General features: G+C 38.4%; 5 protein-coding genes across 10 annotated transcripts; 1 reads left to right on the forward strand and 4 right to left on the reverse strand.

Annotated features, from left to right (window-relative positions):
- Nucleotides 1–958: 958 nt before the first annotated feature.
- Nucleotides 959–1974, reverse strand: LOC116600014 (olfactory receptor 51I2-like). The gene has a single exon (XM_032359951.1). The coding sequence runs from the start codon at nt 1972–1974 to the stop codon at nt 1012–1014; it is 963 nt and encodes a 320-aa protein (XP_032215842.1). The 3' UTR covers nt 959–1011.
- Nucleotides 1975–13928: 11954 nt separating this feature from the next.
- Nucleotides 13929–14908, reverse strand: LOC116599750 (olfactory receptor 51I2-like). Its single transcript, XM_032359727.1, has one exon. The coding sequence runs from the start codon at nt 14892–14894 to the stop codon at nt 13929–13931; it is 966 nt and encodes a 321-aa protein (XP_032215618.1). The 5' UTR covers nt 14895–14908.
- A 23182-nt stretch (nt 14909–38090) lies between these two features.
- LOC116599419 (olfactory receptor 51E2) lies at nt 38091–59371 on the reverse strand. 5 transcript variants are annotated; one of them, XM_032359241.1, is made up of 3 exons: nt 59097–59371; nt 42148–42584; nt 38091–39643 (listed from the first exon to the last, which is right to left on the reverse strand). In XM_032359241.1, exon 3 carries the CDS (start codon nt 39593–39595, stop codon nt 38624–38626), a length of 972 nt encoding a protein of 323 aa, XP_032215132.1. In that variant the 5' UTR covers nt 39596–39643; nt 42148–42584; nt 59097–59371; the 3' UTR covers nt 38091–38623. The 5 variants fall into 5 exon arrangements, with proteins under 5 accessions (XP_032215132.1, XP_032215129.1, XP_032215128.1 ...); XM_032359238.1 differs by lacking the exon at nt 59097–59371 and adding an exon at nt 54083–54171 and having other exon boundaries at nt 42400–42584; XM_032359237.1 differs by lacking the exon at nt 59097–59371 and adding an exon at nt 54083–54171 and having other exon boundaries at nt 42278–42584.
- On the reverse strand, nt 47161–54171 carry LOC116599421 (olfactory receptor 51F2-like). 2 transcript variants are annotated; one of them, XM_032359244.1, is made up of 2 exons: nt 54083–54171; nt 47161–48716 (listed from the first exon to the last, which is right to left on the reverse strand). In XM_032359244.1, the coding sequence occupies exon 2, from the start codon at nt 48679–48681 to the stop codon at nt 47737–47739; it is 945 nt and encodes a 314-aa protein (XP_032215135.1). In that variant the 5' UTR covers nt 48682–48716; nt 54083–54171; the 3' UTR covers nt 47161–47736. The 2 variants fall into 2 exon arrangements, with proteins under 2 accessions (XP_032215135.1, XP_032215134.1); XM_032359243.1 differs by having other exon boundaries at nt 47161–48682; nt 54083–54168.
- Nucleotides 59372–65676: 6305 nt separating the features above from the next.
- Nucleotides 65677–66621, forward strand: LOC116599422 (olfactory receptor 51F2-like). The gene has a single exon (XM_032359245.1). It carries the CDS (start codon nt 65677–65679, stop codon nt 66619–66621), a length of 945 nt encoding a protein of 314 aa, XP_032215136.1.
- Nucleotides 66622–71925: the final 5304 nt, after the last annotated feature.

Here is a 71925-nt window from a genome sequence, read left to right on the forward strand (position 1 = left end):
TCCTAGACTGTAACCACAGTCTCTTAAATGTGTTCCTTGCATTCTTTTTCTCCACTTTCACCTTTCTAACTTGTAGCACACAGTTAACCTGTGTAACTTTTACAAAGCAGTAGGCTTCCCATGGCTGACTCTTAAATAAGGAGTGAAGGCAGATGTTTCCCTGAGGTCTGAAAGGCCCCAAGGAGCACAAAGTATGCTCATCATTTCTATCTCATCTCCTGTCCTTCTCCCTCCAACACGCACAGAGTATGAGGAGCCACATCTGACTGACTACTCACCTTTCCACAAACAACACCAGAGAGTTCCAAACCTCAATGTTTTGTTTTAAGGCGTTATGTATTTATTTTAGAGGGGTGGTGGAGTGGGAGAGAGAGAGGGAAAGAGAGAATCCCAAGCAGATTCTCTGTTGGCATGGAGCCTGCCAAGGTGAGCTCAGTCTCAGGACCCTGAGATCATGACCTGAGCCCAAATCAAGAATCGGTCACTTAACCAACTGAGCCACCCTGGTGCTCCACAGCTCAGTGATTTTGTGTTTTACATTCTTTCCCCTTTATTAGGTATGCCTTCCCCTTCCACACCTTTTCTGTGTGACAAACTCCACTCACCTTCCATCCTTCTTCCTTGAATCTTTTCTCATTTCCTCTTGATGAGACAGGAAACCCTCTTCCAGGTTCCTGTAGCACTTTGTGTGTACCTATCATAGCCTTATTGTACTTAATTTGTGTGTTTAGAAGCTTCTGTCCTGCAACAGAGGGACAAGACCTCATATAATTCATTTTACTATCCCTAGTAATGAGCACAGAGTCTCTTGTACAAGTAAATACTGAATTAAAAAGCTGAAGTTGATGAGTGCAGGAAAGAATCAAGAAGACTGTTTGTCACCCATCAATCTGATGGAATCCAGTTGTCATATTCTTGATAATGTGTCTGGGTCAGAGATCTGAGTAAGGGGTTTCTGGACATAAGACTGGCCATGTTTTTCCTCATATTCTGTAGTGTTTCTTGGTTTCATCAGCCTTGCCTCTTCTCTCTCAGCATTCTGAATATGGCCTCCCTGATGGGCTTGGATTTCACACTATAGATGATGGGGTTGAGCACAGGGGGCACCACCAGGTACACATAGGCAATGAGAGCATGTACAATATGAGACAGGTGCCTCCCAAAACGGTGGATCATTGACACGCCTATGACGGGGATATAGAAAACCAGAACAGCTAATATATGAGACACACATGTGTTTAGGGCCCGCACACGCTCCCTGGGAGAGGCTAGGCCCAGCACCGTATGAAGAATAAGGGTATAGGACAGGACGATAAGCAAGGAGTCTACACCCACTGTGGATAAAACTACATAGAGCCCATAAAGGATGTTGACAGTAATATCAGCACAGGCCCGTTTCATGACATCTGCATGGAAACAGAAGGAATGGGACAGAAGGTTCTTATCAGGGCAGAAGTTCAGTCGTTTCAGTAAGAAGGGCACAGGAAACAGGGATATAGTGGCTCGAGCCACAATGGCCAGCCCAATCCTAATGATGACACTATTGGTGAGGATAGCCGCATAGCGAAGAGGGTTGGAGATGGCCACAAAGCGGTCAAATGACATGGCCAGGAGCACTGACGACTCCACCACAGAGAAAGAATGGAGGAAGAACATCTGGACCAGGCAGGCATTGAAGCCGATGAGCCGATGGTCAAACCAGAGCACAGCCAGGGTGGTGGGCAGTGTGGACAGAGTGAGGCCCACATCGGTGAGGGCCAGCATGGACAGAAAGTAGTACATGGGCTGGTGCAGGCTGGGAGTTCTCCTTACAGCCAAGAGGATCAGGCAGTTTCCAGTGAGGGCCACCGTGTACATGGAGGAGAAGGGGATGGAGATCCATCCATGAACAGCCTCCAGCCCTGGGATGCCAATCATTAGGAAGGCATGTGGCTGGAAGAAGGAGATATTGACATAGGACTGGGAAGGCAGCATCTTTGGAAAGCAGTTGAGGTTTCTGGAAAGATGTGACTTTATTCTGGGGAGACAGAAAGATAGTGACAAGACACTTGTTATTAGGAAGATTATTAGTTATGCTATGTGGGTTATTTCATTATTTCCCATCTTCTCAGCTCTTTGTATTAATAACTGTTCCAGGAATATACATACATTAGCTAATATGTCCTCAAATCAATGTAGATTGTAGGGGATAGTTTAACTTCCTCATGATTACCATACAAAAATGATTGAAATAGAATTAGAAATTAGTTAATTCTTTTCTTTCTTTCTTTCTTTTTTTTGGGGAGCACTTTTTAAAAAATTTTATTTTTTCAGTGTTCCACGATTCATTGTTATGAAGGGATTCATGTTTGCTCTTAAATATGTAAAGCCTTCTCTAAATGCTCATCATCATCATCTTCATCTTCATTGTCTTCTGGGTCCTGGTCATTACTTTTTTCCTGTTAATACTGCATTTTGCAGTATTCTAAATGCTTTCACATCATTATTTCATTTTTGTGTCATAATTACCTTGCTGATAGAGAAGAGAAATATTTTAGTTAAAGTGAAAGAAAAGAAAATTTGAAGTCCATCTGAAGAAGATAATACTGCAGCGTTCTTCCAAGTCAGTTAGTATTGTTATTATTTTTTGAAGATTCTATTTATTTATTTGACAGAGGAGAGAGAACATAAGCAAGGGGTGTTGGGGAAGGAGAAGCAGGCTTCCCACAGAGCTGGGAGCGTGATGCAGGTTTCCATCTCAGGACCCTGGGATCATGCCCTGAGCCAAAGGCAGATGCTTAACGACTGAGCCACGCAGGCATCCCTGAGTTAACTATTAGAACTCAAGATCTTTTTGTGTTTGGAGGGTTTGAATATATATCCTAGGACCTTCTCTTTTAATTATGCCCCAGTAATTATAAAGTCCCAGGCTGAAAATGAACATAAGTACTAGCAAAGGATTGATAAATGAAGAGACATTTGATGCCCTCCAGGTCACTGGAACACTTAAATATTTGTGGTTCACCTATGCCTTGCCCAGAGAATATCAGCCTGAATAATTTGATGTTCTTGTAATCCAGGCTACCCATTGCTTTTCAAGAGTCATTCCTTCATTCCATTCACTTGACATTCCCCCAAACTTTTAAAATTCCAGCCAAACATTTTGTTTAGCCTCCATTACACTCAGCTTGAGGTCTTGATTTGTCCTTAAGTATGCCTACCTGTGAATCAGGCAGCACAGACACTTGACCTAGCTGGAAGGGCCATAACTACAGGGAATATGGGCCCTGAGATGCTTTTCCAAGAGTTTGAATTTCTACAGCCACACACCGAAAACATGACCCCTCACTTACTTCTTTGTAAATAATATCTGTTTGTCTTAAAAACAAAATCATATAAGTTTGGTGCCCCTGGGTGGCACAGTTGGTTGAGTGTTCGACTCTAGGTTTCGGCTCAGGTCCTGATCTCAGCCTTGTGATCTAGGGTCAGAATCTCAATCTTCTTGAAATTCTCTCTCCTTTTGCCCCCCTCTCTCATGCTCTCTGTCCCTCCCAAAGAAATAAATACAACCTGAAAAAAAAAAAAGAACCATGTAGGTTAAGTATTGTGTGTATTTTTAAAATTTTTTTTAAAAGATTTTATTTATTTATTTGACAGACAGAGATCACAAGTAGGCAGAGAGAAAGGCAGATGGAGAGAAAGGAAGCAGGCTCCCTGCTGAGCGGAGAGCCAGATTGTGGTGTTCAATCCCTGGACCCTGGGATCATGACCTGAGTTGAAGGCAGAGGCTTTAACCCACTGAGCCACCCAGGCGACCCTTAAATAAAATAATAAACATTAAAAATGATAATGTAAAAATAATAAAATGGGAGGGGAGACACTTTCAGTGGTTTTACATTGCCTGTATTGGCCATGAGCTGTCCTACATGCTAGAGATTTGTGAAGTGTGGGTGTAGTTGGATCAGATTATCTGGAAGAGTTTATAATCTCCTGTTGTTCCATGGTTACATGATTTGAAGCTGTGCGAATAAAGCACCTTCTTATTTCTCACAAAATTGTCCTTTTACTGCTCATTGTGACCTTTTGTGTCCTTATAAAGTCATTTGCCTTTTATTGTGCTAATTATCTCATTCCTGTTTTTCCTTTTGCTAATCTAAGTCACATTTCTTATGCATCTCCTAAGTGCATATATTCACAATTTATACTGTATAGTTTATATATAGTAAAGACTCATGTTTCCTTTAGTTTAATGCAGTTAGTATCTACTTTTATCATACTATTTTAAGACCAACTCGGGAAATACTTTGTCATTGGCAGCTTAAATCAGAATAGAGAATGAATTCTGTGGTCTCCTTTGATTTGCAGGGTTGATTTGAGGATTGGTCTTACCTGGGATTTATATCACCATTCTCTCTCTTTTCATCTTGCTTTATCCAATACTGAGTAATTGAGATATCCTCCATTTGTTATAGAAATTGCCCTTGTTGCCTCATTGATATGGAGGTCCTATGCAAGTCTGGGATTTATGTGATCTATTGCTCTTACTGTTGTGAAGTATCCAAATGTTAAATTAAATTGAATATTACAGGAAGCCTGGAGCTCACAAGGGAAGATTATATGATACCCTTTAAGACTAGTTGTAAAAATTTAGGGACAGCTCTTATGCAGTCAAGCCAATTTTTCCCTTATATTCAGGTAATGGTTTTTCTATCACTTATTACATTTTGTGAATGTTATAGTTTTACTAAGAGTCTGACATTGGGAAGGGATTCTGTGTGGTGAGAGGACAGATTTTATTTCTTCTGCGCATTTTCGTAGCCAAGTTGGATCGACAAGTTTCCTGGCTCCCATGAAATCCAAAAGTATTATATTAAGTTGCTTAATCCTGGAAGTGAGATTGGGTTTGGTTTTCTGTTATTATATCCAGGATACTAAAGGATCAAAGATATTGCAAATTATAGCTCTCCTCTGAGGAACTAAATAATTTCTGTTTGAACAGTCTAGGATTCTGGGAACTTGTTACTGGGTGTGTCTAGGGAAAGTTAAGTTGCCTAGAAACAAAGGGCTGAATCCACCATGCTTTCTTAACCCAAAGCTGAGTGCATTTTTTTTTTCTAATTCCTTTTTTTCCCACACACACACAAAAAAAGAAATGATAATTATGTAATGTGATGGAGATATGAACCAACACTGAGGTGTAATCATTTTGCAATGTATATGCCAAGTGCTTTTCTAAAAGGCTCTTACTCATGGATCTTAAGTGGGTAGGAGAAGAATAAATGAAACAAGATGGGATTGGGAGGGAGACAAACCATAAGTGACTCTTAATCTCACAAAACAAACTGAGGGTTGCTGGGGGGAGGGGGTTTGGGAGAAGGGGGTGGGATTATGGACATTGGGGAGGGTATGTGCTTTGGTGAGTGCTGTGAAGTGTGTAAACCTGGTGATTCACAGACCTGTACCCCTGGGGATAGAGTATTATGCCTCCATCAGAAAGGATGAATACCCAACTTTTGTAGCAACATGGACGGGACTGGAAGAGATTATGCTGAGTGAAATAAGTCAAGCAGAGAGAGTCAATTATCATATGGTTTCACTTATTTGTGGAGCATAACAAATAGCATGGAGGACATGGGGACTTAGAGTGGAGAAGGGAGTTGGGGGAAATTGGAAGGGGAGGTGAACCATGAGAGACTATGGACTCTGAAAAACAATCTGAGGGTTTTGAAGGGACGGGGGGTGGGAGGTTGGGGTACCAGGTGGTGGGTATTATAGAGGGCACGGATTGCATGGAGCACGGGGTGTGGTGCAAAAATAATGAATACTGTTATGCTGGAAATAAAAAAAAAATTAAAAAAAAATTATATTATAAAAAAAAAGGCTCTTACTCAGAGGATTATGAAGGGCAATCTCATAATGAAAGTTGAGACACCAAGCAAACATTCAGATCACTGGCAGGATGCTTGCTGGCATGGGATTTTTCAGATACTCTTACACTGTTGCTCTCCTTAGAGAAGCAAAAGAGTACTAATCTGCTTGGACACAGAGTCTGGGTTTCCAAACAATTACCTGAATCAGGACATTTTCTGTGCTTTAGGTAAGTAGCTGCCTTCTTTTCCTGTGCCGTATCTAGGGGCATAGACCTGCTGTCTCTGGAAGTCCAGGCCTCCTTACTCTTCTTCCTGCTTCTAACATCTGCTCACCCCCATCCCATTGGCTCTTCCTCTTGGCAGCAGCTGAAGAACGGGGCTCTCAGACTCACTAACCAGACCTCCGTCTTTCTAAAGAGTGTAGATGGGACTGTATCTGGGCCCCAAGGTACTCACTTTGCTTGTCACAGCCTTCTCTAACTCTCCACATCCTGAAGGAGCCTGGAAAAATATGCAACTAAGATACTACCTTTATACCACTGGCTGGATGCCTTAGTGAGTTGAGTTGCTATTCCCCAGGGATGTCCAAGCCATAGCCACAGAGGATAGTCTATGCTTGCTTTTTCCTGGGCAACAGAAAATGTGTGGGATACATGCGTTGGCATAGAGGGCACCAAATGAGATATTTGAGCAACTGAACTGTGGAGGAGATGCCTAGAATCGTCATCATCTCTAGTTTTATCCATTCTACCATATCTGTAGGAAATTTTATTGGGCTTTTCATTTTTTTCTTTTATTGTGCCTTTTAATGATACCAGAGCAGGCTTCTGGAGTCCCACTGAACATTTTCTGCCAACCCCCCACCCCAGTAGAATCTTTCAGAGACTCAGGGTTCTTTGTGTCTCTGTCCACTCTCTCCATGGCCCCCATGGCTCAGGCAGGTTAAGTGCCCCTACTTCCTGTGTCTATTCTTCATGTGATATCATTGTGAAATCAAAGCCTCATTCTGTTGCACAGTGAATATATATCAAGTAACTGGAGGAGACAGATGGACAATAAAGTGTCCAAAGACAGAGAGAGATGAATGAAGGCACACATCTTTACTGAGAGCTTCCATATCTCTGTTTTTGTGTTTTTAAAACAGAGTGTCTTCCATCCTAGGAAACTTTTTTTTTTTTTGCTATCGTGTTCCATCCCCAGGAGTTTCTTCTTTATCCTAATAGAGTAAAATAAATTGAAAACCCGAAGAAGCCACACATCTGAAATAGAGCAGTATCTGGTGTGTGTGTGTGTGTGTGTGTGTGTGTGTGTGTGTGTGTACATGCATAGCATCTTTATTGAGATAGAACAGATGTGCAAAAAATTGTACTTATTCAATGTGTACACTTTAATGAATTTGGATCTAAGCATTCATTCATGAATTTATCATCACTATCAACATAATACACATATCTATCAACTCCAAAAGTTTCCTTGTTATAATGGCAGGATTTCTTTCTTTCTTTTTTTTTTTTTAAGGCTGAATAATATTCTACAGTATGTATCTACCACATTTTCTTTATCCATTCATCTTTTGATAGACACTTGGGTTGTTGGATATTGGGTGTTATGAATAATGGGGCAATGAAAATGGGAGCACTAGATATGTGAGAAATAGATCTCAACATAATAAAAGATTTTTATGACAGGCCCACAGCTAACTTCATATTCAACAATGAAAAACTCAAAGATTTCCTTTTAAGATCAGGAACCAGGCAAGGATGGCCGTTCTTTCCACCTCTATTTAACACAGACCTGAAATTCCTAAGAGCACTTAGAGAATAAAAAGAAATAAAAGCATCCAAATTGTAATATAAGATGTAAAATTATCTTTCTTTGTAGACAACATGATCTTATGTATGGAAAACGCCCCGAATTCCTTAAAAATCCTGTTAGAACCAATAAACAAATTTAGTGAAGTTGCAGAAAACAAAGTCAACATAAAAAAATCAGTTGTGTGTCTATATATGAACAGTGAACTATCCAAAAACAAAATTAATAAAACAGTCCCATTTACAATGACATCAAAAAGAATAAAATACTGAGATGAGGTGCCTGGGTGGCTCAGTCAGTTAAGTGACTGACTTCAGCTCAGGTCACGATCTCAGGATCCAGGAATGGAGCTCTGCATTGAGCTAGGTGTTGGGCTCTGTGCGCAGCAGGGAGTCTGCTAGTCCCTTTCCCTTTCCCTTTGCACCTCCACCTACTCATGCTCACTCTTCCAAATAAATAAATAAATAAAATCTTCAGAAAAATAAAATGGGTGCCTGGGTGGTGCAGCTCTTGAGCATCTGATTCTTGGTTTTGGCTCAGTTGTGATCTTGGAGTGAGACCAGTCCCAGCAAGGGTCTCCATGCTCAGAATGGCATCTGCTCCAGACTGTCTCTCCCTTGGCCCCTCCTTGCTGTGCTTGCTCTCGATCTCAAAAAAATAATCTTAAAAAAAGAATAAAATGCTTAAGGGTAAACTGGATCAAGGAGGTCAAAGACTTATATACAGAAACTATAAATTATTGATGAAAGAAATTTAGTCACAAATAAGTGGAAAGCTATTGCATGTTCATGGATTAAAAGACTTAATATTGTCACAAAAATCCGTATTATCCAAAGTGATCTTTGAATTCAGTGCAGTTCCTATGAAAATCGCAATTCCATTTTTATAGAAATAGGAGAAAATAATCCTAAAATTCATATGGAGCCACAAGAGATCCAAAATAGTCATAGCAGTCTGAGATAGAAGAACAAATTTGGAGGTGTGACATCTCCTGATTTTAAAGTACTTTGTAAATCTACAGCAATTTAAAACAGTATGGTATGGGTACCTGGCTGGCTCAGTTGTAGATGAGCATGCTGGCTATAGAGATTATTTAAAAATTAAAAATATAAGTATTTTATTGGCATAAAAACTGACATTTGGTAATGGGAGCCCAGAAATAAATGGTATATGTATAGTCAACTGATTTTTGACAAGGGTCCCAAGAATATGCAATGGGGAAAAGACATTTTCCTTAACAAATGGTTGGTAAAACTGGGTATCCCCATGCAAATGAATGATATCAGACTCTTATTTTATACCATATACAAAAAAATGGACCTGAAATTATAAAACTCCTTAAAAAAACAGAGAAGAATTTTTATGACTTTGGACTTGGCAATAATTTATTAGATATGGCCCAAAGGCAAAATCAATAAAAAACAAAATTAGACAAGTGTAGCTACAGCAAACTAAAAAATTAATGCACAGCAAAGGAAACAACAGAGTAAAAAGGCTACCCATGGAATAGAGAAAATATTCATAAACCACATACCTGATAAAGGACTAATATAAAAATATATATAAGTAACTCTTCCAACTCAATAGCAGAAACCCCAAGTAACCTATTAACAAATGGTCTAAGGAATTGAATATATATTTCTCCAAAACATACAAAAGGCCATCAGGTATATGAATAGGTGCTCAACATCACTCGTCACTAATGAAAAGCAAATCAAAACTACAGTGAGATATCATCCCACAGCTCTTAGGGTGGCTATCATCAGGAACGAAAGAAAGGAAGGAAGGATGATAAAGAAAGAAAGAAAGGAATGAGGGAAGGAAGGAAGAAGGTAGGAAAGAGGAGGAAGGAAGGAAAGGAAAGAAAAGAAAAGAAAGAGAACGAAAGAAAGAAAGAAGGAAAGAGAAAGAAAGAAAGAAAGAGAATGATTCAAATAATAACAAATATTGGTAAGAATGTGGACAAATTGGAACCTGTGTGTACTGTTGGCAGTGATGTGAACTGGTGTAGCCTCTCTGGAAAACAGTATTCAGGTTCTCAAAAAGAAGCAGAACTACCATATCATCCAGTTATGCCATTCCTGGATGTAAACCTAAAAGAATTGATGTCAGGATTCAAGGAGATATTCTCAGAAGCATCTTAAAAGAGCACTTATATTCCCAAACATTGGCCTCCAAATCCTATTTCAAATTGCCAACTCCCCAGTTTCCTGCCAGTGTGCCTGCCAGTGAAGATAGTGCCTGCCTCACTGGTCTTTTGGAGATGACTTTTAAATGAAGATGTATCTACCCCAGGAACATCCAATTTTAAGAGCTGAGACATGGGGAGTTAGAGAGGAGAAGGGAGTTGGGGGAAATTGGAAGGGGAGGTGAACCATGAGAGACTATGGACTCTGAAAAACAATCTGAGGATTTTGAAGGGGTGGGGGGTGGGAGGTCGGGGTACCAGGTGGTGGGTAATATAGAGGGCACGGATTGCATGGAGCACTGGGTGTGGTGCAAAAATAATGAATACTGTTATGCTGAAAATAAATAAAAAGTAAATTTTTAAAAAATGAGCTGAGGCAAAATAAAATGAGTGAGTCTCTACCAATACAATCTGAGGCAACTGTGGAAGGCTGGAGGAAATCCGTTCTTGAGCACAAGATGCTTTTTGGAGCAAATGATGCCCACTCGCTCCACATCTGTGAAAAGCTACATCTATAGCTTCCATTGCTTGGGGTATGGCTTGAACTTAATAACGAGTTTTATTGAATAAACATCAGGATATTTCTTCAGGAATTATGATTTATAAATAGGTTTATTCAAATTATGTTCCTGAAGCAATGTCTAGGCCAATCCCTTTAATGGGTAATGAAGACATTCAGTGTAAATGAGTGAATCAGTAATTGCCTTCCAGGAAGTAGAATACATTAGTAAAAAGATGATTTCAATAGCAAGTGGTAAATTCTTTGAGAGAGGTATATGCTGGTTTCAAAGAGAGTGGAAGAGAGAAGATGAGGGAATAAGACACAGAAGACAGAACGTTTGATCTCTTCCTGGAAGGACAAGAGTCTTCCAGTTAAGGTGGAGAAAAGTAGTAGGTGACTACTACAGTAAGAGACTGTAGTCTGTAGACTGTAGTTTGTAGACTGTAAGCTGGGGATCCACTCCCAAAGGCTGTATAGTTATGGGTTCATCCTCTGCTGCCTGCATTTGGAGGTAAACTGGGAGAGGAGTGCTGGACCCTGTACCCAGAGATCTTCATTTCTGACCAGATCCATTGGCTTTGTGCTACATTCTTTCACTGTCTGCCTTCCTTCCTTCCTTCATTCACTAAAACATTATTTATTAAGGAATGTATTCTTTTATGCTAGACCCAAGTTAACCATTGAGAAGACAGAAATAACTAGAACATCATCACTGATCCCTACTTTCAAAGTCTCATACACAACTGTATATAATTATAATATAGAGCTTTAAGCACTACAGTTGAAGAAAGCACAAAGTGCTTAGGGATCACTGTAGAAATCCCTGGCTTTGGATGGGATTTCCCATCCAAAAATGAGATGGGACTGGGCAAAATCCCAATTCAAGTGTTAATGGAAAGCACATTCTAGCCAAGAAGAAACTGAATTATTTTGGTTCCTCTGCATTCTGATTCTGCATTCTTAACACCAATGGATTAGCTTACCCAGGCTCAGTCTTAGGATCTCTCTCAGCATTCATTCAATAATGACCTGAGAGACTGTGTTGTCTCTCTTGAGATTATAGGATTTGGGGCATAGGGCTTGGGGCTCACTTGCCTTCCCCCTCTTCCCCTCGCAGACATGTGCTCATGCGCAAACACACACCACACACATACACACTTTTTCTGCAGATTCATTTGAAAGTAAGTTGTAGACATTGCAATACTTCTCAATAAACATTAATCATATGCCTCCTAAAGTAGATTCTCCTACAGAATCACAAAACTATTTTCAAATCTAAGCAAATTACACTAAACTAATAATATTACAATATAAAATACGTATTCAGGTTTCACAATTATCCTAATAATTACTGGTTAATGCTAGTGTTTGGTTGTAATATCCTTTTAATCTCTTTTAATTTAGATTAATTCCCCAACATTTTTTTAGTAAAATTAAATTTTTAAGGATGCTTGGTCAATGTGTGTATGTGTGTGTTTATCACTGTGTGTATGTGTGTGTGGTGTTTCCATATTCAAGATTTTTCCAATTACTTTCCCACAGTTAGATTCAGGTTGGACAATTTTGGTAGGCATTTTACAGGTGTGATTTTGTGTCCTTATTGCTCAAATCAGAAGTTATATAAAATTAGATGATCTTATTGTTGGTTAAGCTAAATTTGATCACTTGCTTACGGTGGTCGCTGGGAGTCTCTTTATCATAAAGACATATTCATCCTTTCCTATTAAGTAAATAGCTTGTGCAGTGATACTTTGAAACTGTGTGAATATTTTTTCCCAGTATCTTTTCAGCCGTTTTTGAATATTTTTAAATTACATTAAAAACTGCAAAAGGTAATTTTCTAAATCTACGAGTACTTTCTAAAGAAGAGTTCTTTTTTCATTCTTTTCTTCCTCTTTGTCTTAAATACCACCGTGGACTCACACTTTCTTTAAAAATTCAATTTGTTGTAACTGTTTGCTATCAAAATTATTTTTAATGTTATATTTGACCCATCTGGAGCCACTGGTAGCCTCTTCAAATGAGTTTCTGTGTATTTATTCACCATGACCTTACAGTTTTTATATTCTTTATTTCTACAGGGCATAAACTATTCCAGTATCATTTTATAATTTTTTCTGCTTCATACTGAGAGTTAGTCATTGCTCCAAGGATTCTAGGTTATTTAGAGTGGGCAATGGTATTTAAAACCAGTATGTGGGCCCTAGCTTTGCTCACTGCTTCTGGCATTTTCAGAGGACAAAGAAGAGAACTATAGAGGTGAGATTTTAAGAATACATCTAATTTTCCTATTATTAACTTAACTTTAGCTTCCCTTCTCTTTTTCCTAGACTGTTACCACAGTCTCTTAAATGTGTTCCTTGCATTCTTTTTCTCCACTTTCACCTTTCTAACTTGTAGCACACAGTTAAACCTGTGTAACTTTTACAAAGCAGTAGGCTTCCCATGGCTGACTCTTAAATAAGGAGTGAAGGCAGATGTTTCCCTGAGGTCTGAAAGGCCCCAAGGAGCACAAAGTATGCTCATCATTTCTATCTCATCTCCTGTCCTTCTCCCTCCAACACGCACAGAGTATGAGGAGCCAAGGTGATGCTGGCCTCATAAAATGAGTTTGGAAGTTTTCCTTCCATTTCTATTTTTTGGAACAGTTTCAGGAGAATAGGAATTAGTTCTTCTTTAAATGTTTGGTAGAATTCCCCCGGGAAGCCGTCTGGCCCTGGGCTTTTGTTTGTTTGGAGATTTTTAATGACTGTTTCAATCTCCTTACTGGTTATGGGTCTGTTCAGGCTTTCTATTTCTTCCTGGTTCAGTTGTGGGATTATGAGGAGCCACATCTGACTAACTACTCACGTTTCCACAAACACACCAGAGAGTTCCACACCTCAATGTTTTGTTTTAAGGAGTTATGTATTTATTTTAGAGGGGTGGTGGAGTGGGAGAGAGAGAGGGAAAGAGAGAATCCCAAGCAGATTCCTTGCTGGCATGGAGCCTGCCTAGGTGGTCTCAGTCTCAGGACCCTGAAGTCATGACCTGAGCCCAAATCAAGAATGGGTCACTTAACCAACTGACCACCCTGGTGCTCCACACCTCAGTGGTTTTGTGTTTTACATTCTTTCCCCTTTATTAGGTATGCCTTCCCCTTTCCCACCTTTTCTGTGTGACAAACTCCACTCACCTTCCATCCTTCTTCCCTGACTCCTTTCTCATTTCCTCTTGATGAGACAGGAAACCCTCTTCCAGGTTCCTGTAGCACTTTGTGTGTACCTATCATAGCCTTATTGCACTTAATTTGTGTGTTTAGAAGCTTCTGTCCTGCAACAGAGGGACAAGACCACATATAATTCATTTTACTATCCCTAGTAATGAGCACAGAGTCTCTTGTACAAGTAAATACTGAATTAAAAAGCTGAAGTTAATGAGTGCAGGAAAGAATCAAGAAGACTGTTTGTCACCCATCAATCTGACGGCATCCAGTTGTCATATTCTTGATATGTGTCTGGGTCAGGGATCTGAGTAAGGGGTTTCTGGACATAAGACTGGCCATGTTTTTCCTCATATTCTGTGGTGTTTCTTGGTTTCATCGGCCTTGCCTCTTCTCTCTCAGCATTCTGAATATGGCTTCCCTGATGGGCTTGGATTTCACACTATAGATGATGGGGTTGAGCACAGGGGGCACCACCAGGTACACATAGGCAATGAGAGCATGTACAATATGAGGCAGGTGCCTCCCAAAACGGTGGATCATTGACACGCCTATGACAGGGATATAGAAAACCAGAACAGCTAATATATGAGACACACATGTGTTTAGGGCCCGCACACGCTCCCTGGGAGAGGCTAGGCCCAGCACCGTATGAAGAATAAGGGTATAGGACAGGACGATAAGCAAGGAATCTACACCCACTGTGGATAAAACTACATAGAGCCCATAAAGGATGTTGACAGTAATATCAGCACAGGCCCGTTTCATGACATCTGCATGGAAACAGAAGGAATGGGACAGAAGGTTCTTATCAGGGCAGTAGTTCAGTCGCTTCAGTAAGAAGGGCCCAGGAAACAGGGATATAGTGGCTCGAGCCACAATGGCCAGCCCAATCCTAATGATGACACTATTGGTGAGGATAGCCGCATAGCGAAGAGGGTTGGAGATGGCCACAAAGCGGTCAAATGACATGGCCAGGAGCACCGACGACTCCACCACAGAGAAAGAATGGAGGAAGAACATCTGGACCAGGCAGGCATTGAAGCCGATGAGCCGATGGTCAAACCAGAGCACAGCCAGGGTGGTGGGCAGTGTGGACAGAGTGAGGCCCACATCGGTGAGGGCCAGCATGGACAGAAAGTAGTACATGGGCTGGTTCAGGCTGGGAGTTCTCCTTACAGCCAAGAGGATCAGGCAGTTTCCAGTGAGGGCCACCGTGTACATGGAGGAGAAGGGGATGGAGATCCATCCATGAACAGCCTCCAGCCCTGGGATGCCAATCATTAGGAAGGCATGTGGCTGGAAGAAGGAGATATTGACATAGGACTGGGAAGGCAGCATCTTTGGAAAGTAGTTGAGGTTTCCAGAGAGATGTGGCCTCTTCAGTCTGGGAAGAAAAATAAGGACAAAATCATTGGAAAATGGAGTAGCTCTGATATTTGGCGACATGAGTTCCTACATGGAAGCAAATATGCAATGTAAGGAGATTTAAAAATGTACACCTAAAAACCAACTAGAGAATGACCCTAATTTAAATCTATTGTCTACAGCAGTGTCATTTTATAGTGTAACACTGATTTCTTTGTATTTTGAAGAAAGCAGTGTTTTCTTTAAGAATATGGGTTGATCCTAAAAAGCCTAATAAAAAGTGCTTTATTTTAAACAAGAAACAATGGTCTCATTGAAGGAAGTAAACATGTGATAGAAGACTAAAGGGTCGATAACATGAGTTTGTTATCTTTCTTTTCTTGGATTCACCTTTAAATTTCCAAACATATAAGTAAATAGGCAAAAAAAAAAAAAAAAAAAAAAAACCAACCCAACCCCAAAGAGCAACACCAAAAACCCCTCTAAAATAGGTCAATAAAAACTACATAAGGGCAACAGTCAATGAATTATTTTTTAGCAAAGATTTAAAAAACCTATCAAAAATAAATCTGAGAGCTGAACGGTGTTTTACTATGAAGCTTAGATGTACAGTTATGCTATATCTTACCAATGACATAAGATTACTCTGAAGTCAAGAATGACCTTTTTTTTTTCTTTGAAGGAGATGACAGAATTTGGTCTCTTTGCACGTATTCTAGTAGAATATTTAAAAGAGAATATAATGAAATAAAGTTTTGACAGTATCAGTTCTATCATCCCCCATTTCTTCTCTCTCAGACATATTTTGGATAAATATTAATTCCTGGTAGAGCTCACCCCATTCAAAGATGAGTAACAGAAAATTCCAACATATAATTTGTGCAGACATAGTATGTAAAATCAAAAAGGATAAGAGATGTTAAAGGTGTATAAAAATACTCTTTGAGATAAGGAACTATTAAGGAAGGAGAAGAAAATTATGGATAAAAATTTGTAAATAAGTGAATGAAACCATGAACCAAATTAAAATATTTGATATTAAGGTATAAAAATGAGTTGGTAATAAAAAAGAAAGTGAACATCAAAATGGTAAACCAAAGAAAATAACATACTCCAAGATGGAGAACAGTATTGAAAATAATGAAATATAATTAAATGAAAACAATGATAAAAAGTAATTAGTCTATAATAAAGATGCTAAATAAATAGTAGAATTTTAAACATAATAGCTATTCCTGAAGAAGAGTAAAATAAAAATGAAAACCAGAAAGATACTAAAATATGTCATAAAATATTTTTCTGAAAATTGAAAAAAATGTAAACATTAAAGTTTTTGTCAAGTACTAGGAAATAAAACCAATAAGCAAATATATATGTATTTAAGTATGGTAATTGTATTGCAAGAGTAAACGAAAACTATATAGGTGCTCTGATAAAAGCAATGAATCTCAAAATGAAAAAATTACCACTTATCTCAGAAATCTCTTAAGACCACTGGACTACAAAGAAAAGATCAATGTTCATAGAGAGTTGCAGAAAAATTGATGTAATCTGCACATTATTAATATATTTAGATATTATTCAGGAGGAAAAGAAAAAAAATACAAGTCAATATATTTGTATTATTATTTATAATATGGGCTATTATTAGTATAAGATACATCATTTGAGTCATTATTTTAGTGCATTTGGGAAGCAAAATTTTTAGGGTAAGAATGGAGGATATGTATGTAAATTCAAACAAGTTAGTTAAAATGCTGTAATCATGAAACTGAGAATATCAACTTGGGAATATCAGAGTAAGCTCAAGAGATATTTCTCCTTTAAATAATATATATCTTCTTTCTGATGGAGGCATAATACTCCATAGTGTATATGCACCACATCTTCCTTATCCATTTGTCCGTTGAAGGGCATCTTGGTTCTTCCCACAGTTTGGCGACCGTGGCCATTGCTGCTATAAACACTGGGGTACAGATGGCCCTTCTTTTCACTCCATCTGTATCTTTGGGGTAAATACCCAGGAGTGCAATTGCAAGGTCATAGGGAAGTTCTATTTTTAATTTCTTTTTTTTTTTTAAAGATTTTATTTATTTATCAGAGAGTGGGGGGAGAGAGCAAGCACAGGCAGACAGAATGGCAGGCAGAGGGAGAAGCAGGCTCCCCGCTGAGCAAGGAGCCCGATGTGGGACTCAATCCCAGGACGCTGGGATCATGACCTGAGCCGAAGGCAGCTGCTTAACCAACTGAGCCACCTAGGCGTCCCTCTATTTTTAATTTCTTGAGGAATCTCCACACTGTTCTCCAAAGAGGCTGCCCCAACTTGCATTCCCACCAACAGTGTAAGAGGGTTCCCCTTTCTCCACATCCCCTCCAACACATGTTGTTTCCTGTCTTGCTAATTTTGGCCATTCTAACTGGTGTAAGGTGGTATCTCAATGTGGTTTTATTTGAATCTCCCTGATGGCTAGTGATGATGAACATTTTTTCATGTCTCTGATAGCCATTTGTATGTCTTCATTGGAGAAGTGTCTGTTCATATCTTCTGCCCATTTTTTTGATAAGATTGTCTGTTTTGTGTGTGTTGAGTTTGAGGAGTTCATTATAGATCCTGGATATCAACCTTTTGTCTGTACTGTCATTTGCAAATATCTTCTCCCATTCCGTGGGTTGCCAACTTTTGTAGCAACATGGACGGGACTAGAGGAGATTATGCTGAATTGAAATAAGTCAATTATCATATGGTTTCACTTATTTGTGGAGCATAACAAATAGCATGGTGGACATGGGGAGTTAGGAGAAGGGAGTTGGGGGAACTTGGAAGGGGAGGTGAACCATGAGAGACTATGGACTCTGGAAAACAATCTGAGGGGTTCTAAGTGGTGGGGGGGGTAGGAGGTTGGGGGAACCAGGTGGTGGGTATTAGAGAGGGCACGGATTACATGGAGCACTGGGTGTGGTATAAAAACAATGAATACTGTTATGCTGAAAATAAATTTAAAAAAATTTAAAAAATACATATCTTCTAGCTTTATTTACAGAAAATAGCTACAAACCAGAACAGTTCAGTAACAAGGAACACACCTAATGCTTAGATGCCCTTTCCCCCAATTTCATAAATGGATGATAAGCCTTCCCCTGGAAATACACCAAATGACCTTGGATATCTTTTAATAGTAGAAAACAGGGAACTAAAGACAACTGAGATTATTTTTAAAAGACAAAGAAAGTCAACTCAGAGAGTCTCCGACTTGCCAAATATGGGTCAACCAAACGTCAGTGAGAATAATAACTGCTGCAGATCAAAACACAGAGAAAGAGAGAGTGTTAAGGCTAGCTAGTGTATGTGTAAGTACGAGATCAGCAAGGGTAGGCATTCAGTATTCTAAAAACTGACAAATAATCTACTTTTCTTCTATAATTGTAGCATGGTATAAAGAAAGGAACTGAAGATGGAAAGCTTCTCTCCACAGAAGCATTCCAGCTATTAAGAAGTAATAGAACTGGGTGCCTGGGTGGTCGGTCATCATGATCCTGGGGTCTTGGGATGGAGTCCTGCATTGGCCTCCCTGCTCAGGGGAGTCGGCTTCTCCCTCTTCCATACTTTTTAACAAAACCAAAAAATGATGGCAGAAAAATCGTCAGGAGCTGATATTATCACAAATGAGAGAAAACTAGACACTCTATTTTACTAAATTAACAGGCCTGTCTCTTATCTACCAGTTTATAGAGAATATAGGAAACACCGGGCAAACAGATATGTTTAAAGACACCAAGAAATGTGATGAATAAAATCCAAACAACAAAAAGAAAGCTTCCAGGATAAAATTTCAGTTTCTTCCATAAATAAATTATAAGAAAATTTTTAAAAAGGGTGAAAACCTACAGATTAAGAGAGATTTGATTCATATCAACCAAATGCAATGGAAAAACCTTGTTGGGATCTTGTTTTGAGCAAATCAAATATAAAAAGTAAGCAGACTATGGGGTGCCTGGGTGGCTCAGTGAGTTAAGCCTCTGCCTTCAACTCAGGTCATGATCTCAGGGTCCTGGCATTGAGCCCTGTGTCAGGCTCTCTGCTCAGCAGGGAGCTTGCTATCTCCTGTCTCTTTTTGTCTGCCTCTCTGTCTACTTGTGATCTCTGTCAAAAAAAAAAAAAAAAACAGCAAACAAACAAACAAACAAAAAAAAACACCTTAAAAAAAAAGTAAGTAAACTAACATTCAGAAATACTTTTTTTTTTTTTTTAAACTTCTTTTTTTTTTTTATTTCCAGCATAACTGGGGAAATTTAAATACGGGTTGAATTCTTGATGATAATCTTTTTTTGTGTGTGTGTGATTATAATACTATGGCTGTGTTTTAAGATTTGAAAATATTTATAAAATAAGACATTATATTGACTTCAAAATAATTGGGTAAGTGGGGGCCACCTGTGGTAGGAATTGTGTAGTGCCAAGTTACCAAGAGAGGCTATAAGCTTATGATTTTGGTAGGTAGTTGTAGGTATATAGAGATCAAGTCTGTCCTCTCTAATTTTGAGACAGGATTTTATTATTTTTCATAATAAAATATGAATAAATCAACAGTTTTACTCTGTAAAAATAACTACATTTAATGGGAAGATATTTCTAATTAAACACGGTGAATTGCACACAAACATTTACTCTTTCCAAAATCTCATTTAAATGAAAGCAAAAATTTTAAAAATATATTATCTGACAGTGGCAGAAGAACAGGATGGGATATAAGGTATATCAACAATATCACGGATGAGGAGCAATCATAAGAAGAATGGAAAGAAACTGGCAGAAAGGAAAGATGGACAATATTGAAAACAAGGGAATTGAGGAAAGGTGAGCCTTCCCAGCTCTCTTTCACCACTTGGTTCACAAAGGCATGGTAATCAGCATTACTCTGTACCACCGTAGGCCACTATGGGAAGCCAGACCTGTGTGACAGAGAATGCTTGTGGAGAAATGCCAGTCTAGACAAGAAGAAGGATAGCTGAGATGCTGAACCAGAGGTCAAATGATCTTGGAATGCCAGATGGGAAGAGAACTTGGCTATAAAGGACCTGTCTCCCTGGAATGTGGTCTGAGCTTTAAACTCCCTGAACCTCAGATAGGTAGCCTCCTTCAGGCCCTCTTCTCCAAGCAGGAGATAGAACTAGTATTTCTCATGGTCCAAGACTGATTATTTCTCTTTCTTCTGTGTTATTTGCAAATTCTGTGCACAGAAATTCTGTGTTATTTGACTCTTCCCACTGTTATCTACATCTGAGGCTAAGGTGCTGGCGGTCACCCATCTGGGAAGTGGAGAAGGGGATGTGATGAGGCCATAGGTTACTCACCCTGGCTATTGTTCCAGGTTGCTCTGTCACACCACATCCTGCAAGAGCCCAGGAGGTCTTTGTGGCAGAGGGATTGAGTTTTATCTCATTACACAAGGACGTCTTGGCAGCAGTGCCTGTCTCCAGGGGAGGTCAGGTTTGGGCCACTATGGAGTGACTCTGCCCAGATCCCTGGGGAATGGAAAAGTTAAGGCTAGCTTTGGAATCAGGGGAAATGTTTGAAAGAATTAAACAATAAGGGGGTGGGTGCTGGCACAGATTCTTCCCACATTCAGCCTAGGGCTGAATCAAAGTTCAAAAAGGAGGGAACCTGGGCAGTGGAAAGAATATGTACTACAGAACCAGGCAGGCTAGGGTTTGAATTCTTGTTCTGTTTTCCTCACCATATACAAGCTTTGTCTCCATTCTTTCTCACTTTCTGGAGAGTTCTGCCACAAATTCACCTCAGCTCATACCTCAGTTGATTTGGACTGTGGTCATTCACCTACAGTTGCTTTCTAGGGATACACTGACCTTTCTCCTCTTTGATTTTAGCTGCCCTCTCCCAGCTGAACTGGGCCCAGCCTATCTACTTTACTCCCCCTGAGATGATAAACAAACTTAGGGGGAAAAAATCACACACCTTTGAAATCTTTTATCAAAATGCTTTATGGCCATTAGCCTGAGCTGAGACTTCTGCATCACTCTGTAATTTCTTTCAGTTTTTAAATTGTCACCATTCTTCTCAAGCTCTTTACTCAACCTGCCAATCTCTTCTCCAAGCAGCTTATTTGACATTGCTCCTGACTTCCCATGGGAAATGGAGGCCATCACGTGTGCCTTCTCTAAGGTTCTTGGTCAACCCGTCTGCTCTTACTCACTTCCACTCCAACATCTATGTCCTGCCAGGGAGACCATTTAATGGGACATGGTGCTTCATGTCAGCCCCCTCTCCATCTTCTAACCACTTCTTTGTTGTGTGCCCATCACATACCGTTAAAAAAAATTTTTATTTTGACTGCCATAACATGTAACCTAAGACTCTTTTAAGATATTTTTCATTATTTATTTAGTTAGTTTTCTTACATTTTTTAAAAATTTAAAAATTTTAAAAATTCTTACATTTTTAAAAATTTTTTTAAAATTTCATTATTTATTTAGTTTTCTTACATTTTTAAAAAATTTCATATTTTTAAAAAATATGTATGTAAAAATATATAATTTAAAAATTAAAAATTTCAGTTAAAAAAAACACTAATATACAGTGTTGTATTAGTTTCAGATGTATAATATAATGATTCAACAATTCCATACAAGGCCTGGTGCTCATCATGACAACTATTCTCTTTAGTCTCCATCACCTATTTCATCCATCCCCCCACCTCCCCTCTGGTAACCATCAGTTTATCAGTTTGTTATCTATAAATAAGAGTCTGTTTCTATCTCTTTTGATCTCTCTCTCTCTCTATTTTGATCTCTTTCTCTCTCTATCCTTTGCTTATTTGTTTTGTTTCTTAAATTCCACATAGGAGTGAAATCATATGGTATTTAACTTACTTTGCCTAGCATTATACTCTCAGATTCCTTCTATGTTGCTCCAAATGTCAAGATTTCATTCTTTTTTTATGCTGAGTACTATTTTATTACACACACACACACACACACACACAGACACACACACCACATCTTCTTTATCCATTCATCAACCAATGGATGCTTGGGATGGTTCCATATCTTCGTTATTATAAATAACACTGGTATAAATATTGGGTGCATGTATCCATTTGAATTAGTGTTTTTGTGTTCTTTGGATAAATACCCAGTAGTATGATTCTAGATCTTAGGGTAGCTCTACTTTTAACTTTTTTGAGGAATCTCCATACTGTTTTCCACAGTGGAAGCACCTGTTTGCATTCCTACCAACAGAGCAAGAGTTTTCCTTTTTCTCTACATCCTCGCCAACATGTGTTGTTTCTTATGTTTTTTTTATTTTAGCTATTCTCACAGGTGTGAGGTGATATTGCAATTTTGATTTGTATTTCCCTGAGGATAAGTGATGTTGAGCATCTTTTCATGTGTCTGTTGGCCATCTAGATGCTTCTCTGGAGAAATGTCTGTTCATGTCTTCTGCCTATTTTAAAATTGGATTATTTGTTTTTTGGATGTTGAATTTCATAAGTTCTTTATAAGTTTTGGATACTAACCCTTTTCATTTGCATATTCTGTAGGTTGTCTTTTAGTTTTCTTGATTGTTTCCTTCACCATGCAGTAGTTTTTTATTTTGATGAAGTCTCAATAGTTACTTTTGCTTTTGTTTCCCTTGTGTCAGGAGACATATCTAGAAAAAAGTTGCTATGGCCAATGTCAGAGAAATTATTGCCTGTGCTCTCTTCTAGGATTTTTTGTTGTTGTTTCCAGGTCTCATATTTAGGTCTTTGATCCATTTTGAACTTATTTTTGTGTATGATGTAACAAATTGGTCCAGGTTCCCAATACCATTTGTTGAAGAGACTGTCTTTTTCTCATTGGATATTTTTTCCTGCTTTGTTGAAGATTAACTGACCATATATTTGTGGGTCTATTTCTCAATTTTCTATTCTGTTCCATTGATCTGCGTGTGTGGTTTTGTACTAATACCATACTGTTTTAATTACTAGGGCTTTGTAATGTTACTTGAAGTCTGGAATTGTGATGCCTCCAGCTTTGCTTTTCCTTTTCAAGTTGTCTTTGGCTATTTGGGGTCTTCTATGGTTTTATGCAAATTTTAGAATTGTTCTAGTTCTGTGAAAAATGCTGGTGGCATTTTGATAAGGATTGTAGTAAATGATTAGATTGCTTTAAGTAGTATAGACATTTGAACAATATTTGATCTTCTAATCCATGAGTGTGGATTGTATTTCCATTTTTTGGTGTCATCTTTAACTTCTTCCTCAATATTTTATAGTTTTCAGAATTCAGGTTTTTTACCTCTTTGGTTAGGGTTATTCCTAGGCATATTACTATTTTAGGTGCCATCATAAGTGGGATTGTTTTCTTGATTTCTCTTTCTGCTGCTTCATTATTGGTGTATAGAAATGCAACAGAATTGTAATGAGCACTGGGTATTATATAAGACTGAGGAATCACAGAACTGTACTCCTGACACAAATAATACATTATATGTTAATTAATGTATTGAATTTAAACTAGAAAAATAAATCTTATAATAAAAAAGAAATGCAGAAGATTTCTATACATTGATTTATTTTTTTATCCTGCAACTTTACTAAATCAGTTTATCAGTTCTAGCAGCTTTTTGCTGGCATATCATGTCATATGCAATTAGTGAAAGTTTTACTTCTTCCTTACGGATTTGGATGCCTTTTTTCTTTTTCTTTTTGGTCTGATTTCTGTGGCTAGGATTTCTAGTACTATGTTGAATGGAAGTGTTGAATTGAAGTGGACATTCTTGCCTTATTCCTGACCTTAGGGGAAAACCTCTCAGCTTTTCTCTATAGCTAAGCTATATTAGCTGTAGGTTTTTCATATATGACCTTCCTTACATTGAGGTATGTTCCCTCTGAACCTACTTTGTTGAGGGTTTTTATCATGAGTGAAAGTTGTAATTTGTCAAATGCTTTCTCTGCATCTGCTGAAATGATCATGTGGTTCTTTTCCTTTCTCTTATTGATGTGGTGTTAGTTGATTTACAAATATTGAACGACTCTGCAATGCAAGAATAAATCCCATGTGATTGTGGTGAGTGATTTTTTAAAATGTATTGTGGAATTCAGTTCACCATTATTTTGTTGAAGATTTTTTCATTTATGTTCATTAGGTATATTGGTCTGTAGTTCTTTTTTAGTAGAGTCTTTATTTGGTTTTGGTATCAGGGTAATGCTGCCTTCATAGAATAAATTTGGAAGTTTTCCTTCCATTTCTATTTTTGGAAAAGTTTGAGAATAGGTATTAACTCTTCTTTAAATGTTTGGTAGAATTCCTCTGTGAAGCCATCTGGTCTTGGACTTTTGGTGTTTGATTAGTGATTAAATTTCTTTCTTGGTTATTTGTTCAAATTTTCTATTTCTTCCTGTTTCAGTTTTGGTGGTTTATTTTCTAAGAATTTATCCATTTTTTCCTAGGTTGTGCAATTTTCTGACATACAGTTTTTCATAATATTCTCTTATAATTATATTTCTGTTCTGTTGGTTGTTATTTCTTCTCCTTTATTGTGATTTTATTTATTTGAGTCCTTTCTCTTTTTTTCTTGGTAAGCCTGGCTAGAGGTTTATCAATTTTACCGACTTTTTCAAAGAACCAGATCCTTGCTTGATTGATCTGTTCTACTCTCTTTTGTTTGTTTGTTTTGTTGTTTGTATATCATTTATTTCTTCTATAATCTTTATTATTTCCTTACTTCTGCTGGGTTAAGGTTTTGTTTAATTTTCTTTTTCTGGGTCCTTTACATGTAAGGTTAGGTTGTTTATTTGATATTTTTCTTACTTCGTAAGGTAGGCTTGTAGTGCTATAAACTTCCCTCTTAGAACCACTTTTCCTGCATCCCAGATTTGGGACCATCATGTTTTCATTTCCGTCTGTTTCCATGTACTGTTTTTTTTTTTAAGAATTTTTTTTTAAATGTCTTTTCAGTGTAACAGTATTCATTGTTTTTGCACCACACCCAGTGCTCCATGCAATCCATGCCTCTATAATACCCACCATCTGGTTCCCCCAACTTCCCACCCCCTGCCCCTTCAAAACCCTCAGATTGTTTTTCCGAGGCCATAGTCTCTCATGGTTCACTTCCCCTTCCAATTTCCCTCAACTCACTTCTCCTCTCCATCTCCCCTTGTCCTCCATGCTATTTGTTATGCTCCACAAATAAGTGAAACCATATAATAATTGACTCTCTCTGCTTGACTTATTTCACTCAGCATAATCTCTCCCAGTCCCGTCCATGTTGCTACAAAAGTTGGGTGTACTTTATAATTTCTTTTATCTCCTGGTTGATCAATTCATTGTTTAGTAGCATGTTATTTAACCTGCATGTATTTGTGCTCTTTCTAGATTTTTTTTCTCGTGGTTGACTTCTACTTCCATAGCACTGTGATCAGAAAAGGTGCATGGTATGACTGTGATCTTAAAATAGTTGTGGCTTGTTTTGTGGGCTAATATGTGATCTCTTTTGGAAAATGTTCTGTGTACACTAGAAAAATTGTATAGTCTGCTTTTTTTTAGCATGGAGTGTTCTGAATGTATCAAATCCAGCTGTTCCAGTGTGGCATTTAAAGCCACTTTGTTTCCTCATTGATTTTTTTTTGTTGTTGTTCCATTGATGTAAGTGGAGTGTTGAAGTCCCCTACTGTTATTGTATTCTTATTGATTAGATCCTTTATTTTTTTTTTTAAGATTTTATTTATTTGGCAGATCATAAGTAGGCAGAAAGGCAGGCAGAGAGAGAGGAAGGGAAGCAGGCTCCCTGCTGAGCCAGAGCCTGACATGGGGCTCGATCCCAGGACCCTGGGGTCATGATCAGAGCTGAAAGCAGAGGCTTTAACCCACTGAGCCACCCAGGCACCCCTAACTCCTTTATGTTTATAATTAACTGTTTCATGTATCAGGGTACTCCCATTTGGGTGTATAACTATTTACAATTTTTTCGCCTTCTTGATAGACTTTCTATCCTGAAGAAGAGGTCCTCTAGTGCCCTGCAGTATAGTGTCCCCTGTTGGAACACTTCCATGAGTGCTTCCATTGTGCATTGCATGTGCTCTGCTCTTGTGTCCTGGCCCATCTATCCTTTAGGCCAGTCATCTGCTGAGGTTCTCTTTGTCAGTTGTGGGCAATGTTTGGTTCTTGGCCTGAATGTGGTGCATTTTAACTAGGTGAGTTCTTGTCTGTGAGATCATACCTGTTGCCTCACCCACAGAAACCATAGCTCTGAAACACCCCCTTTTCGGAAGATAAGGTGTGAGTAGGGGTTTGGGCAGGTCTTGTGGGGAAAGTGGTCCTCATTCTGGGACTGAGGCAAGCATGACTGGGAGGAGTGGTTCTGCTGGAGTAAGCAAGTGTTGAGTGTCAGCACTGTGCTGGTTCCCACTGGTGGCTAGTGCTTATGCTGAGGGGCATGGGAAGGAAAGGGTGTTGACCAGTTCTCAAGGGGTCTTCCCTTGATTGCTGTCTCTCTTGGATATGCACTGAGAAGAGCAAATAACCTTCCCACTGTGTTCCGTAGGCATTCTTCAGATAATTGTTTCCATGCTGTATGTCTGTGGGTTGTTTGTCTCCTCTCTAAGAATACCCCCAGCGCCCTCCAGTCTTTTACCAAAACAAATATACTGGCCTTTAAAACTCCATGTTTTAAGACCCACTGGTTGCAGGAACTCATGAAATGTAGCTGCTTTCTTGCTTCTTTAAGCCAGCTGCTGTGGGGATTCATTTTCCTTATGTGCTCCTTTCTGGGCTAGTCTATCTCTTGCCCTTCTCTGTGACTGTGGCTCCCCTAGCCATGATTTTTTCTCTCCCAAACCATGTCTCTGCCCTTTCTACCTTCTTCAGTGTTGCCTCTTCTCCAACTTTAGTTGTGAAGTTTGTTCTGCTAGCCTTCAGGTCAATTCCTGCAGTATTTAGAATGATTTGATAGTTATCTAGTTGTGTTAGCGGGATGAGGTGCATTTAGGGCCCTCCAACTCCAACACCATCTTCCAACCTTGTCAAGTCTTTAAGATTTTCTTTTTTGGATTTTTATTTTGAGATGTTTGTAGATTCACATGCAGTTATAATATTTAATATAGAGATCCCAAATACCCTTCACCCAATTTTTCCAAGGGTAGCATCTAGCAAAACAGTAGTGCAGTATCAAAATAAAGATATTGACATTGTTACAGAGAAGATACAGAACACTTCCAGTGCCACAAGGATCCCTCATGCTGTCCTTTTATAGCCCCATCCACTCTTCTCCCTCCCATCCCCTGTTTAGCCTCTGACAATCACTAATGTGTTCTATTCAGGAATGTCATATAAATGAAATCATACAATATGTAATTTTTTTTAACCCCACTGCATCATTCTCTGGAGATGTAGCCAGCTTATTCTGTGTGTGAAGAGTTCATTCCTTGTAAGTGCTGAGTAGTATTTACAGGGCCTTGTTGTACCAGTTTGTTTAACCATTCTCCTGTTGAAGAACATCTGTGTTTCCAGTTTTGGACTATTGTGCATAAAGCTGCTATAAACATTTGCATGAAAACTTTTGGTGAACATAACTTTCCATTTCTCTGGGATGAATGCCCGGGAGTACAAATGCTCAGCCATATGCTAGTTGCATGTTTAGTATTTTTAGAAACTGCCAAAATATTCTCTAGAGTGGCTGGCTATACCGTTTTACATTTCAACCAGCAGTGTATGAGTGACCCAGTGATCCAGTTTCCCCACATCCTTGCCAGCATTTGATGTTTTCACCTAAAAAAAAAACAAAAAAAAAAAACAAGGAAGCTATTCTGATAGATGTATAGTGATATTTCATTGTAGTTTTAATTTTTATATCCTCCTAGCTAATAACTTTGAATTTTTCTGTGTTCATTTGCATCTGTTCCTTTTTCCATGAAATGTCTTTCCATGTCTTTTGTCTATTTCTAATTAGATTTTTTTCTAGTTGAGTTTTCAGAGTACTTTATCTGTTCTAGATACCAGGCCTTTCTTAGATATGTAATTTGCAAATATATTCTCCCACTCTGTTTTTTTTTTTTGTTTGTTTGTTTGTTTGTTTCTTTGTCCTTTTAACTGAGTCTTTGACTCAGAAGGTGTGAGTTATTAGTTTATTTAGTTTTAATAAATCTTTATCAATTTTTCCTTAGAGGAATAACACTTTTGGTATTAAGGCTAAGAATACTTTGCCCTCTATCCTGAAGATTTTCTCCTAAATTTTTCTAAAAGTTTTAGGTTTATGCTTACATTAATTTTTTTTTTACATTCAAGTCAGTGGTCAATTTTGAGTTAGTTTACATATGCATTGAGGTACAATTAACAAATAAATTTGTAATATATTTAAAGGCTATAATGTGATGATTTTGTAACCATATACATTGTGAAAGGATTCCCACCTTTGAGTTAATTAACACATCCATCTTCTCACATATTTACTTTACTTTTCTTTCTTTTTTTTTCTGAGAACATTTAAGTTCTACTCTCTCATCAAATTTTAATTAACCAATTCAGTATTATCAACTGTAGTGATCATGTTAAATACTAAAGTCCTCAAAATTCATTCTTCTTATAGCTGAAAGTCTATATTCTTTTACCATATTCTTTTTCCATATTTCCCCATCCACAGCCTCTGACACCAGCCATTCTACTTTCTGTTCCTATGAATTTGATTTGTTGTCTTCTTGATTACACATATAAGTGGTACTCTGCAGTTTATCTTTCTCTATCTCGAATATTTCATGTAACATCTTGCCTGTTAGATTCCTCCATCATGTTGCAAATGGCAAAATTTCCTAATTTTTTAAGGCTAAATATTCCATCCTTTTCTTGTTTCTGTATCTTAGTGATAGGGATTAATACCTGCAATGAATATGGGAGTACAGATATTTCCTTGAGATAATGATTTCATTTCCTTTGGGCAACTATTCAGACAGAAGTGAAATTGCCTAATCTTATATGGCAGTCCTGTTTTCAATTTACTGAGTAACCTTCATTTAGTTTTTCATAGTGACTGTACCAATTTACATTCCCACCAAAAATGTACAAGTGTTCCCTTTTATCTACATCCTTGTCACCACTTGTTATCTCTTGTTTTTTTAATATTATCTGATGTTCACTGTAATACCCACTATTGTTTATTTTGTATTCTATTCACCTTTTATAGGGACCAGAATATTATAAATGATTCTTGAATATTTAACTTTGAATGATATAAAAGTGGAAGTTGGGCATGAATTTTGGCCTAGGCTGGGAGAATTTGTGGTGATCAGCATTGGAAAGAATCTCAGATATGTGATGCTGGGAATCTCTGGTTGTAAATATATATTGACAGTGAATCTTTTCTTCTAACAACAACAACAACAACAACAACAACAACAACAAAAACCTTAGGGGAATGTCTGTCCCCAGAAACAAACAAATTTATGTTCTGTCCTTATTTCTTGTCAATCCTGTCTGGAATAAATGATTTGCTGCTCAGAGATGGGGGTCAAATGAAATTACTGGGGATGGGAGCTGTCCTGCTTATCGGGCAAACTCAGACTCTGTCTCTCAAGGGGAAATGGCTACCTAAACAAGTGCCCTCCACTGACCAGGCCAACATAAACATGACTGGGAACAGGGCAGTGTTTTTATGATCCTCAGTCCCTGGAGATCCTTGTTCACTGGGAAAGACACCCTCACTTCAGTGAGCATTTGCTTAAGACCCAGAGGCCTCTCACAGCATGGGCTGCCTGGGACCAACTCTGTGAGTTGACTCATCTCCCCAAGTTCCCAGAGGGCCTCCTCCTGGAAGTCTTTCTAGATCAATGGGAACCAGAAGGCAAACACTCTCCCAGGACTGTAGTCCATGTGAACCAGGACTAAGCAATGGCCAGAATACCCACTTTAGTTTGCCACTTTCTAGAATGCAATCACATTTTCCTGAGACAACTTTTAAAACTATGGTCTTCTGTTGTTTTTCTTCCTTTTTTGTATAAGATCAGACATTTCAGTCCCAGTTGAATCTTACTTCTCCCATTCACCACACTTAGTCCTGGTATAGGTGAGAGAGAGAGAAAACTCCAAGCTGCAATGCTAATAATTAGATGAGTACTTAAGAAAAATCAGTGGCTTGTTTGCCACAGGCAGAAACTCACATCTCTATCTCCTCAATATCACTTTGAGGCAGGGATTATCACCCGCTACCCCCTCCAAGGTAATAATGAGTATTTAGTGAGTTCCTGCTATGTACTAGATTCTGTGCTAAGGATTATGTGTGGCTTGTTGCACACAATTCTCATAAAACCCTGAGGGATAGCTACTCTTTTATCATCCCTAATAAACAGATGAGGAAAACAAGCCTCACAGAGGGTGAACTGACTTGATGAGTCAGAACTGTTTGATTTTTCTATTGGGTTGAGCTGCCTTTTATAGAGAGTTTGTGAATATTTTCTGGGGTGGAAAATCCCCATCTTTGTGGAGCAGTTTTGAGTTTTGGAAGGGCCTTAATGGAAGAATCAGGGGTAGGAGATCAAGTTGATAAATATTATATTTGGACAAATAGCAGGTGTGGCCTCAGGGAAGGGGCTTGACTTTCATATGTGAGGCAGAAGGCTTTTCCAAGAGTCCCTGCAGGGTTCCACAGGCCTGTGGAATTGTTTAAGGCTTCTCAGTGTTCAGAGCACATAATATTCAAAATAGGTTGGGATTTAGAGATCATCTAATTTAATTACCATGTTTTATAGAGTTAATGCAGAGAGATTATGTTTATTAGACAAGGTCACCCACCTAGAGGGAGAATAGGAACTACAGCGCAGAGCTCATAAGTCCCGTACTAGGGCTCTTTCCCTCCCTTAATACAGGAGATTAAATAGAATCTCAAAGATTAAATATAATCCCAAAGAGGTAAAAGTATTTATAGATACTTCTTTAAAAGGGTGTTTTCTTTAACCCAATATATTCAAAATGTAATTATTTCAATTTTTTTTAAAAAAATATTTATTTATTTATTTATTTTTTATTTATTTTCAGCATAACAGTATTCATTATTTTTTCACCACACCCAGTGCTCCATGCAATCCGTGCCCTCTATAATACCCACCACCTGGTGCCCCAACCTCCCACCCCCTCCCCGCCACTTCAAACCCCTCAGATTGTTTTGCAGAGTCCATAGTCTCTCATGATTCACCTCCCCTTCCAATTTACCCCCAACTCCCTTCTCCTCTCTAACTCCCCATGTCCTCCATGCTATTTGTTATGCTCCACAAATAAGTGAAACCATATGATAATTGACTCTCTCTGCTTGACTGATTTCACTCAGCATAATCTCTTCCAGTCCCATCCATGTTGCTACAAAAGTTGGGTATTTATGCTTTCTGATGGAGGCATAATACTCCATAGTGTATATGGACCACATCTTCCTTATCCATTCGTCCACTGAAGGGCATCTTGGTTCTTCCCACAGTTTGGTGACCGTGGCCATTGCTGCTATAAACATTGGGGTACAGATGGCCCTTCTTTTCATGACATCTGTATCTTTGGGGTAAATACCCAGGAGTGCAATTGCAGGGTCTTAGGGAAGCTCTATTTTTAATTTCTTGAGGAATCTCCACACTGTTCTCCAAAGAGGCTGCCCCAACTTGCATTCCCACCAACAGTATAAGAGGGTTCCCCTTTCTCCACATCCTCTCCAACACATGTTGTTTCCTGTCTTGCTAATTTTGGCCATTCTAACTGGTGTAAGGTGGCATCTCAATGTGGTTTTAATTTGAATCTCCCTGATGGCTAGTGATGATGAGCATTTTTTCATGTGTCTGATAGCCATTTGCATGTCTTCATTGGAGAAGTGTCTGTTCATATCTTCTGCCCATTTTTTGATATGGTTGTCTGTTTTGTGTGGGTTGAGTTTGAGGAGTTCATTATAGTTCCTGGATATCAACCTTTTGTCTGTACTGTCATTTGCAAATATCTTCTCCCATTCCATGGGTTGCCTCTTTGTTTTTTTGACTGTTTCCGTTGCTGTGCAGAAGCTTTTGATTTTGATGAAGTCCCAAAGTTTATTTTTGCTTTTGTTTCCTTTGCCTTTGGAGACATATCTTGAAAAAAGTTTGTGTGGCTGATATCGAAGAGATTACTGCCTATGTTCTCCTCTAGGATTCTGATGGATTCCTGTCTCACATTGAGGTCTTTTATCCATTTTGAGTTTATCTTTGTGTACAGTGTAAGAGAATGGTCAAGTTTCATTCTTCTACATATAGCTGTCCAGTTTTCCCAGCACCATTAATTGAAGAGACTGTCTTTTTTCCACTGTATATTTTTTCCTGTTTTGTCAAAGATTATTTGACCATAGAGTTGAGGGTGCATATCTAGGCTCTCTACTCTGTTCCACTGGTTTATGTGTCTGTTTTTATGCCAGTACCATGCTGTCTTGGTGATCACAGCTTTGTAATAAAGCTTGAAATCAGGTAACGTGATGCCCCCAATTTTATTTCTGTTTTTCAACATTTCCTTAGCAATTCGAGGTCTCTTCTGATTCCATACAAATTTTTGGATTATTTGCTCCAGCTCTTTGAAGAATACTGGTGGAATTTTGATCGGAATGGCATTAAAAGTATATATTGCTCTAGGAAGTATAGACATTTTAACAATGTTTATTCTTCCAATCCAAGAGCATGGAGTGGTCTTCCATCTTTTTGTGACTTCTTCAATTTCTTTCATGAGTGTTCTGTAGTTCCTCAAGTACAGATCCTTTACCTCTTTTGTTAGGTTTATTCCCAGGTATCTTATGGTTATTGGTGCTATAGTAAATGGAATTGATTCTCTAATTTCCCTTTCTGTATTTTCATTGTTAGTGTATAAGAAAGCTACTTATTTCCGTACATTGATTTTGTGTCCTGCCACGTTGCTGAATTGCTGTATGAGTTCTAGTAGTTTGGGGGTGGAGTCTTTTGGGTTTTCCATATAAAGAATCATGTCATCTGCGAAGAGAGACAGTTTGACTTCTTCATTGCTAATTTGGATACATTTTATTTCTCTTTGTTGTCTGATTGCTGTTGCTAGGACTTCTAATACTATGTTGAACAAGAGTGGTGAGAGTGCGCATCCTTGTCTTGTTCCTGATCTCAACGGGAAGGCTGCAAGCTTTTTCACATTGAGGATGATATTTGCTGTGGGTCTTTCATAGATAGATTTGATGAAGTTCAGGAATGTTCCCTCTATCCCTATACTTTGAAACGTTTTAATCAGGAACGGATGCTGGATTTTGTCAAATGCTTTTTCTGCATCGATTTAGAGGACCATGTGGTTCTTCTCTCTTCTCATATTAATTTGTTCTATCACATTGATTGATCTGCGATTGGTGAACCATCCTTGTAGCCCAGGGATGAATCCCACCTGGTCATGGTGGATAATCTTTTTAATGTGCTGTTGGATCCTGTTTGCTACGATCTTGTTGAGAATCTTAGCATCTATATTCATCAATGATATTGGTCAGAAATTCTCCTTTTTCATAGGGTCTTTGCCTGGTTTGGGGATCACGGTAATGATGGCTTCATAGAAAGAGTCTGGAAGTTTTCCTTCTGCTTCAATTTTTTGAAAGAGCTTCAGGAGAATAGGTATTATTTCTTCTTTGAAAGTTTGGTAGAATTCCCCAGGGAATCCGTCAGATCCTGGGCTCTTGTTTTTTGGGAGGTTTTTGATCACTGCTTCAATCTCGTTACTAGATATCAGTCTATTCAGGTTGTCGATTTCTTCCTGGTTCAATTTTGGGAGTTTATAGTTTTCCAGGAATGCATCTATTTCATCTAAGTTGCTAAGCTTATTGGCATATAACTGTTGATAATAACTTCTGATGATTGTTTCGACTTCCTTGGTCTTCATTGTGATTTCTCCCTTTTCATTCATAATTTTATGAATTTGGGCTTTCTCTCTTTTCTTTTGGATTAGTGTGGCCAATGGTTTATCTTTTGGAGTGCTTTCAACCAGTCTCCAAGTTAATGCTGGTCCCCAGATGCAGGGCACTCTCGCTCGTATTGGGGGTATTACTTTACAACCTGTCACCTCTGGTGCTCCCTCCCCCTTTTTTTGTCTTCCGATATCAGTCTGCTGTTCCCACTCCACTTTCCCTGCCCACTGGCATCTTCTGCCCCTGTAGAGATCCAGACGTGTATAATTCTTATCTCAGGCTGATTTCATGGGTGATTGGAGTTCTTTGGTAGGTAATCAGCTCACTTTGGGGTACAGGTTGAAAAGGCGCCTCCTCCTACTTCCCCGCCATCTTGTCCCCCTGCTCATTTCGCATCCCATTTCAATTTTTTTAAAGTTTATTTATTTATTTAGAGTTTGAGCTGGAAGAGGAACAGAGTGGAGTGGAGAAGGAAGGGGGAAGATTCTTAAGCAGACTCAGCACTGAGACCTGAGCCTAACATGGGACTCTATCTCATGGTCCTAAGATCACGACCTGAGCTGAAACTGAGTCAGATGCTTAATTGACTGAGCTACCCAGTCTCCTTAACATGTTCTTGATTAAAAAAAAAAAAAAGCCCTATAATGATAGTGAAAATTTCACCTTTTTCCTTTGGTGATTTTTTTTTTTATAGTGGATTTATTTATTTTTATTATTTTTTTAATTTTTTAATTTTTATAAACATATATTTTTATCCCCAGGGGTACAGGTCTGTGAGTCACCAGGTTTAAACACTTCACAGCACTCACCAAAGCACATACCCTCCCCAACCCCCTCCCCCCAGCAACCCTCAGTTTGTTTTGTGAGATTAAGAGTCACTTATGGTTTGTCTCCCTCCCAATCCCATCTTGTTTCATTGATTCTTCTCCTACCCACTTAAGCCCCCATTATTGTTGTAAAATAAATATAACACAAAGTTTGCCATTTTAATAATTTTCAAATGTGCAATTTAGTAGCATTAAGTTGTACATTGTTGTGCAACCCACCACTATCCATGTCTAAAACTTCCTAATCAGTCCAAATTGATACTATGTCCTCATTAAATAACACCTTATCCTCCTCTCCCCAGCCCCTGGTAACCTCTATTCTACTTTTTCTCTGTGAATTTGCCTGTCCTACATATTTCATATAAATGGAATCACACAATATTTGTTCTTTTGTGGGTAGCTTGTTTTACTTAGCATAATATTCTCAGGGTTTATCTATATTGTCAAATGTGTCTCAGTTTTATTCCTTTTTATGTGAATAATATTCCATTGTATATATTTACCGTCTTTTGTTTATCTATTTCTCTGTTGATGAACACTTGGGTCATTTCCATTTTTTTGGCTATTATGAATGTAGTGTTGCTATGAATATTGGCAAACAAGGCTTTGAAATACTTTTTAAAAAATATTCTCTTTATTTGGCAGGGGCAGGTGGAGGAACAGAGGGGGAAGGAGAGGGACAAGTAGACTCTGCTCTGGGCTTGATGCCAGGACCCTGACATCATGACCTGAGCTGAAACTGAGTCTGATGCTTAACCAATCTAGCCACCTCGGTGTCCCTGAAATACTTTTAAAAAATGAAAATCTTATTTAGCTTAGCATAAGTCAGTCAGAGAAAGACAAATATCATATGATTTCACTCATATGTGGAATTTAAGAAACAAAATAAATGAGCAAAGGAAAAGAGAAGGGAGAGACAAGCCAAGAAACAGACTTTTAACCAAAGAGAACAAACAGAGGAGAGGTGGTGGGGGGATGGGTGAAACAGGTAATGGGTATTAAGGAATGTACTTGTGATGAGCATTGGATGTTGTATGGAGTGTTGAAACACTATTGTACACCTGAAACTGACATAACAGAATGTTAACTAATTGGAATTAAAATAAAACTTTAGAAAATGAAAGCAGTGTTTAATAGAAAAAAAAAATGAAAATCTTAGGGCAGAGGGAAGGGTGGGGGAGATGGGGAAAATATGAGTAAGTTGGGCTGCACTGGAATACTATGAGAGATTTAAAAGCAAAACATACAAGCTTTATTAAATTGTCAACCTGGCCATGCTCTTAAGCATGTGGAGGTAGGCAGGAGGGAACGATTTAGTACACTCCTGAGTAATGCATAGGAAGATAGAAGACGATGGAGGTGGTAGGGAGAAACATAATGAGGTTCAAGCTAATAAAATGAAGTCCTAACATCATTATTTGGGGTGGGTCCTGATAGCTGAATCTCTACTTTTACAGCCTACGGGCATCTCTTTGTTTCTTTAGGGAAGTCACCCATTTCTTCCATCTTCTCTCTTTTTTCTCAGCCTAATCTATCTGCATTGATGAGCTGCATGACTTTGGAGGCCACTTTATTAATCACAATTAGATATTCACAGATATATATATACTAGGAGGGCCCTTCTCCAGAAGAGAGGTTAAGTGTCTGAGGTTTCCTTTCCCTAAGAAAGAACCCACAGGTTGGAGTCTCCCCCATGGTTTATCCACCCAAGTCCCCCATACAAGATTTGTTCAGTGAAGCTATTAAGGGAAACCAATGATTGTAGTCAGATTTCAGTTTCTCATGAGATCTGAGTTCAACAATACAATGGAAATATCCCGGGGTGCCTAGGTGGCTCAGTTGTTAAGCGTCTGCCTTCAACTCAGGTCATGATCCCAGGGTCCTGGGATAGAGCCTTCCTTGGTCTGAGGGAAGCTTGCTTCTCCCTCTCCCACTCCCCCTGCTTGTGTCCCCTCTCTCGAGGTTTCTCTCTGTGGCAAATGAATAAATAAAATCTTTAAAAAAATAAGAAATATCCCACCTTGATACATTCAGCATCTTTACAGTTATACCAGCAGTAGGGAACCTCCTGTATCTTCAAATCTGAGTTTATAGGATTCTATAAATATAAAAGCAGTAGGCATAACAGCAAAATTTAAAATAAAATTTTATTATATCTTCTACCTAAGTTAAAGCCCAGACATTCAAAATGTTTGACAGGTACAAAATATACTTTAAAAAGGGAGATACGATTGAGAAGATGTAAGAGATAAAAAGACAAAAATATTTTCCTTAATCTGGAAAGAAACAGACTGTGGAATGTGAAATGTGGCTATAAAACATGAACAGTTCTCTGGATTTGATGCTCATGAGGGCAGGGTTATCTCTCAACACAAATATCATAATTCATTTTATAAGTCACACAGCAGAGAGCAAACAGAATTTGCAGAGGTCCAGGAAATAAATGGCAGATGTTAACAGGAAGCAATATAACATGAAAATTAAATGACTGTATTTGGTTATCAAATCCAGTTTCAAATCTTGGCACAGCCCTCACAAACTGTACGGCTTAGTTATCTTGTTAATGAAAGCCTCCTTTCTCTCACTTGTAATGGGGGTCAACAACTCCAAAAAGTTGTCATGAAGATTAGATAAAACCTCTGAAGTACTTAGCATAGTGCCTAAAACATGGTAAGCACTCAAGACCTGTTCATTGGCATTATTGTGTAGGGCTTAGATAAATTCCCAGGTAATGCATAGTAAACCAACAGTGAGATCTGTGACAAGCTTTGTTTTATGTAAATTATCACTTTCATTTTCTTCATTTGGAAAGTTACATGTCAGTTAAATAAGACCTCCATAATAAAGAACTTTAAAAAGTAAAACCAAAGTGAGTCACATTTCCATCAAGGCAAGGCATAGGTGCTTTTCAAGTTAATTTCAATCATGTGTCCTTATTGTTTATTTTTAATATTATATGCATTTTTCGTTTTATAGCAGATTATTTAAAGGTTACACAATATTCCTTTTATATAGATTATTCCACATAATATTCCATTAAATAAATGGGCCCTACTTGAGTTTACTATTCTTTACTTTTATGTATTATATCCTAGTATTTTAAATATGATTTCTTTAAATAATTGTGTAATCAATATATTTTATGAGAAACATGCTTTCTGCATTGAGGAATATTTTTTAGGATAGGTTTCCAAAAGTGAGAATATAGCATTAAAGCATAGAACTTTAAAAACATTCTTGCTGCAATGTGGGGGGTTTGGGAGGTAAGGAAGGAATAAATGAAACAAGATGGGATTGGGAAGGAGACAAACCATAAAAGACTCTTAATCTCACAAAACAAACTGAGGGTTGCTTGTGGGGAGGTGGGTAGGGAAAGGGTGGTTGGGTTATGGACATTGGGGAGGGTATATGCTATGGTGAGTGCTATGAAATGTGTAAGCCTGATGATTCACAAACGTGTACCCCTGGGGCTAATAAAACATTATATGTTAATAAAAAATAAAAAATTTAAAAAATTCTTGCTACATATGTCAATCATACCATCACCTTTGATGGTCATGCATTTATATTTCAACATTGTGAATTTTCATTAATAAAAACTGTGAATTTAATAGATAAAAATGCTGTCTAGTTGTTGATTTAATATATTATTTCTCAGATTATTAGTCAGGTGGAATAATTTTTTCCCTGTTAAAAAACCAGTTGTATTTTTTGTCACTCTTCTTTATGTTTTTTACTACATATTGGAACATTGGTGGATTTTCTATTTTTGACTTTTGGTACAGTAACATTATCAATAACATTTTGACCTGTGGAAAGAAATCACAGTAGCCTCCAAACTTTCACCGCAAGCAGAGGCAGAATTTGGAGTTCACAGCAGAGAAAATCATTGATATGCTTATAGATAACTAGAATTAAGCTAGCTTTAGGAAATCCTTATGTCAAGCCATTAAAGATAAGGGAAAGTAGAGTGGTAATGATCACCTTCTCCCCACATCCTGAGGGTCCTTGTCGTGGCTGATCTTGAACATAGCTAGCACACGAGTTCTGATCTGTTTGGTCTTGGCACCGTAGATGATGGGATTGATCACAGGAGGCAGGAGTAGATAAACATCACCCATGAGAACATGCACAATGGGATCAAGGCTGTTTCCAAAACGGTGTACCACTGAGAGGCCAATGAGAGGAACATAGAAAGCTAATACCACACCGATGTGTGACACACAGGTTCCAAAAGCCTTGGCCCGCTCTGACTTGGAAGGCAGTTGTAGAACTGTTCGTATAATCAGAAAATAGGACAAGGAGATAAACAGAACATCCACGCCCATAACCAACAGTATGGCTGTAAGACCATAGATCACATTGGGCAACGTGTCTGCATAGGCCAACTTCATCATATCCTGGTGGACACAATAGGAGTGAGAGAGCACATTGGAGTGGCAGAAGGCCAGCCGCTTGATGAGCAGAGGCAGTGGGATAAAGAAGAGGGATCCACGGACAACAGCCACCATGCCAATCTGGGCTGTTACTGTATTGTTGAGCACTGCTGCATGGCACAGTGGGTGGCAGATGGCTATATAACGGTCAAAGGCCATGGCCAGCAGGATAGTGGACTCAATAGCTGAGAGAGCATGAATAAAAAACATCTGGGTAATGCAGGCATCAAAAGTAATCTCCCGGGAATCAAACCAGAAGAGGGCGAGGATCTTGGGCATGGTGGATGTTGACAAGGCCAGGTCAATTGCTGCCAGCATGCAGAGAAAGAGGTACATGGGAGCATGTAGGCTGCGCTCTGTCCTTACGATGAAGACCACGATGCAGTTTCCAAACACTGCCACGACATACATTGAAAGCAGGGGAAAGCCGATCCAAAAATGGGCTTCTTCTAATCCTGGGATACCAATAAGTACAAAGGTGGTATGTGTGAAGTTGCAGGAACTCATAGCTGGCATCGAGAAGGGGCGCTGGAGAGGGTGAGGTCACCCTGACAACCTGCTAGCCTGCTAGGACATGGAGCACAATCAGAGGCCAACCCTGGAAACCTGGAAACTGAATGCACCTTAGCTCTCCCTCTCCTACTTTTCCCTCTCACTTTTCCAAGCCCTTTAGGCTCTTTCATAAGCTCTGAAGCCCTCTTCCAAGGGGAAAATGATAGTTCAAACTCATTTATCAATTGCTCCTCTGCAGGTCCATTTACATTAAAATATTTTTAGATTTATTTATTTACTTGTTTATTTGAGAGAGCGAGAGCAAAAGAGAGAGCACCAGTGGAAGGACGAGGAGAGGGAGAGGGATAAGCAGACTCTGCTGAGTGTGAAGCCCAATGTGGAGTCTGATCCCAGGACCCCAAGATCATTACCTGAGCTGAAACCAAGAGTGGAATGCCCAACTGACTGAAGCACTCAGGCATCTCCCATTTACATTTTAAAAAATGGAATCTATTTCGCTAAGCATGATACGCTCTAGTTCCATCCATGTTGTCGCAAATGGCAAGATTTCATTTCTTTTGATGGCTGATATGAGGAAGTGGTGATGCAACATGGGGGCTTAAGTGGGTAGGAGAAGAATAAATGAAACAAGATGGGATTGGGAGGGAGACAAACCATAAGTGACTCTTAATCTCACAAAACAAACTGAGGGTTGCTGGGGGGAGGGGGTTTGGGAGAAGGGGGTGGGGTTATGGACATTGGGGAGGGTATGTGCTTTGGTGAGTGCTGTGAAGTGTGTAAACCTGGTGATTCACAGACCTGTACCCCTGGGGATAAAAATATATGTTTATAAAAAATAAAAAATTAATTATTTAAAAAAAAAAAGGAATCTAGAGAGAACAAAGTTTATCCCAAAATGTATCCTTTCCAAATTCTTTTGGACTCCTCCTGGCCCACACTTTCACTACCCAGATATTGGGTGGTCCTTTTCTTGGACAGGTGTTAAGAGTTACCCTACTGAGAACCCTTTCCAGGTATGTTCTTTTTTTTTCTTCCCTCAATTATTCATTCATTTTATAAGCATCTACTTATATGACCTACTATGTACAAGGCTACTTGCTAGATGCTCATGATACAGAGATGAAAGACACATCTTTTGCTCTTCAGATACCCTGCCTATGGCGGAAGATAGACAAGTAACCCAATTATTAGAGTTTTGGGGTGAGTGTTAGCCTAAGGTGTGCATTTAATGCATAGGATGGGGAGAGGCATGATCAGAGGAGACTTTCTGACAAAGATAATCCTTTTGATTAATTTTCAAACATGAGTAGGAAAGAGACAGAGAAGGGAATAATGGGTATATGAAGCCAGTGGGGAGGGGGATTTTTTTCCTTCAAATTTTCAGGATTCTGGATTCCCAGGTAGAAGGTCAGCAAGGGGAAAAAGAAACACAAAAATGACAATTTTTTAAAAAGATGAGAAAAAAACCTAAGGGAAAAAAAAAGTCTGGAAACTCCTTTGGGGTCATCAAATGAAAGGGAGTAGCTCTCTCCAGTGACTTATCTGGAGATGAAGGTGCTGGTAAGATATGTGGCCTCCATCAGATCCTAGCTGCCGGACTTGTCCCTTGTGAAGGCTCTTCTCTCTGCTCCTGGCTGATTTGTCTCTCTGCACCTGAAAGTGACTTCCAGGCTACCCTCTTGCCCTAGGGAAAACTTGGGTTGATCCTTGATACTCCTAGAGCTTTGGAAGCCCAGCATTGCTCTGCCCCTGCCATGCCACCCAAACACGTAGACTTTGACCTCATCAAATACTTTCCCTGCTAGGCTCCTTAGGTACCCTCTTCTTTAGAGCTAATTGCCTCTAAAGAGCTAAGGGCTTGGCTTCAAGAAGAAGGACCTCTGAATCTTGGGAATAAACTCTATAGGTATCTTCATCAATGATAGTTGGGTAAACTTATTCATCTCCCCAGGATTCTTCATCACTCCTGATCTGGGTCTTTACAGCAATTGCTCTTTAGGGGAGAGGGTTTGGAGAACAGAGGTCTTAAAATATAGTGTGATAAAATAGGAACTAAAATGTTTAACTTGGATTATCCCCATCATGGATAAGCAAAGAATATTCAAATCCAAGATCCAAAGATCACAGAATTCATACCTCTGACCACTATTTGTGCTTCTCCCTATCCTCAGATCTTATGTAAAGATGTAATAGCTACTCTCCTTGACAAATGTGAGATTCCAAATATGGGCCCACACTGCTATCAGAGAATGAGAAGCCTTTGTAATAGGCAGATAATTGTATCCTTAAATAAGATAAAAGTTTATATCTTATATCCATGCAACCATCTATGCATCTACCATTGGTAGTTTAGGGAGAGAGATTCAGAAATCTAAACAATTCAGGCTGAAAAGTCTGGGTAATGCTAAGGAAACTTCCCCAGAAGGAGGCCAGCTCACTAGACCTCTGTGGGGCCCAGAATGAAGGAAAAGGCATGGAGGGATTGCAGGGGGAGCACAGTAATGTATTTCCCCTTTCTCTAAGCCTCTTGCCCATGCTACTGTGTGAGTACCTACAGATACACGGGTCTTTATTGGCCACAGAGTTGGATCCTTTCCTGACTCCTCTTTCTTCAGGGCATCTTTTCTGCTTTTCTAGTATCAGTCGAAGGCTTTGGGCCATTATATTGTCTCCCCAGTTACCTACCCAGAATACCACATATTTCTCTCCCATGTTGTCTGGCTTTCTGGCCAAAGTGACCCTTGGCTAGATCCAATTTTAGCTTCTTTTTGAGTCTGGATGTGGCTTCTGCATTCATTATTACTTGCCTTTCTGTTCTGTCTGCTAGTGCTGTGGGATATTTCTTCTTAGCCCATGAAGATGCATTTGGGACACAAGGGTTTCTTCTTCCTGATATGAGACAGCTGTGGGGTCCTCGTGATCTCCTAAAATGGTAGGAGTTTGGCCTTCTCAGTCCTGGGTGAGGGTGCACTCACTTGAAATCCATGCAATCCTAGGAGAGAGCAGGTGGAGCTGGCTTACCCTTTCAAGTGCAGGCCTATTTATAATGCTTCCTAGGAGGCCCATGGGAACAGGCTGCGGGAGTATGTACTGAGGTCTCTGGGGCTTGGCGGGCAGGAGACAGTATCTCCATATTCACTTGTGTGTCAGTCCCACAGGCTTCCCACTTTTTCTGTCTGGTGTGTGTGTTGTGGGGGGTGATCAAGAAGGGGGCACTGCCACTGCCTCTGCCATCATTCCCACACTTACACATACAGGGATCTTGACAATCTATCCCCATTCTTCCAAATAACTCATACTCTCCCAGGTAGCAACAGTGGTTAGAGATTTTCCTCATTAACCACTCCCCTAGACATGACAGGCAACAGGGGTTTATGGTTATGTCCCTGGGCTCTAGGAATTCACCTCCTCTTTAAAAACCAAGATGGATACACAAAACCAGTAATTCCTATAACTCAGGATAAGAGCATGCATCTCAGTTTTTCATTTTCGGCTCTTCTTTTAGTTGATGAAATAGACCTTGAGATAGGGAAGTCACTCTCTTGCACCTGTGCTACAGATAAGAAATGAATGAGATGAAGGCTCTTTGCCTTGGTCGCAGAGTTTTTAGTGATATTGGTCAGAGAACTAGGTATTCTGATTCTTTATTCATCCCCATTTAACAAATATTTATCAGGGGCTTGCAATGTAACAAGATATGCAATTTTTTTAAACCCACCCTTATAGATTATATATCTTGATGAGAGGGACACACAGTCCATGGTTAATATGAGAAATGAAATAGTTTCTCCTTATAACTACCTAAGAAGAAAAAAATAAAGGGAAGAAGAGAACAGGTAAGTATTGGAATGGGCAGTTGAAATTTTAATTTGAAGTTGGCAGGGAATGCCTCATATTATGGAGACATTTGAGGACTACCCTGGAGGGAGCAAGAAATATATCCATGAGATCTCTGAGGAAGACCATACAAAGAAGAAAGACAAAAACTGCAAAGTTTCTGAGAAGGGAGTGTATCTAGGGGTTTAGAATAATAAGGAGGCTGGTGTGTCTGGGCAGAGAGAACAAAGGGAAGAAAAATAGATATATAGGGATAGATAATACGGAATTGGATTGTATAGGGCTTTATTGGACTTTTTACAGGTCAGTTAAAGTTTTTAACTTGGAGTCTGAATAAAGGTAGCTACAACAGCAGCCGTGTATTTAGTACTGTCCCAGCTTTCAGGAAAGTCTTCAATTCACTGTGAACATGTCAACTTTGGGTAGAGTGACATTTGATCTGCAAATCACCCATTCCCAAATGTTCAAACTACCCACTTCCTAGTAAGAAAAGCTTACAAGTTTCCAGGGTCATTGGATAGAGGGGCCATCCATAGGTTAGTGTGTATGTAAGGGGTGGTGAAGTAGAAGAGAAACATCTGTAGAAGTAGTGTGAACATCTTCGCTGTCTGGTCTTTAGACTGAAGTTCCTTCTCATTCTGATTTTTAGGACTTTGTGTACCCCATCATTTTTCTCTAAGTTTCTCCCCCCCCATAAACAAACAAATTTCTAGCCTGTAAATCTATATCATCTGAACTTTTTCAATAGTGAGTGAATGAGTCATTCAGTCATTCTAAGACCAGAATAAGTCCCTGGTCTTAGAAAGTGGGCACAGAATCTGTGATAAGAGAACAGTTATGAGAGAGTCTGAAAAGGGATGTCCTAAGAAAGAACCACAAGGTACTGCAAAAGCACCTGGAAAGGACACCAGACAGGCTTGAGAAATCAGGGAATGTCTCCAAGAGTTACTTCTTTTCTATGTTAGGAGAAGGGAAGTAGTGAGGGTGGTATAGAGGGAGGTAACAGCTTGTGCAAAGGTTTTTGAGTGATCTAGAGCAGTCACAGTTAAGAAAGGCAAGTGGTTCGTTGTGCCTGGAGCACTGAACAGAGGGCAAACAATGAGGCTTGAGATTAAAATTTCAACTGAGAGATAAATAGAGCCAGCCACTATTAGTAGCTAGTAGTAACAGGGATACTATTATTTTATTATGTGGCAGACCCTGGTTTGGGGTCTGGAATATACCACGAATGAACAAAATTCTTATTCTTTTTTTTTTTTTAAAGATTTTATTTATTTATCAGATAGAGAGAGGGGGAGAGAGCGAACACAGGCAGACAGAATGGCAGGCAGAGGCAGAGGGAGAAGCAGGCTCCCCGCCGAGCAAGGAGCCCGATGTGGGACTCGATCCCAGGACGCTGGGATCATGACCTGAGCCGAAGGCAGCTGCTTAACCAACTGAGCCACCCAAGCATCCCACAAAATTCTTATTCTTAAAGACCTTACCTGGTAATGGGGAAACTAGAGAAGAAATAAATAGGTATGTAATATTTTGGTGGGGGAAGGGAGTGCCAGGTATTAAACATAAGATAGGTAAGGAAGCGAGTAATTGCAGACAAGAATCGAGGGAGAGGAGGTGGTTGTTTTTTGTTTTTTTGTTTTTAAATTCTAATTAAAAAAAAATTTTTTTTTCATTTATTTATTTTCAGCATAACAGTATCACACCCAGTGCTCCATGCAATCCGTGCCCTCTATAATACCCACCACCTGGTACCCCAACCTCCCACCCCCTGCCCCTTCAAAACCCTCGGATTGTTTTTCAGAGTCCATAGTCTCTCATGATTCACCTCCCCTTCCAATTTACCCCAACTCCCTTCTCCTCTCTAACACCCCTTGTCCTCCATGCTATTTGTTATGCTCCACAAATAAGTGAAACCATATGATACTTGACTCTCTCTGCTTGACTGATTTCACTCAGCATAATCTCTTCCAGTCCCGTCCATGTTGCTACAAAAGTTGGGTATTCATCCTTTCTGATGGAGGTGGTTGTTTTTAATGTAGGAAGGTAACATTTAGGCAGAGACCTGCATGAAGTGAGGCAGGAAGCCACAAGGGTGTCTGGGGGAAGAACATTCCAAGTAGCGAGGACAGAAAGTGTGTAGTTTGGTGTTGAAACCTGTATGGTGATATTAAGGAAATATTTGGAGGTAGTACAGGTATAATAGAATGAATAAAGGGGAGAGTAGTAGGAGATGAAGTTGAGATGGTAGAGGGGAGTTAAATCATACAGATTCTCATGAACTATTCTAATGACTGTGAGTTTTCCTTGGGTAAGACAGAGGGCCACAGGACATGTTGAATGGAAGAAGTGGCATGCTCTATTTTATGTATTAAAATAATCATTCTAACTACCATGGGGAAAGTAAAGCAAAAGTGGATGAAGGAAGATCTACCAGGAGACTATTATGATGGCGGAGCACATGGTGGTATTAGTAGAAGTAGTAGAAAGTAGTTAGATTCCAGGTATCAATATCTGGAGTATCTGAAAGAAAGAGTCATCGGCATTTGCCAATAGGTTGGATATGGAGTAGGAGTGTCAGAGAGGTATCAGTAATAGCTCCAAAAACTCTATCTCAGCCACATGAAAAATAGAGTTTTTAAGTTAGGGAAGACATGGTTGATGTGAATATTAAGATATGTTTTTGGACATGATGAGTCTGAGATGATTATTAAACATTCAAGTAGGAGTACTGATACATAGGATATGAGTCGGGACTATAAATATTAGTTTGGGATTTGCCAGCATGTAGATGAGATTTGAAGCCATGATGCTAGATGAGATAACTAAAAATGGGAATATAATAAAGAATAAACAGGTCTAAGTACAAAATCCTAGAACATTCCAACATACAAAGATCATGGAAATGAAGACCAACACTAATGGAGACTGAAAATTGTAAAGCTTACTGAGAATTTTGACACCATCTAGTTATTAAATAGTACTGTTGTCACTTAATAAATTTCCTGTGGATATCACTTACTAATCCTTCCTTGCTGGATCTCATACCCCCTGTAGAGCCCATCTTTATGCAGTGATACCAATGCATCATTGAAATATGTACTTTAAATATTTGAGAATTAATGGCCATTCCTACTTGCTGGATTAAGCCATTATGTGAAGTAAATGGAATTAAACATTTCCAAGTAAATGACACAGATTGAAATTCATTTACAATTCTTAGTTATTTTTGAGTTTCTGCTGGGGCAGAAAGTTGATGGAAGGCAGAGAAAAATTCTGGAATATGTTTACTTAGGAAAGAACATAAAGTAGAAATATATTTGTATTTTTCAGGTTTGAAAATTCTGTTTTGGATTTTTTCTCCATAATTTGGTTGAAAATTTCTAGAGGATAGACTTGTGAGGTTTTTTGTTTGTTTGTTTGTTTATTTGTTTCTTTTGCTTCTTTATGTCCCCTAGTACAAATTACATGGACTCATATATATGTATCTGTACAAATTATATACATGTATACTCATATATAGTTTATTTTATTTTTTTTAAAGATTTATTTATTTATTTGACAGAGAGAGATTACAAGTAGGCAGAGAGGCAGGCAGAGAGAGAGAGGAGGAAGCAGGCTCCCTGCTGAGCAGAGAGCCCGATGCAGGACTCGATCCCAGGACCCTGAGATCATGACCTGAGCCGAAGGCAGCGGCTTAACCCACTGAGCCACCCAGGCGCCCTCATATATAGTTTATATTATAGGTAGCAACATAGCTAAAGTTAAGAGAGTTGGGGGACCATGGAATAAGTTTGCATGCATGTGAAATACGGTTCTGTTGTTTATGAGCTGTTTAAGCAAGAAACTTAATATTTTTGTGCCTCAATTTTCTCATTGATCAAAGAACTAACTACCTTTTAATGTTGTTTCAGATGTGTGTTAATAAATGCAAACCATGACTAGTCAAGGGAAATAATAAATGTTAGTAAAAATTATTATTGCATTTAGAAAAATACTGCCTATTTCTCATAAAGATATGGCTTTCTCATAATGTGTCATACCAACTGCTCTAAAGTAGACAAAGTCAGAAAATTCAGTTTGTTGGCAGAATAAACAACAGTTTAGAACAAACAGTGATGGATGGGAGAAATGATAGACTTAAGGCTTCATACTGCTCATTCCTTCTATTCTTATGTCTCTGTCTCTTCATCTGTAAAATAAAGGGTTGAGCTGATGTTCTAAATATATTCCAGCTTTAATTCTAAGTTTTTGTTTCATGATCATCAGCTTTGTTTTTAAATTGATAGTGTTAGGCCATCTCTAGAATTCTATGTCTCTTTGGAATAGATAGTTTTTATCACAGCTCTGCGTATTTGTTTGGTCTTCACACTGTAGATGATGGGGTTCATTACAGGAGGGATCAGGAGGTAAGTGTTAGCAATCATTGTATGAACATAGGCTGGGGCTCGTTTCCCAAATCTGTGAACAAAGGACAGACTGATCAATGGAAAGTAGAAAATAACAACAGCCCCAATATGGGAGATACATGTGCTGAAGGCTTTCTTCCTCTCTTCTGGGGATGCAATGCTGAGGACGGTCTTAATAATCAAAATGTAAGAGAGGAGGATGAAGATTGAGTCCACACCAACAGTAGAGATCATGGCAGTCAATCCAACTGCATTGTTGATCCTGGTGTCTGTGCATGAGAGCTTCATCACATCAGGGTGGAAGCAGTAGGAGTGGTGAAGCACGTGGCTGCGGCAGAAGGACAGTCTTTTAAGAAGTGCAACCATTGGTGTCAGCATTAGTGTCCCTCTGATGACAATTGCCACTCCAATTTGAGCTATTCTGGAATCAGTTAAAATGGTGGCATACCTGAGTGGATTAGAGATGGCCACAAAACGATCAAAGGCCATGGCCAACAGCACTGAGGATTCCATGACAGTGAAGAGTTTAATAAAGAACATCTGTAACAAGCAGGCATTAAAGCTGATCTCCCTGGCATCGAACCAGAATATACCCATCATGGTGATCAGGGTGGATATGGACAGGCCGAGGTCAGTGGTGGACAGCATGGAGAGGAAATAATACATGGGTTTGTGGAGGCTGGGCTGGGTGACAATGGCAAAGAGGATCAGGCTGTTTCCTGAGAGGGCGGTTATGTAGAGAAAGCAGAAGGGAATGGAGATCCAGATGTGGAAGGCTTCCAGCCCGGGAACACCAGTTAGGAGGAAAATGATGGAAGTAGATGTGGTATTCCAGAAGTTTGACATGCTAGATTAAAAACACAGAGTTCCAAGATGAAACTCTGAACAACAGCAATACTGTATTACTAGTATTAATGCAATTACAAATAATTTTATTCAACCAAAAACTAACCGAAGATGAATATTTATATACTCTGTAAAAATGAATTGCTCATTGAAATTGATAAAGGAATATAAGATTTCAACTGCTGTAGTAGATACTGTTCTTTTTCTTATATATACCTCTATCCATTATTTTTCTTTCCTGGGACACTTTGCTGGTAGCTATGTTCATATGATGCGACCTTTCCTTCCACTTCTCTAGCCAGAGATGACTGGGTGAAGGAAAGTCACTTTACTCAAGACTGGTCAATTATATTTCATCCTTTCTGGATTTTCAAATTGTGTTTAAGAGGTAGCAGCTTAGTTTGTCCATATAGTTAGCATCAGAGGAAAGTAGACTGGGGCTGTGGAGCAGCAAATTATATCAGCCTCAAGTGTAGAAAGCAGAGAAGCTTATAGACAATTTGGAAAGCCAGAAAATACTGAGAAAGAGATACTTATGATACAAAGTACCACCTATGAAATGCTAATAGATGGCTTAGGCACCAGTGCAGTCATGTGCAGATGTCTACAGTATCTAACCTTGAAAGTGACACCTGCAATGGCATCTGGTGTCTCATTTGGAAAGTGGAGTTAGAACACACATGCCTACCACCTTAGGGATAGAGGCCTCTGCCCCTCCCCCCATCTGTGATATAGCATGCTGCCTTGTTCAGATAGAGTTTTCTCTTGAACTGCCTGAAGACTAGTTGTTCTCCATTTTGTTAAGATATACTTCTCAGGAGATATTTAATAGAATTTTACTGTTTTGCTTTGGAGGGGAAGATATACCTTTACTAAAAGTCTGAAAGTTAACAAGTTTAACAGTTTTGATGTTTAACAAGTTCTCTTAGCACTTTTCATAAATATTTTGATTTTTGAAAACAATTTTAGTAATTATAGTTTTAAAAAATACATAGTGATCAGAAAGGCAAATTGAACTCTACTTAATAAATGAATAGTACTTATGATAATTAAAGAAATGGGTTCACCTCTCATGTTCCAGAAGTCTTTGACCTGTTTATTTACTATTAATTTCCAGAGCATAGGTCTTAGCTTTTGAGGTTAACAACTTCCTAGGGTCCTTGGGAGCTAGAGTAATTATGAAAAAGGGAACAGTTCAATTGTATATAAAAGGCTTGGGGTATCTGGAGAAGTCTTCTTAGGAAAATCAGTGCTTGAAAGATTGCTATGTTTTGTGTAAATAGAAATGAAGTATTCCAAGGCTACTAGAACAGCATATGTGAAAGTGTTGAGCCAGAATGAATTCTTAAAGATGTTAGAATCAAGTGAGGGAGAAGGAATAGTACTGTTTATAATAACTTCAGCATCTAGTGTACAGTGGTGAATGATAAAAAAAGGGTTATGGGGGTACAGAGTGTTTCCACAGGTGTTACTTATGTTTGGCTATCATGGAGATTTTCACAATGCTTATCACTATGGCATGCAATGATTGAGTTGTAACTTTGTTAGAGAGTGCTAAGAAATTTTATGAGATTTTTTAAAAAAATTACTATTAGAACAAAATATCTTTCATCCTAATTTCTTCCCGATTCCCTTTATATTATTTTGGTAATTCAGACAATGTGTAATTCATTACACATTTTCATTCTTGTCATTTTTTCCCTCCTCATTTTGTTGAGGAATCAGAAGAAAAACACAATGTGTAGGCTGAACTGATCTGAGCTGAGTCTGGCAGAAGAGAATTCCATCAAATTCCTTTCTTTCCATTTCTCTACAACTGTGTCTTCCTGTACCCTCTCCTTATCCATGCTGGGTACAGACACAGAAGATTCCTTATTCCTTTTTATAGCCAATAACTCCATCTAAGCTCTTGATCAGCCGTCATCAAGACTTAGTTCGTTTCAGTATCAAACTGGGAGCTCACTGGGTATTGTGTCAGCCCTAAGGATATGAAGCAAATAAAATGGCAGTGATTTGGTGCCTGAGAAAACCAGAGAGGTTGTTAATGCCTCATCTTTTTAAGGCTGAAAACCTTATCTTTAATTAGAGTCCAGGGACGTCTATGAAAATGAAAACTTACCAGTTTGGAGCACTACTACATGCCAGGCACCCTGCATATAAGAGGAATCAGAGACAAAGAAATACTACTAGCTGTAGAGTGCATCAGGTAGAGTATTTCTAAGTGATAAGATAGAATAGTGTAGAGTGACGGGTTCTGAGTGTGGGTATACATGAATGTGTCTGTGTGTGTTAAGAGGAATTAGCTCTAAGACCTCTTAACTAAGTAGATAAATTAGAACTGTGAAATGTTTTGATGGGTGGATGTGAGTTTACAAGGATGCAAAGCAGGAAAAGGGTGTTCTTGACATAGATAACAACATGGGCAGAAACTGAATAAAATAATAACAGGGTTTGTTGGACAACTACAAGAAAATTAAAATGCTGGAGGCTTAAGTATGATGCTGGGTGATGTGGGAGATGAGTGAGAGAAATCAGCAGGCCAGGACATGAGCGTCTTCATTCCACGGAAAGGAGAGGGAACGTCAATTTTAGTTGCAGAGCTAGGCATTTCCAAATATTTTATGAATAACTAAACAAATTATTTTTCATTTCTTCTCCCTTAACTCTAACAAAATTCCTTTCCTTCTTTAGTATCTTAGATAATACCAGTGGCTCCTTTTCTGGAGCTTCAGTTCTCAAGTTATACCCCAAACCATTAAGGAATTCTCCCTACACATTTATATAGATGCTTTCAACATGACATTAAGTTCAACTATGATAGATGGGCCATCTTTCTTAACCGGCTTCACTAGTAAGGGAAATAAGAGACAAACCCTATTTTCCCCTCAATTTCCTGCCTTACATTTTATAATGACAAAAAATATTATTTGAAGGACAGTCTGTCTGTGATTATTATTCCTTCACCTTCAGTAATAATCTGGGTTCTTTGTCTAATGGCTTTCGGGAAATTCTCCAACTTGTCACCAATGACTTTCTAAACACCAAATCCAAAAGTTTATCTTCAGATTTGTTTTTCTCTCTCTCATCTCAAATTTTTGCTGTTTTAGGCAACTTTTCTTGTCTTTTCTTTAGGTACTTTCTCCTTCATTAGCTTCAGTGATAGTTATTCTGTGTGAGGTTTTTTTTTTTTTTTTTTTTTTTTTTTCAAATTTCTTTATGGGACAGTGTTTTTGTTCTGTCTTTCCGGTTGTGGTGTTCTTTAAGAGTCTTTTTCTTTCAAGAAGCCCCTGGGTGTTTTTTTTTTTTTTTTTTGGTCTCTGGTATACTCTACTTGGGATATCTTGGTTTTTCCCATGGCTTTAAATAGCACTTATATTCAGATGACACGCAAATCTGAAATCTAATTATAGAGTCTCCTGAGTTCTATATTTCGAAAGTTAACAGGATCTGAAGCAATGGCAAAAATGTCTGGGCTGAAACTTGAAGGCAGTCGTGAATCCTGGAACTAGAGTGAGGTGATAAAACAGGCAATTTGGAAAACTAATGGGCAGCAGTCTGGAGAGCAGGTCAAAGCTCTCTGCTTGGTGACAGTGAACAAAAGTGAATAAGCTACTTTATCTACCCATGAGGCATACTCCCTCCTTGTAATCTCTCAGACACCTCCACCTCAATATGGGCCAAACGGAGCTCATTCCTTCCCCTATTCCAAACCCGGCTCTCTCTCCTATGTCTCGTTTGTCAGTAAATGACATCAAACTAACAAATCATCTCATCAGAGTTACTGCCCTCACCTTCACACATGTTCACACACTCTTCTCCCTCTCTTTCATCCTGTACATGCAAATGTTCATTAAACACTTGCAAATCGATATATTGACTTTACATCTAAAATGTCGAAAACTGGAGAATCCAGAGGTTTCTATTTGAGGGTCAAGTAATAGCAATGTGATTCATGGTGGGTGCTTGAAGCTGAACTTCATTGCGCTTTCCTTAATTGAATGAACTTACCTGTTCCTAACATCTTTGTTAGGGGGCTAATAGATTTATCAAGGGGAGGTACTAAAATTCTTTAAAACTACTCTATGCTGCCATCACCCTGGAATCTGTTCAGTCTATCCTCTCCAATTCTGGTACAACCTTCCTTTTCTTCTGTAAAATATAAGCTATAGTCTCCTAATTAATTTTCCTGTCCCCCAGATCACAGTGATGCTCTTCTTTCACTGCACTATTATGAGCTATGGCTACTATGACTTTAACTCCAGAACAGATGATATAGCTTTATCAGTATTGTCCAAGTCATTGCTAATGGCATCGCTATAGTGTGTGACTGATCTCTGTTCAGATCCTCACTCAGACACTAACTAGTTTTGAGACTATTTGTAACAATAATAAAAAAATATTACTCACAACAACAGCTACCATTTATTATTGGAATTTGTTCTGTGAACATTACAGTGCTAAGCATTTGAGAAACATTCTCTTAATTCTTATTACAACATCATTTGGCAAGTATTACTAAATTCACTTTGATTCCCCTTTTCTGGTAACCGAGTATGAGAGAGGTTATGAAACATATTCAGAATCACACCCAGCTAGTGAATGTCAGAATTGGGATTTTAAACCCAATTTAAAAAAAAAAATTGCTCCCCCAAATTATGGTTTCATGTATAAGTAGTGTAAACTTTCTTTGATGCAGTTTCCTCATCTATAAGGTAGACTATATCTTGCTCCTAATAGAATGCCTGGCATGCAGTAAATGTTCAAAATTTTTTTTTTAATTTTTAGTAAGAATAATTGGGCTTAAGAATGATTCCTTCAGCTCCTGACAGCTTTTTTGGCTTTTTCAAGTACCAAACCACTATAATAACATATATAGCACCCTGATTAAGTCATTTGCTTAACAAACCACAAACTATTTTTAATTTCTTGAGGAATCTCCACACTGTTTTCCAAAGTGGCTGTACCAACTTGCATTCCCAGAGGGGGAGGCAAACCATGAGAGACTATGAACCCTGAGAAACAAATTGAGGGTTTTAAGGGGGAGGGGGTGGGGGAAGATGGGTGAGGTTGGTGGTGGGTATTAAGAAGGGCATGTATTGCATGGAGCACTGGGTGTGGTGCATAAACAATCTTGGAACACTGAAAGAATAAAATAAAATTAAACAAAACAAAACAAAACAAAACAAACCATAAACTTTGCAACCCACACAAGGCAGAAAAATGACCTTTTGCTGCAGGTTTCCTGAGAATAAATAATTCTATAAATTCTGCTGTGTATCTCAGCCTACCATCTGACTATCTCATCTAATTCTGAACATTGTGAGGAAATTCTTCCTGTGGATAAAAAAATTTAGCTCACCTAGAGTCAAGTCTTTTCTTTGAACAAAACAGTTTTACTTACAGAATTTGTACTTGTCCCTCTCGGGCTGACTCAGAAGGCTGAGGAGACTTGATTCCAGGGGAGGACAGAACTTATGAGGAGACTTGTTGCAGCCTGAATGGAGACAGGCACAGAGCTGAGAGGCCCATTCCTGGTGGTGGTGTCACTCACTGTGTCTCCAGGGGTATGGCGGTTCCCAGAAGACTTCTTTTGCCTTTTACAGTCTTTGTCTGTTCCATTACGCAATTACTCATTGTGGTCATGTGCTTTATAGGCTGATGTAATTTTTTTTCCCCTGGGCCCTCTTATTGAAGTGGGTTTTTTTTACAAAAACAATTTTAAGACATAATTCACATATCATAAAATTCACCCATTTAAAATGTACAATTCAATAGTTTTTAGTAAATGTACCCAGTTGTACATGCATCATCATGGTCTACCTTTAGAAAATTTTTATTAGAAAGAAAATTTTTATTTAAAAGAAATCCCATGCCCATGGGCAGTCACTCTGAAGAGGATTTTAAAAAATGAAATATTATACTAAATTGCTAAAGGGAATATCATCTGGTGAGTGTAAGTCACATTCCACTCAGTAACTCGTTAGCATCTATTACTATTCATGGTAGTCCTGTTTCATTAGCCTACCTGTGCTTTTTAGCAGCCTGTCTTTTATAACTAGGAAAAAACATAATTTACTCATCTATACACACATCCAGTAAAATATTGCATAAGACTGTCCTTTATTCTAAACATCATGCTAAAGTGCTGGAGATTAAGAAAGTGGGGGTGGGGATTCAACACTGTTCTTACTGTCCATGGTCTCTTAGTTTAGTATAGAATCACACTTAACTGATAATTACCAATACTGATAATTAGTGATAGTGTTCTCTTAGAGGCATGAACCAAATACATTTTTATTTACTTTTTCATAACTTAATCTATTTTCTATTTTGAATCCCAGCACACTAACTGGAAGGAAACTGACAAAAATAACTTGGGATTCCCCCTACTTGTGTTTAAATGTTGCGGATCTTACATTGTACCAAGAACTTAGACTTTGCGGGTGGTGGATCTGGCCGGTAATGCAATCTAAAAAGAGGTGACAATTGCTCTCTCTAGTCTTTAGTAAATAGAGTACCCACAGATTGATGTAGACTGTCCATCTTTTCTACTTATGGTTCCTTTAGATCCTTAGATGTTCCCACCATTTCTGGACCACTCTAGAACATGTGAGTCTTGAAGTCTACCCTTGATTTCTGTCTTATACTCTGCATATAAGCCTGCAGATACTAATATCTTTGAAATTATACCTGGAATGTAATCAGACTTCATCACCACCATAAGTGCCTCCTTTTTCTTAAGCACCATTATCTCTCACTTGGATAATTTCAATAGCTTCCTAACTATTCTCCCTGCTTCCATCCTTATCTCTCCCTACCACCCAGTCTGTTTCATCACAGAAAAGATCTTGGCCTGAAATACTTTATTCTTTATAATGTAACAACAAACTTTATCATGCATTCTGTACCCAAAATATTATGAAGTGTTTTTGGTAGAGGAAATGGCACCCCACAAAGATGTCCACATCTTAATGCCTGGGACCCGTGAATATATTACCTTTACACAGTAGAAAGGATTTTGCAGATGTGATTGGTCTGGAAGACCTTGAGATGAAATTATCCTGAATTATGTGGGTGGGTTCATTCTAACACACGAGTCCTTAAAAGTGGAGAAACAGACGTGGCAGCCTGAGAAGGGCTTGATCTACCATTGCTAGCTTTGAAGATGGCAGAGGGTGGGAGATAGTGAGCCAAGGAGTGGGCAGTCTCTAGAAGGAGAAAAGGCAAAGGTATTGTTCTCCCTTATGCCCTCTAGAAAATAATGCAGCCCTGTTGATGCCTTGATTTTTAGCTCCGTCAGAGTCAGATCAGTCTTCTGACCTACATGACTGTAAGATAATAAATTTGATGAAAGAATCCCTTATCACTTTGATTTATACAGTTACCAAGGATTAGAGAATTTAAGTAACTTACTTAGGTCTCTCAGTTAATAAGTGTCACAACCACTGTTTGAAGCTTGGGCTATTGGGAACCCTTTAAAGTTTTAAAACCCATTCTCCAGAGAATCTCCACATGCCATTCATCTGCCACTAATTCCAATTCAAATTGTTCTAACCCAACAGCATGTATGCATGGTTATGTGCTAGCCTGGATGTTAACATTCTGTCAGCTGTATATACTTGTATTTTGCATATGAAGGTTGATCTGTTATATCTCCTTACCGTGAACTTCTTGAGACCTTTGGAAACATTTTCTCTACCAGTCTGGGCAAATTCTAGGGCAGTGACTGCATTCCCATAAATCTCAGAAACTTCTTGGGAATTGTGTTTATTTATCTCCTGGCCAAAAGAATGTTACTTTTTCTCATAGCAATAGAATTATAAAAATATTTTAGTATACTCTGAGCCAGAGCTTGGTGCATGCACATGGAACTGGTGTGCATAGTGGTAGAGCACTGACACACATTGTACTCATACTTTCAAAGGATGGTCCTTCTCACTGCCCTACTCTCATGCCAGCCCAGCAGAACAATAACTGGTAATTCAATTCAACCTTCTGAAAGTCTGAACAAAATGCTCCTCAATAAAATCCCTTAGCAATAGGAATATGCCATTATCAATCTGTCAATATTAATACCACTGAACCTGGGAAACATACCACAGTCTGTAATATTACTGGACTTCATGTTAGTATTTTCCAAACTTGTTAACCCAAACAGGAAGAAGAGAATTAGAAATAAGAAAAAATGTGCCATGGCAACTTGCAATAAATGTTATTTATTAAATGTCAATATTTTACTACAGTAAACAGTAAAATATCCTTGCCTGTCAAATAAGAAGAACTTTTAAAATATTTTATTTATTTATTTGAGAGAGACAGAAAGAGAGAGAGAGAGCACAGAGGAAGAGTGAGAGGGAGGAGCAAGCTCCCCACTGAGCAGGGAGCCTTGACACTGGGCCTGATCCCAGAACCCTGAGATCATGACCAAAGCTGAAGGCAGATACTTAACTGACTGAGCCACCCAGATACCCCCAAATTAGCAAATTGTTAAGAAACTTATAATACACAGTATTATGTTGCTGTGTTATCATGGACTTAAGCATTGTTTTGCAGTGTTCATATGAACTTTCTGGAAGTGTATTTTCCAGTATATTGTTGGCTTAAAAGGTCCATTAAATTCTATTTCTAGAAATTTACTCAGAGGAAAAATAGAGATACAGGCCACATTTTATATAGAGGAACATTTATTGCAGTGGAAAATGTAGGAAACAAAAATTCTCAATGACACAGAAATAAGTATTTTATCTAGTCATATTAGCAATAGCTGATATGGATGGTCACCCTGAATCAAGAAATGGGAAAACAGGATTCAGGACTGCAAGTTTTCTAAGGCATTAAACAGTGTAGGTTCTAAAAGAAGCAGTCTAAGACAGGAACAAGAGGCCAGAGGCAAATCAGATAATTTAGGATTAATATATCCAAATAGTAGAGGCAAACCTAAAAGCAAGCAAAGAATAACAACAAAAATTGTACTGCATCAGTAATTGTGTTTAGAAATAATCTATTTGCTATTTACAAAAAATACTAAGGTCCTACAACTTCTACTAGCCCTCCAGAGTCTAATGAAAGTCTTTCTCTTCTCTTGGATTTAGTCATGTTGAATTATGGTAATTCTACCCTACTTATTAAACATTCAATTTTAGAGGATAAAGAAATGTAGCTCTTCCTTTCCTCTGTCTATCACCTTTTTCTGGCTAGTCCTATGATTCCTACTTATCCCCTTCCTCTCTGATCTCACCATGTCTTATACATGCTTCTATCAACATTCTTCATGCATTCATTTATCATTACAAAAATATCATATGCATATTATATGTCTGTTATTGAGTAAGATTTGAGGGTATGATAACAGTGAACACAATGGATATTGCCCGAGATGTTACAGAGTTTAGTGGAGAATAAAATTAAGTATGTGGGAAATTACAATATTGTGTTACAATTACTATAAAGGAGGAAAATTAATAGAGATCTCTGCACTAAAAAACCAATAGTATTGACATCACCTGGAAGCTTGCGAGAAATACAGGAGATCAGATGTACTGAGTCATAAACTGCATTTTTGCAAGATACCTAAGGGAATTAAGTGACATTCAAGTTTGAGAATGTAGATCAAATGGATGTTGAAACCTTGCCCTATATGGTCAAGGGAGGCTCGCCAAATATAATTGCTAAAACGAGATCTGAGGAAATAAGAAGGACTTCCTGAAGGGAGCTAGGGATGAGTGTAGTAGCATAGAGGGTAGGGTGAGGAGATGATAGAAGGTTAGGGAAATGTTATGGACATGGTCAACAGCTGTGGTGTTTTATCCCATAGGCATACTGAACATAATATTGGGGAAGTATAATGCAAGAGAAAGCTAAGAAACAAAAACAAACACAAAACAAAGGAAAATAAAACACTCCACAATATTCAGCTTCCATTAATTTAGCTCTACTTTTATAATCATAAAATCTTAGAACAAGTTATGTGGTGTATAAACAATGAAGTTTGGAACACTGAAAAAATATTAAATTAAAAAAACAAATTCAACATCACTTTATGATAAAAATTCTCAATAAATTGGTTATGAAGAAAAAATCTTAGAACAAGTTATTTTAATTTTAATATAAATGTAAACTTTATGTCAATAAAAAATAAAATCTTTTTTGAATTACATTTGAGACGGAATTAGGAATCAGTAAATAGCTTAATATTGCCTTGGAGAACAAGGCTCAGAGATGAGCAAAAGCGGGCCTTGTTTAGGGAGTTGAAGATAAATTCAATAAGGTTGAAGCAGAGAAAGTGGAAAGACAGTGCTTACAGGTTGGAGCCAAAAGTCCTGCAAAGCCAGATTCCTCAGGGAACTGAGAAGACAAAGGATTGGAAGCAGGGTGATGTCCTAATTAGATTTGTTTTACTATGGTGCTTCTCTTACCTGTCAGAAATGTGAACTCCTTGAGGGTAGAGACCATTTCTTCTTGATATCTGGCGCATTGTATCTGACACATATCATTCACTACGTAATAATTTATGAAGATTTCTATATTAATGAAAAAATAATTATAATGGCAAGCAATAACAATAAATATTAACAGTAGTTAATAACCTATTATGAGAGAGTACAAAGTGTCCTGGGCTGACTTTTCTATGGATTGGTATTGGGTCACTTTTTTTATTGCAAAAAGTAAACCACTGAAGAGGATATAATTATTTTCCCCATGTGAAAATGAAGAAATGAAAGTGAAGTGGTTACATAACTAGCCCAAGGACATACGTCTGGTGACAGAGTTGAGCTTTGAAGCCTGGCTATCTGGTTTCAAATTCTTTGATTTTAACCAATGCTTGTCAAGTCTAAATAGATAGGTGAATGCAGAGAAGCTATTCAAAGTATTCAAGCCCTGCAACAGGGCAATTAGAAAAGGCACTTTATCAACAGAATGAATACTGGCCATTATGCCCTTTGCTTGTGTATCCACTAATCATTAAACTTGGGTTATTGGATGGTTGAAATCCCTCAGTTTGCACTGGAAAAGAACCAGACGTTTTCCTAATAATGTACCATCTCCGGCAGTCCTCCTCATGGACCAGTGCCTTTAGATTTGAATGCTTCGTGTGGCCAGCAAGATTTTCACATATATATCCCTGTAATTGCCTGGGCATCCTCATTTACTTCTGTGTCTTGGAAATATCTGTTTGATTTGTGTGTGTTTTCCCATTGAATTTCAGTCATTTCATGGCAAACTTATCCAGGGCTTGGAAAATGCCTGCCCTGTTTTTGTGTTTTCTGTGGGGAAGACTATGTATCTATTAGTCCTGAAGGTTCCTAAATGGATGACATATTTTATCAGGCTTTGGATGAGCTTTTGGAAGGAATTGTGTCTTCCCAGACTCTCCTGGGGATCTAGAATCTTGTGACAGAAGAAAAAAAAATTCAACAAGACAATTAAGGCCTCTGCGGCAATGCTAATGACAATAAATACTTCATTCTTTTTTTCTGTCTAGCAGACCTTTGCAAGACAATGTCCCCTTGGCATAGATTTTGTGCCAAGAAGTATATTAAATTAATTACTGTTCTTGAGACTACCAGCCCTCTCAATTTGCCTTTAATTGTCTAAGGCTGTATTAATGGCCAAAGGTTGAAGGCTGCTTATCAGTACCCACAGTTTTAACAGAAGCTGTCTGCCAGATATGGCTAATGTCTCTACCACAGAGGTGAACATATTAGTGTCAGTTTTAGACCAATTATCAGAACAGACTAGTGCCTTTGTAAGATTGAAAGGGACATACAAGGGACTCAAAATTTTGTATTCTTTTTAGTTCCTTCTTTTTATTTTTTAAATAGACTGCTCTTTTTAAAAAGATTTTGTTTAAATTCAATTAACCAGCATATAGTACATCATTAATTTCAGATGTAGTGTTCAATGATTTTTCAGTCGTGTGTAACACCCAATTCTTTAGAGAAGTTTAGGTTCACAGCAAATTGAATGGAAGGGGCAGAGGTTTCTCATATATTGCCTTTGCCCAAATGTCCATAGCCTCCCACCATTACCAACATCCCCCACCAGAGTGGTTCATTTCTTACCATTGATGAACCTTCACTGACACATCATTATCACTTGAAATCCATAGTTTACATTAGGGTTCACTCTTGGTGTTGTGTCTTCCATAGGTTTAAACAAATTTATGACCCATGTATTCACCATTATAGTAACATCTGGAGTATTTTCACTGCCCTAAAAATCCTTAATGTGCCATGCCGCCCATTAATTCCTTACTCTTCCCTAGCTCGAGGCAAGCCACTGATCTTTTTTACTGTCTTTATAGTTTGCCTTTTCCAGATTGTTACATAGTTGAAAGTATACAGTATGGTGTCGTTTCTGACTGGCTTCTTTCCCTTAATAATATACATTTAGGTTTCCTTTGTGACTTTTCATGGCTTACTAGCTCATATCTTTTAGCACTGAAAATATCCCATTTTGTGGATATATCATACTATATTTATCCACACCTATTCAAGGACATCTTAGTTCCTCCCAAATTCTGACAATTATGAATAAAAGCTACTATAAATATCCACATGCAGTTTTTATGTAGCTATGTTTTCAACTCCTTTGGGTATATAAGGAATGTAATTGCTGGATTGTATGGTAAGAATATGTTCAGTTTTATAGGAAATTGCCGAACTGTCTTCTAAGGTGTCTGTACCATTCTGTATTTCCACCAGCAATGAATGGGAGTTCTTTCTGCTCCACTTCCTTGTCAGGATTTGGCAGTGTTGTCAGTGTTCTCGATTTTTGCCATTCTAAAATAATTATGGGTTTAATTTGCATTACCCTGATGACATATGATGCAGGGCATTTTTTCATATGCTTGTTTGATGAATCACTTCCTTTTACGTTGTCATTTTGTATGCCTGTGTACAGGTTAGCAACACTTCTCAAATATTCAGAATGCCCAGGAACAGTGCGGGCTTTGAACCAAATACTATTGCACTAGCCTCAGTGAATATAGTTATTCAGCAATTCCTTTCCTACCCAGTTCAACGTCTTATGATTTCTGTGACCCTGGCAAATGCCTGGTGAGCAAACTCATGGGTGAACCATTAAATGCTGCTTCTCTCTTACTTTAACCCTGTGCAAAGCTTTGACTTTATAGCTAGTTTTTCAGGGGTCAGAAAGCTCTTGAATGAGACTTGGACTCCTGGAATCTCCAGGATTTTTCTTTGTTGTAGTAAGAGTGAAGCTAGACTGCAAAGTAATTGCACTTCATGGTCTGTTTTTCAGGGTACAAAGGGTTAGTGGGACACAGGTGTGTAGAGTTCTCTCCTAGGAATTTGATTTTCTGTTGGGAAAATGGCTCTTACCAGGCAGCTTCTGGGCCCCTTATAAACGCTGCTTTTCTGAGAGCTGATACTTGAGTCATTCTCTATGAGTTTTCTTGGCAAAAGAGAAGTTCTTTGGTGATGGTTTAAGGAGACTGGGCTGATCAGAAAATATTTCTCTAGCCTTAGCACAGAAGGATCTTTCTGCCCATGTTTGTGAGGTTGAGATAATCTCTCTCTCTCTGGCTTTGAAAGACTCTCTGCTGTTGCTTGGGATGACTCTTCAAAGAACAGGGCATAGGAGAAAATGACCCCCCTTTCCTGACTCAAGATTTCTTCTTTGCATGAGGTCAGTGTTTTTGAGCATTGAAATCTTTTCTGAATACATCAAGGACTGTACAATTTTCAGATAATTTATGAAGCCAACAGGTCAGAGAAAATTGGTGAATGTAGTAGTACATATCAACAAATTTCATGTATTATATAGATTTTAAAACAATGTAATAAAATATACATTAAAGCTATGAAGTTATGAGCATGTATTAATTCATTCAACATATTTTGAAAATTTAATTCCTTTTAAATAAGTAGTGGCAAAGCACAGAATTTGAAGTCAGAGAGAACAGAGTTTAATTCTTGGATTTACCATTGTCATGTTGGATAAATGTGAGAAAGTAATATGATTCCGCTGAGCCTTGGTTTTCTAATCTTAGCTTCAGTTTTTCATCTGTAAAAAAGGAGCTCAAAAGACCCAGTGCATGTGGTGATAGTGATGGAGGCAAAGCTTTGTAGTGGGGGCAGTCTATATGTTCTTCGTAGTCTGGTTCCAAGGTTGTGTAAGTCATACAAGCCCTTGTCTTGTCTTGGAAGATTTCTCCACTGGGGAGAAAGAGACATTTAGCTATATCTTTCCATGAATGCTTATTTAATATTTGCTCATTAGTTTTAGTGCAAGAGGACCCAAGGGGGCTTAATATTTATAGAATTTTTTTAAAAAAAGCTATTCTTTTCCCACAAGATTTACTAATGGAGTTCCCTGCGGTAGAATAGTCCTACTCTGTTTCCCTTTGAATAAAGAGACCATCAGAAGCATGCAAAGCAGTGGATAGAAGATTCAAAGAAAGAGATACAATGAAGTAAATTGTTTGTTACACAGTAGGCATTTAATACATTATTATTTTTATTACATAGAAGGCTAGTTTGGATTCTTAGATAATCCACTGCAATCTCTTAATTCATTTAACTATAATAAAAAGATCATTAACTTGAGAACCTGATTCCTCATCTTCAAAACAAAGAGGATATGATTTAAAGGTCCTTACAACTTTACATAGAAAAATTTATTTTTATCACTAGGTCTGTCTTTGAGCAAATCCATAGTACCAAGGATGAATACCAGATTAGTGTTAGCTGATCTCCTATTTTAATATATGCCAATATTGTTATGAACTTTATTCATAATTTGAAGGGGCTGTCTGTCAGGAATCACCATATATGCCTGCTGTTAATTGTTTAAGGTCGATTACTATTAACAGATACAATGAATTCATTCATTGAACAGATACTCTTAGAAACTGTTGTGACAGGCATTTTTCCTGGCTCTGAGATCAGAGGTCTGAAAACACAAGGCTTTTCTTTCCTGAGGTTATATTCACCTTAGTGGCATGCCTCTGCACTCTCATCTCTAGGTGCCCCTGTCTTTTTTGAAAATACTGCTACTCTCTAGGGTTCTTCCTCTGACCTCCTTTTCACTGTTCCTGTAACAACACATAAGCCTTATTATCAAGGCAGGAGTCCCTTTGATAGGAAAGCAAAGGTAAGTACATATTCTAATTCTTACATGTAAGTCACAGGAAAAAGTCAGGTTTGTCTTCCAACTGAGGTCCAAATATTGACGCGAAACTCATGGATTTTATTTTATTATACATTGCCCCTCGATTCAAAATTTTTAACCATTAATTTTTTTATGTGTTTGAGTTCTCAAGAGGCTTCCTGTATTGAACAATTGTTTCTTTTCTTCTCTTCAAATGCTGTCTTCACATAATGAATTATTCCCACTCTGGCCAAAGCCAGTGCCTGTTCATACAACAGAATGAAACTCACCAAGTTGACTTACACTTAGGTATGTTCTTCACCAGAGTTATGGACAGACCTTCTTGGAGTACCAGATCTAATTCTACTTCTGTCCACTGTAGACACCGACAATTTGTAGATATTTAAATATTTGTTGAGTGAATACATACATCCATGAATAAAAGAGGAACATATACCTTAAAAACCAAGCATTATTTCTGTAGGTAAAAACGGGGTGTCAGGAAACTTAGGACAAGAATCAGTATAGCAGAACTTCTTTAATCCTACAGATGTTTTGATCTGGGTGACATGCTCATATCCTAGGAGAGGAGATGCTTTACAGTCATCATCCCCCACTTGAATGTAGATGAATCCAGACTCATGAGGGTTTCTGAGGGACCACACCCCTAACCCTTCCATTCATTTTTTTATCCTTTGGCAATAATGGACAATCAAGAATCTTAATCAGGTAATTCTGCTCCAATTATTATCTGTTAGTCTGCGGTTAGTTCCTTTGTTCTTGTAAGGTTAACTTTGGGTCATATTTCTTAAGAGAGAATTTCCCTTAAATAATACCAGATTCATAGCTACTACCTAAATAATGAAGTACTTTTATCAACCCTCACGCATTGCAGTCTGTTTGCCAGATTGAATTTGTTCTTCTGTAGTAGTTTTCATTAATAGCTGTTGTACATTAATTTGATCAGTAATATTTTTCTAGAAAATGTTAATACTATCTTTATGATCCTATTTTCATCGGGTGCATAAGGACTCATAAGTCTTAATAGACTTCCTTTTTTAAAGAGTTTTTTTTTTTTTTTGTATTTTATTTGTCAGAGAGAGGGGGAATGGCAGGCAGTGGGAGAAGCAGGCTCCTTACTCAGTGACACAAGACTTGATCCCAGGACTCTGGGATCACAGCCTGAGCTGAAGGCAGATGCTTAGCTAACTGCGCTTCCCAGGTGTCCCATCTTAATGGACTTCTTTTTCTAAAAAAATTAAAAAAAAGATTTATTTATTTATTTGGCAGAGATCACAAGTAGGCAGAGAGTGAGGAGGGGGAAGCAGACTCCCCACTGAGCAGAGAGCCGGATGTAGGGCTCGATCCCAGGACCCTGGGATCATGACCTGAGCCAAAGGCAGAGGCTTAACCCACTGAGCCACCCAGGTGTCCTCTTAATGGACTTTTTAAGGGCAACTGAGAAGTGAAGAAAAGCAGGCTGAATTGCCTTTTGTATTGTCTCAGGGATACATAGAAATGTCCTGTCTCTCCATGTACCTGGAATCATAAAGCTGAAAATATGTTACGGTTATCTACTCTAACCTCCTCTTTTATATATGTATATATGGAAATCTACTGAAGCCTAGATTTAACATGTTACTCTTGCTAAAACCCAGGTGTCTTCATACAATTTAATGTTCTGTCTCTTTTCCTAGTTCATGCAAGATCAATTCTAAATCTAGGAAAAGGATAACTGGGTATACACTTCTACTGAAGACAAGACAAGGCTTACTAATGATCCTAAATTGTATGATATGTAGAAGAGAGTGAAAACATCTTTCTTGCCTGCTTTACAGGGTATGGTCCTTTGTTCCAGGGAAATTGCTTCCTTCACTCATCATGCCATCCTTCAATCAGAGCATTTTCCACCCTGCAGTATTCTTTCTTACTGGTATCCCTGGTTTTGAAACTTACCATGCCTGGCTCTCCATCCCTTTTTGTTGTCTCTATGCCATTGCCATCTCTGGGAATGGCATGATCTTGTTTGTCATCCTCACTGAGTCGAGCCTCCATGAACCCATGTACTATTTCCTCTCCATGCTATCCTTCACAGACCTAGGACTGTGCCTCTCCACATTGGTCACTGTGCTGTGTATTTTCTGGTTCAATGCTCGAGAAATCAGCTTTGATGCCTGCATTGGCCAGATGTTCTTTATCCATGGTTTCACATTCATGGAATCCTCAGTACTCCTAGCAATGGCCTTTGACCGCTTCATTGCCATCTGTAACCCACTGAGATATGCTACAATCTTAACTAGTTCAAGGATCATCAAAGTGGGCTTTGCCATTGTTATTAGAGGGACAACGGCTCTAGTGCCTTTACTCCTACTTCTAAAGCGTCTGTCCTTCTGCCATAGCCATGTTCTGCACCATTCATATTGTTTCCACCCTGATGTGATGAAGCTTTCATGCACAGACACCAAGATCAACAGTGCATTTGGTTTGGCCATTGTCATCTCGACTGCTGGCATAGACTCTGTCTTGATCCTCCTCTCCTATGTTCTGATCATTCACTCTGTGCTCAGTATTGCCTCCCCAGAGGAGCGGAAAAAGGCCTTTGGTACTTGTGTTTCACACATAAGTGCTGTTGCCATCTTCTACATCCCCATGATCAGCTTGTCATTGGTGCACAGATTTGGGAAGCATGCCCCTCCCCTTGTGCATACTCTCATTGCCAATGTTTATCTGCTCATCCCTCCTGTGATGAATCCCATAATCTACAGTGTGAAGACCAAGCAAATTCGCAAAGCTATGCTCAAAATATTCTCCTCGAAGCTCATTTAGGGATTTTTCATTTTGTCTTTTCTTTTCATGGTCTCCCTGACTCATATTTGACAATTTGTTAGAATTTAAAAATCCTATTTCCAAAAGCTTTCATTCTATTCTGATGATGTAATAACTCACTTTTTACCAAGTTCTAGAATGTGGATTTTTTGAGATAGGGACTGTATCTTGGGTACCTTTAACATTGTCACAAATGCTTCAGCTGGCACAGAACAGGACTATAGTGACTATGTCTACTACTTCTATAGTGACTATGTCTGCTATGTCTACTACTACTACTACTAATATAGTACTAGTAGTCACTACTACAGTAACTATGTCGTCTTCTACTACTACTACTACTACTACTACTACTATGTCTACTACTACATAGTGACTATGTCTACTACTACTATAGGATTATGTCTACAAAATGGACAAATGAAGCCATAAATTGACTTGACAGTTTAAAAAGTCTTACATCATATAAGGTGTAGCAATTCAAGGGATGTCTGATATCATTTAATCAGTAGGAAGCCCTAAGTTAACAGTAATTCTAATCACTTATTGTTAATGATTATTATTTCCGCAGATAGACTATATATGACTGCAGAACATGAATAAGCATAGAAAACAAAAATAAATCAAATGAAAAGTATACTTTCCTCATTCTTAAAAGAGTTATTCAGGTCCCTTTTGTAAATGTATTAAAAGTTAATTATGTAATAGTCAGTGATTTATGCTTCAAAATATGTATCTAATGGGGGAAAGTGGACAAAGATGTATTGTGATGTTCAAGATATTATTTATTGCAATGAAAATTTGGAAACTGCTTAAATAATTACTTTAAGGTAATGGTTAAATAAAATATAAACTATCATGCAGCAAGCTAAATACTGATACAGATAAAAATAATACATTATTGAGAGAAAATATATATTAGTATAGAGGATATTTACCACTGTTTGTGTCTGGATTTCATCTGCATATACACACACGTACACACATGCCCATTCACACATATACATTGTGAAAGTATGAATAAACATGTTCCAAATGTCAGAGTGCCTCCTTTTGGATACTTGGAGATTGGCCTGTTTATATTTTCTTTATACTTTCTTTATATTTTCTTTATAAATGCATAATAATGAGCTTTAAAATTTTTTCAGATAATGAAATAATCGATTTCCATTTAACACCCACTTCAAAACACAATAATTTTGTTTTTCATCTTCCATTGCATCCTCATTCCCATCGGTCTTTATAAATCTGTCTTCTATACTATTGATTTATAATATGACATCCACTTTCGGTTTTTGTTCATCAAAACTTTTGGACTATGGTCCAAAAGCAGTGCATCAGAACCACTTAATATCTTAAACCCCAACCTGGAACTAAGTCAGAAACTCTTTAGGTGGAGCCCACGAATTTGCATTTTAACAAGCTCCCTACAGGTTCTCATGCATGTTAGAGTAACATTCCTCTGGGATGTTTAGTCTTTTGGAAAAAAAAACACTGTAAATTCCTTGCCTTCTATCTATGATCATTTTGCTCTCCATGAATGAAATATTCACCTATTTTTTTCTCTTTCTAGTTGCTTTTTTCTTGTAGTTACCATTTTTTTTTTACTTGTAGTTACCATTAATAAATCATTGTCTTTTTCAAAAAAATTAATCATTGTCTTATAGGCAATCAGGTTCATCTTTCCTTACTGACTTAAAATTTTTTGAAAATAGGCAGTGTGCATTGGGATTGATATATCATGCACAGATCCAAGTGTAATATTTAATAATAGCTAATTTAATACATGCTTACTGAATTAACTTGATTTTTACATAACTTTCAAATATTCTTCTTACATAATTTAGGCATTACATAATTTAGGTTTACATAATTTGGCAAGCACTATGGGAGGTACTGGTGTTAAAACAGTGAAAAATGAAAACATAGTCTCTCTTTTTAAGGAGTAATAGTCTGACTAAACATATCTAAATTGAAGCAATGTTTAGCCAGTTGTTTCTTTTGAATGAGACTGGATAAAATATTGAAGCAGATACTAAGAGGAATCATGAATGGGATCTCTCTCTTTTGGAGAAAGAACCTGAATTAAAGGGAACATCAGGTTAAAGGTTGTTAGCATGAAGAGAAAAATAGAGCTCCTAGAAATGTTTTGTTTAATAGAGGAGGTATAATATACATTCAATTCTAAGCAATAAAACTATAAACAAGAAATTCAAATTTCATGGATTCTCAGGAAGTCTTGAAAATGAAGAACTTTGAAGGTGAGGAACCATATTTTTTTTCTCTGAGTGTAGTTGACACACAATATTACATTAGTTTCAGGTCTACAACTTAGTGATTTGACAAGTTTATACATCATCCTATGTTTACCACAATATAGCTACCATCTCTCCTGTTACATTGCCATTGCAATATCACTGATTGTATTCCTTATGCTGTGCCTTTTATTCCTCTGACCTACTCATTCCATAACTGGAAGTCTGTATTTACCTCTCCCCTTCACCCATTAGTCCAACTCCCCACTTCAGCTTCCCTCTGTCAACCATCAATTTGTTCTCTGTATTTATAGATCTAATTTTATTTTTGTTGGTTTATTAATTTAAAAAAATTACATTATGAGTGGAATCATATGGTATTTACCTTTCTCATTCTGACTTATGTCACTTAGCAGAAAACCCTCTAGGTCCATCTATGTTGTCTCAAATGGCATGATATCATCCATTTTTAAGGCTGTGTAATATTTTAGTGTGTGTACATATCATATTTTCCTTATCCATTCATCTATTTATGGACACTTAGGTTGTTTCCATACCTTGGCTATTGTATATAATGCTGCAGTAAACATAGGGGTGCATGTATATTTTTGAGTTAGTGTTTCATTTTTTTCTGGGTAGATACCCAATAATGGAGTTATTGGATCATGTTATTTCTATTTCTAACTTTTTGAGGAACCTCAATGCTTTTTTTCCAGACAATCTGGTTAAGAAATGGGTGGAGGACCCAAGTAGACATTTTCCCAAAGAAGACATACAGATAACCAACAGACACATGAAAAGATATTCAACATCACTCATTATAAGGGAAATGCAAATCAGAATCATTACATCAGGGAAATTCAAATCAAACCCTCATTGAGATACCACCTTATACCAGTTAGAATGGCCAAAATTAACAAGACAAGAAACAACAAGTGTTGGAGAGTATGTGGAGAAAGGGGAACCCTCTTACATTGTTGGTGGGAATGCAAGTTGGTGCAGCCACTTTGGAAAACAGTGTGGAGATTCCTTAAGAAATTAAAAGTAGAGCTACCCTATGATCCTGCAATTGCACTATGGATATTTACCACAGAGATATAGATGCAGTAAAAAGAAGAGCCATCTGTACCCCAGTGTTCATAGCAACAATGGCCACAATCCCCAAACTGTGGAAAGAGCCAAGATGCCCTTCAATAGACAAATGGATAAAGAAGGTATGGTCCATATATACAATGGAGTATTATGCCTCTATCAGAAAGGATGAATACCCAACTTTGTACCAACATGGATGGGACTGGAGGAGATTATGCTGAGTGAAATAAATCAAACAGAGAAAGTCAATTATCATATAGTTTTACTTATTTGTGGAGCATAAGGAATAACATGGAGGACATTGGGAGAAGGCGAGAAGTGAGTTGAGGGAAATCAGAGGGGGAGATGAAACATGAGAGACTGTGGACTCTAAGAAACAAACTGAGTGTTTTGGAAGAGAGGAGGGTGGGGGGTTGGGTGAGCCTGGTGGTGAGCATTAAGGAGGGCACATATTGCATGGAGCACTGGGTGTGGTGCATAAACAAATAATCTTGGAACACTGAAAAAATAAAATTAAAGTAAAAGAAAAAAAGAAAAAAATCACAAAGAGAGATCACCTCATACTTGTTAGAATGGCTAAAATAAAAAAAACAAAAAATAGAAAGAGGAGTCAAGATGGCGGAGAAGTAGCAGGCTGAGATGTCATCAGGTAGCAGGAGATCAGCTAGATAGCTTATCTAACCATTGCAAACACCTACAAATCCAACAGGAAATCGAAGAGAAGAAGAGCAACAATTCTAGAAACAGAAATTCAATCACTTTCTGAAAGGTATGACTGGTGGAGAAGTGAATCCAAAGTGATGGGAAGATAGACCCCGGGGGGAGGGGCTGGCTCCCAGCAAGCGGCAGAGCAATGGAGCACAAAATCAGAACTCTTAAAAGTCTGCTCCATGGAGGGACATTGCTCCAGAGGCAAAACCAGGGGGAAGCCCACACGGTTCAGCGTAACCCCAGATCCCCTGGGGCCACAGAAAGACTGGGGGTGTCTGAGTGTCACAGAGCTCGGAGGTATTAGAGTGGGGAAGTCGGCTACAGAGACAGAGCTGAGGAGTGAGCTCTCAGCTTGGGGTTACCTTGAACCGGTTGCAGGCTGGTTGAGCTCAGAGCGCGGACGGAGGCCACAGGGAGGGAAGCGACCGGGCGCTTTTCTCCAAGTGTGAGTGATTGAGCGCTTTCCTCCATGCACAACCAGAGGCCCGGGAGACGGGGGCGGTTGGGCTCTTTTCTCTGAGGGCGCACTGAGGAGTGGGACCTTGAGCTCTTGGCTCCTCCAGGCCAGAGATTGGGAGGCTGCCATCTTCCTTCCCATCCTCCATAACTCTATGCAAAGCGCTCAGGGAACAAAAGCTCCTGAAAGCGAACCCGAGCGGATTATTTCGATTATTTCGCTCGGCCCCTGTTAAGGGCGGTGCAATTCTGCCTGGGGCAAAGACACTTGAGAATCACTACTACAGGCCCCTCCCCCAGAAGATCAACAAGAAACCCAGCCCAGAGCAACTTCACTCACCAAGGAGAACAGCGGAATTCCAGAGGAGGAGAAAGCAAATCTTATCTGGACAAAATGACAAGGCGGAAAAATTCACCACAAAAAAAGAAAAAAAAAAAGAACAAGAGGCAGTACCGAAGGCTGGGGACCTAATCAATACAGACATTGGTAATATGACAGATCTAGAGTTCAGAATGACAATTCCTGAGGTTCTAGCCGAGCTCGAAAAAGGCATAGAAGATATTAGAGAAACCCTCTCCAGAGAGATAAAAGCCCTTTCTGGAGAAATAAAAAAACTAAAATCTAACCAAGTTGAAATCAAAAAAGCTATTAATGAGGTGCAATAATAAATGGAAGCTCTTTCTGCTAGGATAAATGAGGCAGAAGAAAGAATTAGTGACATAGAAGACCAAATGACAGAGAATAAAGAAGCTGAGCAAAAGAGAGACAAACAAATACTGGACCATGAGA

This window comes from Mustela erminea, chromosome 9 (assembly GCF_009829155.1).
Source record: "Mustela erminea isolate mMusErm1 chromosome 9, mMusErm1.Pri, whole genome shotgun sequence".
NCBI classification, from domain to species: Eukaryota; Metazoa; Chordata; class Mammalia; order Carnivora; family Mustelidae; genus Mustela; species Mustela erminea.

What these genes read in the sequence shown, in the direction of transcription:
- LOC116600014 (XM_032359951.1), bottom strand. Translation starts at nt 1,974, where the DNA reads ATGCTGCCTTCCCAGTCCTATGTCAATATCTCCTTCTTCCAGCCACAT.
- LOC116599750 (XM_032359727.1), bottom strand. Translation starts at nt 14,894, where the DNA reads ATGCTGCCTTCCCAGTCCTATGTCAATATCTCCTTCTTCCAGCCACAT.
- LOC116599419 (XM_032359241.1), bottom strand. Translation starts at nt 39,595, where the DNA reads ATGCCAGCTATGAGTTCCTGCAACTTCACACATACCACCTTTGTACTT.
- LOC116599421 (XM_032359244.1), bottom strand. Translation starts at nt 48,681, where the DNA reads ATGTCAAACTTCTGGAATACCACATCTACTTCCATCATTTTCCTCCTA.
- LOC116599422 (XM_032359245.1), top strand. Translation starts at nt 65,677, where the DNA reads ATGCCATCCTTCAATCAGAGCATTTTCCACCCTGCAGTATTCTTTCTT.